The 72089-nt window shown below is 46.2% G+C and overlaps 1 protein-coding gene and 1 pseudogene across 1 annotated transcript; one reads left to right on the top strand and one right to left on the bottom strand.

Moving 5' to 3' along the window:
- Positions 1-44951: 44951 nt before the first annotated feature.
- NPTX2 (neuronal pentraxin 2) lies at positions 44952-63291 on the bottom strand. Its single transcript, XM_063143132.1, has 5 exons — positions 62851-63291; positions 56581-56797; positions 50121-50365; positions 47956-48135; positions 44952-45179 (listed from the first exon to the last, which is right to left on the bottom strand). Exons 1-5 carry the CDS (start codon positions 63286-63288, stop codon positions 44952-44954), a joined length of 1308 nt encoding a protein of 435 aa, XP_062999202.1. The 5' UTR covers positions 63289-63291.
- Positions 45953-46479, top strand: LOC134410141 (N-alpha-acetyltransferase 20-like; annotated as a pseudogene).
- Positions 63292-72089: the final 8798 nt, after the last annotated feature.

Genomic DNA, 72089 nt, shown 5'->3' with positions numbered 1-72089 from the left:
TGCCTTGGATTGACTCCGCCCACCCAGATTGGCCATTGGATCCTCCTTAGGGAGACCATATGAAAAGGAGACAGGGCTCATGTATCTTTAACAGTTGACTAGAAAAGGGGATTTCAGCAAGTGTCCTTTGCATGCATGCAGCACCTGGTGAAATTCCCTCCTCATCACAACAGTCAAAGCTGCAGGAGCCCTGCCCTTTTTTCTATCTGGTCACTCTAGCGATACGCCTGCAGCTTGAACTGTTGTGACGAGAACTGTTGTGTTCTTATTGAGGGGATAGGGATCAACACAGTGGAGAGTTCTTTTAGAGTTTGAGCTGGTTCTGATGGAAACCCAGAATGGAGGTACAGCCTCACTGAAATCGGAACCACCAGCCGAGACTGATCTGAGGAATACTGTATATTGCTCAGTCAGACTTTCCAATGTATTCTCTGCCTAAAGGATCGGGTCCGTAGTTTGGGGGTGCTCTTGGATCCAGAACTGTCACTTGAGGCACAGGTGAACTCAGTGGCAAAGAGCACCTTTTATCAGCTTAGGTTGATATACCAACTACGCCCTTATCTGGACAGAGATCGCCTAGCTACAGTTATCCATGCTCTGATAACCTCTCGTTTGGATTACTGCAATGCGTTATACGTGGGGCTGCCTTTGAAAACGGTCCGGAAGCTTCAGCTGGTACAAAACAGGGCAGCCCGTTTACTAACAAGGACTGGCCGGCGAGATCACATTACGCCAGTCCTTTTACAACTTCATTGGCTGCCAGTCCAGGTCCAGGCCCAATTCAAAGTGCTGGTATTGACATTCAAAGCCCTAAACGGTTTGGGGCCAGGTTATTTGAAGGAACGCCTCCTCCCATATGTACCTGCCCGGTCCTTAAGATCACCTACAGGGGCCCTTCTCCGTGAGCCCCTGCCAAAGGAGGTGAGGCAGGTGGCTACTAGGAGGAGGGCTTCCTCCGCTGTGGCACCCCAGCTATGGATGAGCTCCCCAGAGAGGTCCGTCTGGCGCCTACACTGTGCTCCTTTCATCGTCAGCTGAAGACCTTTTTATTCTCTCAGTATTTTAACACTTAATTTTAACATAAATTTAAATTTTACTGTTCTAACCTGTATTTTAATCTTATATCAATTTTGCTGCGTGGTTTTTATCCTGGTTGTGCTTTTTATACTGTATTTTGTATTTGTGCTTTTAACCTGTTAGTTGTTTTATTATGGTTTTAATTTTTGTGAACCGCCCAGAGAGCTTCGGCTATTGGGCAGTATAAAAATGTAATAAATAAATAAATAAATAAATAAATAAATATTTGGCAGGAACCCAGTTCCCTCCAGTCATTTAGAACTGGAACTGCAATTACCATTTTTCACCGTGGTTGGGGCTAATGGAAGTTGAAGTCAAAAAACATCTCGGGGAAGAGTCATTTGGGAAAGACAGAACTAGCTTCTATCGTGAGCAAACTGGAATATCTGACTATTAAAAAACAACAGCTCTTCAGGCAGTAGCTAAAATTACAATTTTGTTTTATTGGACGGCGACGACTCCTTCATCCTTCGAAGAATGGATTTATAGGATATATAAGACCTTCCTATTCCAATCAAACTGGCATATTCTTTATGGTTTTACAGGGTAAGATAATAGAAAACCACTTTATGCAGCATTGGTCATTAGTGGTCGTGGCTTGGAACAATAAAGTTTCATGAGAATGTCAGCCCCTGCGTTTTATTTATTTTCTCTTTTAACAGGAATTGAGAAAACGGCAATACGTGTCTGTTTATTGTTGCCATTATTATTTACTGCATATTGAGAAGATGTCAAAACTCTTACAATAGAAGAACCACCTACTGCCTTCTATTCTTAAAAAAAAATGAAAATAAAGTATCAATAGCTAGATAAAGCAGAAGGCAGAAAACTCAGGCGCTATGTAGCTTTCCCAGACAGGTCGGGTGACAATTACCAAAGAATCTGGTACCGCCTGGTATGCCTTGCTATCAGTTGTCAAGAACAGAGGTCTTCAACATTTTGAGCATTTGGACTGGCACCTTAGAAGCCATGAATACCTAAGTCTCTGTGAAGGGAAAGGGAAAGGAAAGGAACCTCTCGTGCAAGCACTGAGTCATTACTGACTCTTGGAGGGATGCCAGCTTTTGCTGAAGTTTTCTTGGCAGGCCTTACAGCGGGGTGGTTTGCCGTTGCCTTCCCCGGCCGTTATTACCTTTCCCCCAGCTAACTGGGTACTCATTTTACCGACCTTGGGAGGATGGAAGGCTGAGTCGACCCGAGCCGGCTGCCTGAAACCAGCTTCCGCTGGGATCGAACTCAGGCCGTGGGGAGAGTTTCGGCTGCAGAAACTGCTGCTTTACCGCTCTGCACCACACAAGGCTCTGTGAACAGCTGTGAAAATGCTGAAGAATTCAAAAACGAATGCCTTGTACCTAAAGACGTAAACTGTCCATTTTCTTGTGATTTAAGAATGGAAACGGAGAATAAAACTTCATGCAGTGTTAATTATGTAGCATGTAACTGAGCTTTATGATTTTCTTTATTTTCTTTAATTTTCTTTATTTTAGATTCAAAGTGCTGGTATTAACATTTAAAGCCCTAAACGGCTTGGGGCCAGGCTATCTGAAGGAACGCCTCCTCCCATATCCTCAGGGGTCCTTCTCCACGAGCCCCTGCCAAAGGAAGTGGGGCAGGTGGCTACCAGGAGGAGGGCCTTCTCTGCTGTGGCACCCCGGCTGTGGAATGAGCTCCCTACACTCTATGTAATCAACACAATGTGCAGATTGACTTTGGCAGTAGCCAGCCTCCTAATCAACAGGAGGAGGTGTTTGACAGGCCCAACACACCCGGAGGCATTGGGGATGGGACTAGCTTGTCCATCTCACACCCTTCTACACAGGTTTAACCTCACACGTGTGGGCTTGCATAAGAACATAAGATCAAACCATCTAGTCCAGCACTCTGTTCACACAGTGGCCAACCAGATGTCAACCAGGGACCCACAAGCAGGGCAAGGTGCAACAGAACCCTCCCACTGTCATGTCTAACCCTACTGCCCTTGTTTTGGGAGAAGATGTTTCAGGTAATCAATCAGAATCAGATTCAGAACTAGAAGACGCAGCGCCAGACGCCAGCCAGCCTGTACCAGTGGGGGAGGAAGCTCTCTCACGGGTGATTCCCCAGCTTGGAGTCAGCCCTCTCCAGAGCTTATCTCCTCAAGGCTAAATCCTACACACTCAGTGGGAAGTGAGGTTTGTTCCAGAGGTGAGCGTCCCGACAAGCTAGCTGATGCTAGGGTCTGCCAAAAGCTCAAACGCACAGGGCGGAAGGAAGGCGTGAGAAAGTCAGTTCAATTACGCCAGAACCTGCCTCCACACCAAGCTATCTCAAGTTACGGGCATTTGGAAAGTGGCTTCCTGTTCTTCTTGAGCGGACAATTGTCTTGCTTAGTTTGCATAGTTTTGCCTAAGGGGACGTTTCCAAGAGGTTAGACTCTCTTCAGGTAGAAGAGGCGTTTGTTGCTTAATAAAAGCTTTGTGGTTACTTAGCAGGCCTCATAATTTGCCTCCCATCGAAAGCAGGAGTTTGCTGAGAAACGCGACACCCACCCATGTTCCCCTGCATCTAGAATGAGAAGACAGCTGGGGGAAAGTGCATTTGATCAGGATTGCCCCATGTTCCTCACAACCATTCTCCAGATTCAAATCTGTCCAGAAATTGGTACAGGCTCTTTGAATGGGTTTGTTTGTTTGTTTGTTTGTTTGTTTGTTTTCCGGTTCAAGTGTTTCGATGTTGTCCCGTCTTTGGGCTTAAGGCAAGTAAAGCTCTTCTAATTCTTTTCCACCGTGCAGAAATCAAAAGCCATCCAAGTTAACTGTCTCTTCTAAGTTCTCCTGGGATCTTTCCCTCCAAGAGCAAACTCCGGTGGTGAAGGATTCTGCAAAAGTTTCAATGGACGAAATGGTGTATATATCTATTTAGAAAGAAAGAAGGAAAGAAAGAAAGAAAGAAAGAAAGAAAGAAAGAAAGAAAGAAAGAAGCGTTTGTTCTCAAATGCAAAATTCCAGCATGGAAAAATTGAGCAAAAAAGACATCTGGCAAAACAAACAAGCAAATGAAAAATCCAATTAAGGCTGCCAAGTGGAAGATGTAGCTCATCATACATAATTAACATGCCTGTATCCTTTAAGGATAATAGTACCAGAAGGGAACCCAAAAAAAGCACCTCTTGGCCCTGGAGAATTTTTAACCCAGTCCAAAGCTCTGTGGAATTGTAACGCTCACACTGAGCTCTGAAATGGGAGTGAGTGGGGAGGGGACACTTGTTTCAATGTCAGGGAATGCTCCAGACTGTCACGCCCACATTCCACCATGTCGGTAGGGACATGGACTAGAGAAGAAGGGGTGGGCAGAGGGTAGGTCTGCAGATATTTTGTACTTCCGTTCCCAGAAGCCTCTGCCTGCATGACCAATGGTCAGGAATGCTGGGAGTTGAAGTCCCAAAATCTGGAGATCTACTTTCTGCCCATCCTGTCACATTGTAGGCCATAAGCGGGCATGGAGGAGGGTAATCCACCCATGAAATTGATCTTAAGAACCTGGCAGCAGGGCCTAGTTGCCTTATGTAGCACCACCGAGAATGCTGACTGGTGGAGGGACTTTTTGTCCTGAGTGTTGTTTCTCCACAGCGCCCCCACCCTGACAGTGGTGGGAAGGGAAACTGCAGCCAGGCAACCCAAAAGGGGTCAGGTGACTCAGGGAGCCAATTGGGACTTTGGTGGCCTTATATAAGGACTCTCTTGAGGCCTGGCTCCTCAGTCTGAGGAACTTGGACATGAGGGGATATGCTAAACAGACTCAGTTCGTCTGCTCTGGAAGCTGGCCACCAGCAATGGTTAAAAGCAGGATTTTTGCCTCTGGTGTTGCTGGGCCCTGACAAAGAGCCAGTGACCCTGTTTAGATGACACGCTCAGCATTTTGAGCTAAACGTTATGCGGAAAAGGGCAGAAATGGGCAATTAAAGTGATTAAGGGGCTGGAGCATTTCCCCTACGAGGGAAGGTTACAACACCTGGGATTGTTTAGCTTGGGTTGTGGGAAAGAGGCTAAGAGGAGACATGACAGAGGGGTACAAAATGATGCATGGTGTGGAGAATGTGGATAGGGACACATTTTTCTCCCTCTCTCAAAATACGAGAACCCAATGGGGTCACCCCATGAAGTGGATTGGTGGGAAATTCAGGACAGAGAAAAGGAAGGACTTCTTCACACAGTGCATAGTTAAATTATGGAATTCACCACTCCAAGATGTAGCAATGGCCACCAATTTGGATGGCTTTAAAAAGGGCTTGGATAAATTCCTTTAGGAGAAGGCTATCAATGGCTTCTAGCCCTGATGGTTATGTGCTACCTCCAGTATCTGAGGCAGTAAGCCAGTGTGCACCAGTTGCTGAGGAACATGGGTCGGAGGGCACTGTTGCATTATGTCCTGCTTTGTTAGTCCCTGGTCGACAGCTGTTTGGCCACTGTGTGACCAGTGTGCCAGACTAGATGGACCCTAGGTCTGATCCAGCATGGCTCTTATGTTTGGGGGGGGGCTCCCCCCATGGAAGTCTCCAGGAGATGAGGGGAGACATGATAGCACTCTTCAAATACTTAAAAGGTTGTCACACAGAGGAGGGCCAGGATCTCTTCTCGATCCTCCCAGAGTGCAGGACACAGAATAATGGGCTCAAGTTAAAGGAAGCCAGATTCCAGCTGGACATCAGGAAAAACTTCCTGACTGTTAGAGCAGTATGACAATGGAATCAGTTACCTAGGGTGGTGGTGGGCTCTCCCACACTAGAGGCCTTCAAGAGGCAGCTGGACAACCATCTGTCAGGGATGCTTTAGGGTGGATTCCTGCATTGAGCAGGGGGTTGGACTCGATGGCCTCTTGGCCCCTTCCAACTCTGCTATTCTATGATTCTATGATTCTAATAAGAACATGAAGGCAGCTAAACCACGACGTCTTTCTATCCTATCTCAACGCCTTCCTAAAGAAGAAGAGAGAATGGAGGTGGCTAAATTATTACATCTCTCTCTCTCTTCTGCATAAAGGGTGTTTCCCCCCCACACTATTGCAATTTCCTTTCACAGATGCAAATATTTGGTTTCTATTATCATCGTTTCATCTGGGTGCTCTCTAGTGTCGTAAAAATAGATGCCGGCGAGGTTTCTCCGTTTATGAGTACATCTTGATTAATTTGTGTTCTGAAAGCTTTAAATCAAATCTCTCTCTGTCTCTGTCTCTGTCTCTCTCTCTCTCTTTCTTTTTAAAGGCCAGACCTAGATAAAGCATTGTAATCCATTCCTGGGCTGAATTCCAATGAAATTAGAAGAGGGTGGGAGGCTTCGATGGAGAGAGAAACCACGCATCAAAGCAAACAGCGGCAGTAGCACCAATTACTCATTAGGATTCAAGGGGCGTCAACAATGTGCTGGCAGCCATTTGCATCTGAGGCAAACACTTCAGCAATTGTCCTCAGTTCATTTCTCTTTATGGATATTCACGCTCGCTTCAGGCCACATTGTTGCAAGGCCTCCGAGGGCCCAATTGATCACGCCTGCAGCAGATCCACATGTCGGGAACGGACTGAGTCACTGCTGAGTTCCTGCAAGGTGGCGGGAGGGAGATTGGAAACGCAATAGTGAGCCGCTGGGAGGTGGGAGGCGCGGGGCCGTGGGCAGCAGGAAAGTCTGGACCCAAAGTGAAGACCCTCATCCCTCAGGCCAACTCCAAAGTCTGATGTACAACCCTTTATAGTCCTGCCAGCTCAGGGAGATCCCTTCCAAGGTCGGGGCAGGACGAGCCTCTCCATTTCCTGGCTCCACTTCATCATGCAAGGAATTCTCTGATGAAGATCCCTGCTCCCGGGATCCCCTGTGCGTCATGTGGACACACAGGGATGATCCCGGGACAATCCCAGGATATAGGCCTGGTCTAGCCCTGGCCTGAGACCATCTAATCAGATACAAATTCTAGGGCGGGATAACAGGTCAATTTCCAGCCAAGGTGAAGAACGTTCAAATGTTGCTACTGGGCCTTCTTGAGAACATAAGAAGAGCTGTAGTAAATCAGAGCAAAGGCCCACACTGACAACCCTCCTTTAAAGCTAAGAGCAGTATCCCAGGCTATTGTGACACCGTACTAGGCTTGGTGCAAGTTCCCAATTTTCGTCTCTGCAACAGAAAATAGGACAAGCCATCACAGTGCATTGCCGTCTTATGGACCTGGGGAAGCGCTGGGACTTTTGATCTCTATTTCTTACCATTGCTACCATGACACTTTGAAGGGTGGGGAGAAAGAATGTAAAAGCGTTGAGTCCCAGAGCTCCAATTTAGAAGAATGTGTGGAGAGCCGTTTGGAAGATGGGGGCGTGGAGAGAGAATGCGGTGATGAGTCTGTCTGATTATCACAGAATCAAATGATGGATGACATTGTCACGCCTCTGAAATGGGGATGTCAACACAACTTTAAAGCGCACGCCTGTTCATTAAAGTGCAGCACCTGCAGAGCAAAGCAGACGAAAAGGCACCTGAGGGCCTTATTCCGCAGGTGTGCTGGGACATGCGTGAAAAAGGGAGAGCCAGCATAATGCAGGACTACAAGAACCTTCCCCAACCTGGTGCCCTCCAGAGGCTTTGAACTGCAATTCCCAGCATCCTTTGCCATTAGCCATTCTAACTGGGGCTGATGGAGTTGTACTCCAAAACATCTGGAGAGCACCTAGTTGGGCTAGAGTGTTGGATGTTGACATCATAGGGTCAGGGTTCAAATTATTACTGTTGTTATTAATAATATTTCGGATGATGATTAATTCTGATTATTATTATTAACCAGGTGCCCTGCAGAAGTTTTAGAGTATAACGCCCATGCTCCTGAAGGTTCCACATGGATCTATGGCTCGATTGGAGTCCACCAGGAGAAGAGCCTTCAGTGTGGTGGCCCCTTCCTATGGAATTGCCTGACTGTTAAAAACTTTCTGACTGTTAGAGCAGTATGACAATGGAACCAGTGACCTAGGGAGGTGGTGGGCTCTCCCACACTAGAGGCCTTCAAGAGGCAGCTGGACAACCACCTGCCAGGGATGCTTTGAGGTGGATTCCTGCATTATTATTATTATTATTTATTTATATAGCACCATCAATGTACATGGTGCTGTACAGAGTAAAACAGTAAATAGCAAGACCCTGCCGCATAGGCTTACATTGAGCAGGGGGTTGGACTCGATGGCCTTATAGTCCCCTTCCAACTCTACTATTCTATGATTCTACGAATTCTCTGCCTTTGGAGGTTTACAAAAGTACACACACACACAGGGAAAAACATAATGTGGACTAGCTTTCGATGGTGGTAGTGGAGAGATAGAAAACTGGTGAGGTTCAAGAGTGGAACAGGCTGTCCAGAATCCTGAGCAACAGCAGTCGGCCGCACTGCAACATTTTTTTGCAGCTCCACTTGTAATTTCCCCCCCTTTTCCAGGGAAAGAGGACTTTTCAATGGGGAAATTACAAATGTGTTTCTTGCTCACAAGCAGTGCCAACTCCAGGCTTTAAGGCCCCTTGGGTGAGACACCCTGAATGCCCCCCTCCCTCAACGAGTTCACCTTCCTCATTGGCTGCTGTTGCTCCTCATCCTTTGTTCTCATCTTTGCTACCACTTGCTGCTTGAGAGGCAGAAAGTCAGTAAGTAAGGAGGTCGCAGCCTCTCCTAATCCTCCTTCTCGACACCATGGTCTGTCTGTCTGGGCCAGAGATGGAGGCAGATGAACCAGGAAGTTGCAGTGGTGAAAGAGGAGGACAATCGAGTCCGGAGGACTCTTGCCAGTGGGCCCCTGCTTGGGTGTGGACCCTTGACAGGTGCCCAATCATGCCGACCCATGGCGCCGGCCCAACTCACAAATAAACTGTAGGCTAGAGGGACAGGCAGAGATAGGAACGCCGTGCTTGGAGCAAGTGATGGGAAAGCATAAGCTGGACAGCTTTGGAGAGGTATCGCATGCCGTATAACAAAGTTAAATGACGTCATCTGATCCTCCCTTTGTGATCTGCCACGCTGCGCTATCGTTTTCCGAAGCCTCCTCTTGAGAAGACGAGGGTTGGTTTGTGGCAAGCCCTCCCCGTCCCCCTCCATTTGTTATCACCCCTTAATTAAGACCCGACCACGTATGGGAACACGAGGTATGGAAACCTCGCTGGATGTGATTTTAATTATGACTCTGGCTTTGTTTCTTTTTGAATATAATACAAGCATCCATCTAATCAATTCTAAATGAGAGGCCTGCTGAAGTTGGGGGTGTTGATTTTAGCATTCTCAGACTCACCGGCAAGGTGATGTTTATTGGGTGTAGGTGTGTGTGTGTGTGTGTTTCTCTTCCTACCCCCCCTTTCAGGAAAAGGAAGCACCCCGGCTTAAGAAGCAAGGGAGAAGGGGAGGGGGCGGTAGCTCAGTGGCAGAGCTCCAGAAGGTCCCAGGTTCGATCCCTGGATTCTCCATGTTGTACTAGGAAAGAATCCTACCGGAAAAACTGGGGAGTTGCTTCCAGCCAGTCAGGGCTGGCCTTTTTTTTATTTATTTACTGCCCAATAGTGGTATAGCGGTATACAGTATCCCCCAATGCCCCTGAAGGCTGCAGGCTAACTTAGAAGCACAGAACATTGGGGGATACTGTCCCATTATCAGCATCAGACAGATCCATCTGCCAGGCTTTTGTACATGGAATGGGAGGAGCCGCCATCTTGTCTTCCGCCCAAGGTAGCAAAAGGTCTTGGGCCGTCAGTGTTGACGATATTGAGCTAGACGGACCAAGGGCCTGACTCAGTGTGAGGCCATCTCCTTCAGAAGCCAAGCTAGCCAAATCAAAATGCTTAATAACATAAGAAGAGCCCTGCTGGATCAGGCCAAGGGCCCACCTAGTCCAGCACTCCGTTCACACATCGGCCAACCAGCTGTCGACCAGGAACCCACAAGCAGGACATGGGTTCCATCTTATGAATGGATCCATTTATTGACATGGGTAATTTTGAATGGCAGAGGCCTACCTGTCACAGCATATGCTGTACGTGGCCTAAGAATAGCCATTTCCCCCATTATTAGCAGAGCTGAGCAGTTGTGAATGGGCGGATGATTGACACAAGGAGGAAGCAGCAACGTTTGCAGGCACGGCAGAAACTGAGCTCCTCGAGGCTTTGCAATTATGCTTTTATTTTAAAAGTTATCGCCTGCATTCCGAGACCATTCTAAGCTCTTGCAGCAGCAGCAGCTAACAGCGCATAAACACTTGACTGCATGAAATCGACCTAAAACAAGCCAATGCACAAAATCGTCAGCAAGACACTGGGCTGACAGTTCCTTGGTTATGTGGATTGCTGTCTGTAAACTAATAGCCTGTGATGGTTGGTTGATGCGGCAAGTAGTTAGGAGGTGGTCCCTAGTGGCTAGGAATCTCTTGGTGTTTTAGGTGCCCATCGAAGCTTGGAGAATGCAAGGCCCATTGGAGCTGAGAGAGTCGGGCAGGCAGTGCCGTGTTCCTCATGACCTCCTGCCTCAGGGATCCTCAGGGGTCCTTCTCCGCGAGCCCCTGCCAAAGGAAATGAGGCAGGTGGCTACCAGGAGGAGGGCCTTCTCTGCTGTGGCACCCCGGTTGTGGAATGAGCTCACCTACGGAGGTTCCTTAGGGAGCTCATTCACTTAGGGAATGAGCTCCCTAAGGAGGACACCTACATTATATGCTTTTAGATGCCACGTGAAGACCTTTTTATTCTCCCAGCATTTTAACAGTCTATAAATAAATTTTAATTTAGTGTTTTAAATTTGTAATTTTGCATTGCTGCTGTTTTTATCTGGTTGAGCTTTTACATTGTATTTTATAGTATGGTTTTATACTGTTGTTTTATACTTTGAATGTTTTTAATTTTTGTGAAGCGCCCAGAGAGCTCCGGCTATTGGGCGTTATAGAAATGCAATAAATAAATAAATAAATAAATAAAACCCTGAAACCTACAGATTTCTGACCGCAAATTGCATTCAGATCTGCAAAACGTGAATTGGGTAAATCCGGTAAAGCAAAACCCCTCAACCGAGCAAATTTCTCCCATATTCCTAATGTAACGTGAGTGTGGGAGGAGGAGAGGGTTTGATTTCTTTCTTTCTTTCTTTCTTTCTTTCTTTCTTTCTTTCTTTCTTTCTGGATCTATATGATTCTGCTGTTGTATAGCAGCCCCAGGCCTTTGCCAAACTACGGAGGCATCATCTGTTCAGGAGAACTGGGATTCTTTTGATGGAAAGCTGAAGAGCTCTTCAGGGGAATTAATGAAGAATTTATTAGACAGAAAAATAGATCTGTTGAGCGATCACGCCTCAACGGCAGGGGGATCGTTAATTAGCTTGTGTTCTGACTTCTCTGGGAGAATCAAGTTAAAGAAATGTATGGAGGCGAGAGACACGAGCAAGCTAATTGGAGGGGAGAAGTCGTCAACGGCATAATGAGAGGGCAACCCACCTTAATGATCATCTGGCCAGAAGGAACGTGGCTTCTTTTGAAGAGGATGGTGGTCCTTTAGGAAATGGAGAAAGGGCTTGGAGGAACGTTGGGGAAAGATACGGGATAAAGTCAGACCTTTTCAGAGAGGCGCTCCCTTCCCTCTCATAATATTTTTATCACCACTCGATTCCCTGCGGAATGGTAGTTATCGCGCGAAAAAGAGAATGCGGGTCCATAGGCTGTGGGTGTGTGATTCCCCCCCCCTCCCTTTGCATGTTTTGTGCCTCAGTTTTCTTTTTCTGTGGAATGGGTTGATTATTATTATTATTATTATTATTATTATTATTATTATTATTATTTATTACACTTATATACCGCCCCACAGCCGAAGCTCTCTGGGTGGTTTACAAAAGTTTAAAACAGTGAATATTAAAAAGAAATATACAAAATTTAAAAACAATAAAAAGCATGAAATACAAACGAAAACAGACAATAGTCATTTTAAAAAACTATTCTGGGGTCAGTTAAGAAACTCAGCATATGTTGTTAAATGCTGTTAAATGCCTGGGAGAAGAGAACGGTCTTGACCTGGCGCCGAAAAGATAACAATGTTGGCACCAGGTGAGCCTCGTCAGGGAGATTATTCCATAATTGAGGAGCCACCACTGAAAAGGCCCTCTCCCTTGTTGCCATCCTCCGAGCTTCCCTCGGAGTAGGCACTCGGAGGAGGACCTTAGAGGTTGAGCATAGTGTACGGGTGGGTTCATGTCGGGAGAGGCGTTCCGTCAGGTATTGTGGTCCCAAGCCGTGTAAGGCTTTATAGGTTAAAACCAGGACTATGAATTGAGCTCAGAAACATAAAGGCAGCCAATGCAAGCGGGCCAGAGTTGGTTTTATATGCTCGAACCTTCTGGTTCCAATTATCAATCTGGCTGCTTCATTTTGCACAAGCTGCAGCTTCCAAACCACCTTCAAAGGCAGCCCCATGTAGAGCACATTGCAGTAATCTAATTTGGAGGTTACCAGAGCATAGACAATTGAAGCTAGGTTATCCCTGTCCAGATACGGGCGTAGCTGGGCCACCAACCGAAGCTGGTAGAAGGCACTCCATGCCACTGAGACCACCTGGGCCTCAAGTGACAGAGATGGTTCTAGGGGAACCCCCAAGCTACGAGCCTGCTCCTTCAGGAGGAGTGCAACCCCATCCAGAACAGGCTATTGGGGATTCCAACACCTTTCATGACCCCCTTGGTGCTGCCTTTGCTGGCCTGGCCTCCATCCCACCAGTTAGACTGGCCAGTGGCCTCCATTGCCTGTTGATGACCTCAGCAGGCAGGTGCAGGAGAAGGCCATCATCCAAGTAGCTTTATTATATATATATATATATATATATATATATATATATATATATATTATTTTGTTTGGGAAATCGATGTTTTACCTACTTCCATGAAGTGCCCACCTTCCCTTCAACGGATAAGACGTGTGTGCCTGTGCCTGTGCACATTTTGCATGTCACCCCTGACATTTCCTTTGGAATGATAAATGCACCTATCCACTCTTTTTATAAATATTTGCTCTTAGCTATGGCTGCCTTTAGACCTCTTGTTCCATCTGAAGTCCCTCTGGACAAGTTTGAAGACGAGACTCCCTTTTTGCCCAATTACACTCAAGCAAAGTCACTCAGAACACAGTCTAGGTTGACCTTCAACACTTGTAACAAAACCTCTTGAGCTACTTAAAGCGCATCTCAAACAGACAGCAAGAAAGGAAGTGAACAGGCAATATGTCGGCTTTTGAGAGCAGAGGCCTTGACAAGACTCTGTGTGCGTTTGTGCATGCGCGCAAAAGAAAGAAACTGTTATTTTTCAGCCTTTAGCTTCAAACGGTTACTAACAGGGGCTGACCGACAAGACCACCTCACGCCAGTCCTCGTCCAGCTTCATTGGCTGCCAGTCCGGGCCCGATTCAAAGTGCTGGTATTAACATTCAAAGCCCTAAACGGCTTGGGGCCAGGCTATCTGAAGGAACGCCTCCTCCCATATGTACCTGTCCGGACCCTAAGGTCATCCTCAGGGGTCCTTCTCCATGATCCCCTGCCAAAGGAAGTGAGGCAGGTGGCTACCAGGAGGACATCAGGAAAAACTTCCTGACTGTTAGAGCAGTACGACAATGGTATCAGTTACCTAGGGAGGTTGTGGTCTCTCCCACACTAGAGGCCTTCAAGAGGCAGCTGGACAAGCATCTGTCAGGGATGCTTTAGGGTGGATTCCTGCATTGAGCAGGGGGTTGGACTCGATGGCCTTGTAGGCCCCTTCCAACTCTGCTATTCTATGATTCTATGAGGGCCTTCTCTGCTGTGCTACCCCGGCTGTGGAATGAGCTTCCTAAGGAGGTTCGCTTGGCACCTACACTATATTCTAGATGCCAGGTGAAGACTTTTTTATTCTCCCAGTATTTTAACAGTCTATAAATTAATTTTAACTTTGCTGTTTTAAATTTGTATTTTAAATTTGTATTTTTGCATTGCTGCTGTTTTTATCTTGGTTGTGCTTTTCTATTGTATTTTATATTATGGTTTTATACTGTTGTTTTATACTTTGAATGGTCTTAATTTTGTGAACCGCCCATAGAGCTTCTGCTATTGGGCAGTATAGAAATGCAATAAATAAATAAATAAATAAATAAACGCTATCCCCCATTTCAGCTTCCAAAATCCAGGTTACAGTCATCCTTGCTCTATGTGGACCACAGATGGACAAGCACAGAAATACGGACAAAGATTAAAAAGGAACAACAAAAACCATTGTGAAGCATCCATTTTTGAACTCTTCACTGTGGTTCGACCATTCTAGGTAAGGACTACTTACTATTTGTGATTAAATGAGTAATAACTTCAGTGATACAGAAGAGAATTTGAAAGTGGAATTCCGGAGGTGTCCCCAAAATGTTTGCACCCCGGAGCAAGGCAAAACAATTCAACCTGTTTTGTGGAGAGGATCATGTCTTGTTTAAAGGGCTAGTGCCATATTTTATTAGATTATAACAGCGAGCTGATGAAAATGTTCTTTTTAAAATAGGCTATAAGAAAAAGAGGTTACTAGCTTTGGTGCTAAGAAATGTCAAAAGAAATTTCTTTATTTTTATCCAGAATATAAACATTTTAAAATGTTCAAAAAAACTTTCAACCAAACTTGTACAACGCTCAACGTTTCGGATCCAGAGATCCTTCGTCAGGAGCTGTACAACGAAATAAATTACTTTTTGGAGTAATTATAAATTTAAAACCTTCTCAATATTTTTTACAAAACCGCAGTCATAAAAAATATCTAGAAGGTTTTAAATTTATAATTACTTCAAAAAGTGATTTATTTCGTTGTACAGCTCCTGACGAAGGATCTCCGGATCCGAAATGTTGAGCGTTGTACAAGTTTGGTTGAAAGGGTTTTTTTAAAACATTTTAAAAAAATTATATTTTGGAGAAAAATAAAGAACTTTCTTTTGACATTTCTTAGCACCAGAGCCAGTAGCCTCTTTTTCGTATAGCCTTTGGGTGGTGCTTTTTCCCTCTTTTTCCTCAACAATCTTTTTTAAATAGGCCTAGGTTTTAGCTGGATCTCCGGAGCTTTCAGAAAACTGGAGAGAGGATTCTCGTGTGCTTCTGCCCAAATCCTGTGTACACACTTCTCATATTCTCCTAACTTCTAATGGTTCAAGCAGGGATCAGGATGCATGACTGAGATGCTTCCCTAGAAAGCGGGCCGCTTTAATGTCGTCGTTCCATCACATCTTCTTTGCATGTCTTTGTCAAAGGCAGCTGATCTGTGAAGTTCCAATCTCGTTGGGAATTCACCCTGTCACTTCCATTTAGTGTCCCATTTTTATGAACAGCACTCAGCCTTTACCAACATTGTCATTTGTGATTTTTCTACCCAATTTAATACCGACTTCTCAGCGGGCACTGTAAACAGCTCATTAATTTTTATGTACACATGTAATATTGTTTACTAATTCACTAAGGGTATGAAGAATGTCGAAAACTCTTTGCTAGATCAGACTAAGATACATCTAAGGCAGGGGGGAGGAGCTTAGACCTGTGGGCCAAATCTGGCCAAATCCTGATCCAGCCCTCTGGGGTTCCCCAGAGGTCACACCCCCTATTCCTGGCCACACCCCTTTTACTTTGATCTTTTGGTAGCTTTCCAGCTCTTGCACATTAAAAAAAGGTTGAAATGTCTTTCCTAAGCCTTAGCTATTCGCAATATGAACTTGCAGCTAAAACAGGCTGGTGTTTTCAGCTAAAGTAGGCCTCACATCACTGGAATTTGGCCCCTGAGAATTTCTCTATAATAGAATTTAACCTGGCTGTTTTAAATCTGCATTTTCAATCTGTATCCATCTCTCCACCGATGTTCGGTTTTACCCTGGTTGTGCTTTTCCATAGTATTTTCATTGTAAGCCTATGCGGCAGGGTCTTGCTATTTACTGCTTTACTCCGTACAGCACCATGTACACTGATGGTGCTATATAAATAAATAAATAAATAAATAAATAAATAAAAATAATAATAATAATAATAATAATAATAATAATAATAATAATAATAATAATAATAATAATAATACTTTGATTCAGGTCTGATGGTTTTAACGTTTGTGAACCGCCCAGAGAGCTTTGGCAGTATAGAAATGCAATAAATAAATAAATAAATAAATAAAATGGATTCAGCAGCAACAGTGGAGGCTGCTGCCTCCAATTTTGGTGGGGTTGTGAATCCATTCTGGGTTTTGAGCCAGAACCAAGTAGAACGCTAAAGGAACTGGTTCTGACTAAAGGAGTTATCCAAGATGCTGGACCCATTTTATTTTATTTTATTTTATTTAAAAAAAAATATTTCAAAACACAACGAACTTACAAGCACACAGTACAAAAGAAAAAAAACATATAAAAAGATTTTTAAAAGACAACACATAAAAAGCATTCAAAGTTAAGATGGACTTTTGATTTTGTCCACAGCAAAAATAAGTGTCCATATCTTCTCTTACTCTATAATTACAAAACCCAGAATTCTTCTTCTTAATCGTTGAATCCACAGATAAACAAATCATTTTTTCTAGTCCCTGCAAAAAGTCTATAAGAGGTTTCCATTCTGTTAAAAACATAGATGTTGATTTTTCTCTAATTACTGACGTAAGTTTTGCCATCTCCGCCAACTCCACCATCTTCAATAGCCATGCATCTGTTGTAGGCAATATTAAATCTTTCCATTTTTGTGCATATAATAATCTCACCACCATTATCATATATAAAAATATATGCTGGACCCATTTTGAAGATAGGGTTCTGGCTGAAATCCAGTGTGGCATCACAGCTTCGCTGAAATCGGCACTACTTCCACTGACAGGCCTTAGCTAGACCTAAGGTTTATCCTGGGATTGTCCCGGGGTCATCCCTGTTCATGTAAATGATACACAGGAGAGCAGGCAGGGTTGACCCTGGGACGATCCAAGGATAAACCTTAGGTCTAACTAAGCCCTAAGAATCTACAAATTCTCCTCAATACATATAAGAACCAAATTAAACTAGGGTTTTTTTTTGAAGCTGCCTAATACCAATCAAGTTAGGTATTGACCTTTAAAGACACACTGCTGTGTTCTCTAGTGCAGCGGTCCCCAACCTTTTTGGCACCAGGGACTGGTTTCGTGGAAGACAATTTTTCCATGGACCGGGGGAGGGGGGGTTGAGGGGATAGTTTTGGGAAGCCCCCCTCCCCCCCACTCCAGTGTCCTGGCTTCACTTCGGCTGGGGTGGGCAGCTTTGGAACGGCGCACCTGGAAGTCGCTCTCCCAGAGTAGCTTCCAGCTGGGTGCACCATTCTGAAGCCACCCCACTCCACCCCAGTCCTAGCTTTGCTTCGGCTGGGCAAGCGAGATGGCGCCCCATGCCCAGGTACGCTGGGGTGGGGGTAGGGGTGGGTGGGTGAAAGCAGCTCACGTGCGTGGCCCAGTTCCTAACAGGCCACGGACTGGTACCAGTCCATGGCCTGGGGGTTGGGGACCCCTGCTCTAGTGTGTTTTGCAACTAGATGAATTCAAAGTCTGACTATCATGAACTTTATATAATAATCATCACCTTTAGGCACTGAAAAACATCCGGAGTCACACCTGTGCAGAATTGTAAGGGAATTCATTCTTTCATTACATTTTCAGGTCTGCAATGAATGAAGAAAGGTGTAATTATCAAAATGAATGTAAACCGTAGAGAATTTTTTTAAAAAACTGTTGAAAAACAAAGGTGGTAAACATGCCTGAAAAAGTTAAGCATAAACATAAATATCCAGAAAAGGGGGAAAGGGGAAAAATCAGAAGAATGTAAGAGCAGCCATGCTGGATCAGACTAAAGGTTTATCATCCAGCATTCTGGTCAACTAGATACCTATGGGAATCCCACAGTCAGGGCATGAATGCAATAGGGCTCTGGTGATTTAGTCTCCATACAATTTGTCACCAGGATCTGTAAGCCACATAATTACCACTACAGGTGGTGAATTGTTTACGGCTGTACTATTAGAGCTAGCCGAATTTCAAAAGAATTGCACCTTGGTGGTAAACTTGCATCATTGCTTAGAGTGCCTGCAATGATAATATGCATGTGGGGAAAAGGAACCTGTCTATGTAGGCTGCTTAAAACACTGGATCTTTTGTCCATCCTTAATCTCTTTGAATCCAGATTCTAATGTTGGAGGAGGAGGGGAAATATCTCTACCCATCTTATCTATGCCAGGCATAATTTTATAAACTTCTAAGAACGTAAGAAGTCCTGTTCTGCAGTTCATTGAAACTCGCAGGAGAAGCCGGTAGCATCTTCCAGCAGTCAAATCAAGGCAGGAAGAAAGTAGGACCTTGGATAGCTCCGAGTTGACCCTGCTAGCTGGGACCGGATAGTATCCAATGTTAGTTCTACGTAGACCAGACCCATTGGAATGAAAGTCAGTCATGACTAACTTAGGTTTCATTCATTTCAATGGCCCTACTCTGTGTAAGGCTAACATTGGATACTGCCCATTATCTCATTACTAGAACAATAGGAAAACGTTGTCTCAGCTGGGAGCTAAAGCCAACTGAAGCTTTGTGTAGGTTGACAAGACCAGTGTGGAAAGCTCCACCCTTTCTGGAGGAGCTGACTGAACTCTTGAAGGACATCTGTCTGGTTTTGTAGCTCAAAATGTCTGCAAAGCTTGGGAGATGGAAGTTCTATCAGGCCTCCTTCTCTGAGCCAGGGGACAATGGCAGTGTCCTCTGGCTGGGGGAGGGGGGAATCCTAAATAAGGCACTGGCTGTCTTACCCCTGAATACATACCCTGTGCCTCACCCTCATCAGAATCCTCTACTGCACACTAAAAGGTCTGACAGCTGGATCAGACCAAAGAAAGCCAATCCAGTTCCCTGTCCCATGATGTGTCTAACAAAGCAATCCTATACATATCCACTCAAAAGTAAGTCTCATGGAGTTCAATAGCACTTATTCTCAGGAATATAAGTTTGCAGCCTCACTCCACTCCCATTATTTGGAGAAACAAACATTAAAGCGAAAATCAGCAGTGGAAGCAGCCTTGGCTTTTGCCCAGTAATTACAGGGATAATGGAAGATTCATTTCATTTCATTTATTAGATTTCTATACCACCCAAAATAGCCACAGCGCTCTGGGCAGTTTTCAAAGATTAATATACAGAATCGCAGAGAATGAGATGCCTTTGCTAGTTTGCCACCGATAACCCGGCACAACCTCCGCTCTGCCCTTCATGCTTTCTGGAAATAGAACTAGCAACAGATGTTTGGGAGTGGCCTCAACTGACATCTGCTCACATCAGGAACGTTAAATCCACCCCCCCCTCATTCTTCTGGCCCGGTCTTAATCAGTGTTTTGCTCCAGTTTTGCAGGACTCCAATTCAAAGTGAGCCTGTGTTAAGCCACGCGGTTTAGGGCCTGATCCTCACAACAACACCTCTGATTCATTGGTGCACTGCTTGTGCATGGGAAAGGCACACACACGCACATGCACACAACCATTGATAAGAGCTCTGGAAATAACAACGAGGCTTACGCGAGAAAGAGATTTACTGGGGATACACTGTGTGTGTGTGTTTATATTCTATTATGTAACTCAATCACATTGGGGGCGTGGGGTTATAATGGGCATAAAAACCAGTGGATGTAAACAAATCAACAGCATCAAAGGAGCAGGTCCAGTCAGTATGGATGATGATGATGATGATGATGATGATGATGATGATGATTTTTTATTTCTTACCTGCCTCTCCCTCTGGATTGACGGAGAATGTATTATGTATAATACAATACAAGGTATAGAATGTATACCTTGCATTGAGTGCATAAACTTTGCATATGCTAATTTACACATACAGATTCACATTTAGAAATAATGATAATTTAAATAGAAGTGCAGCATACCATAATGTGGACAACTGTGAATACGAGGGCTTTCAGTTGGGGTGAGGAATCGCATTTCCTGACTGCTGCTCTCTTCCTGGTTCTCCTCCGCATTTGAAAGGAGCACAATTACACAGAGAAGAGAGCAGCAATCATGTGGCCTGTTCATTTCAATGGGACAGCACCCTCTAGTGGGCATTTTATAGCACCACCTCAGAGGAGTCGGGTTTTCTGAGGTGTACTGCTGAGGCAGTGCCGATCAGAAATCGAAAGGAACTGGCAGCTGTCTCAGGCACTCCCTCACGCGGAAAGCCACACGCATTTAGGCAAGGCACACACAGGCCCACGAACGAAACCAGTGCTACAGCGCACGCGACGGAGAGTCTCAACCGCCGAGCACCAGGAGGAAAACCACTGCTAGGATTTTAATTGAAAGCCGGCTTGCCATCCGCGTTCTCCACTGATAGCTCCACCGCCCTGAATAAAACATGAACGGTAATTTATTTAGCAAGCAAGGCTTGGGGGCGGTGGGAGGAGGGATGTCTCGTGTTTTTTTTCTTTTCTGACAGCTTTCACTTACACACGTGACACCAAAACAAAGCCGTCTTTCTGCTCAACATGTGCTGGCATCTTGATAGGGGTAAGTGAGACGTCTGGTTCATTTATGTGATTACTGTTGTTATTATTGGGTTTTTTTAAAGAAAAATAAAATGTTCTTGAGCTGCGTTCCGATTTCTCCAACTCTCTTCACAGCTGCTGGTAAGCCCTGAAGAGCTTCTAGGATGTACTCTCCGATCAATGATTTATTTTGCAATCCATTTATATCCTGTCTCATCTCCTGCCCCGTTGCAGCCTTCTCATTTCATAACTAGGAAAATATTGGATGTGGTGACCGGCAACGGAGGAGAGGGAGGCTGGGAAAACCATTATCAGAGGCAAGGGGCAACTTTCACTCTGCTCCCCCGCAACAGCAATATCCCAAAGTAGTTTATTTTGTATTCTCCCATAGGTACAACTGTCCAAGATCCTGGGTCAATTGTAGAGCACACGTTTTACACGCAGAAGGCACTGGGTTTGATGGCTGGCATCTCCGCTTAAAAGTGTTGGGAAGCCTGGTGTGATGTACAGCAGAGTTGCTTGATATAGAGGAAGCGCGGCAACACAGCATTTAGTATCGGAGGATAAAGATGTAGGCTGGAGCAATGATGCAAAAGAGGAGGCAGAGGAGGAGCATGAGCAGCTGGTGACAATGGAGGTGTGAAGGTAGAGGGAGGAGGTCCATGGACGGTAACTTGTTGAAGGGCCCTCCAAAACCTGGAACCAGCACCGGCTACCACAGTCCTACTGCTTCCTCCACCACCAATAAACACACAAGCATGTTCAGCTAACTGCGAATTGCAGCCTGTTTCATTTATCCCGTAGAACAAGACATCATCTATTGAGTACTGAGCCTGCTCCTGTTTGGATGCCCTGTCTCATCCCCTGCCCTGGTTCTATATCTCTTGGTTGCCCTTAATCCTAAAAGTGTGTCCAACCACCAAGTCAGTGTTTTGCACCTGTTGTTGCTGGACCTCAGGGTTCTACTAAAACAGAGAGAGAGAGAGAGAGAAAGAGAGAGAGAGAGAGAGAGAGAGAGAGAGTAGATCCAACAAACCTAAATTGTACCCACCCCATGTTTTACAACAGGGGTGCAGACCCAGGGGCCACAGCCAGGCCTGCGGAGGTCCCCATCTGGCCCTCTGAGGTTCTGCAGCATGCCACGCCCCTTTCTCTGGCCACACCCCCTTTCCCCAGCCATTGATTGTTTGGCATTTCTGCAGTCCCTCCCACCTTCTAAAAGGTCAAAATGCCTTTCCCAGGGTGTAGTTACCAGCAGCAAGTGATTTAAACTAAAATACGCTGGGGTTTGGGAGTCCCGCCCCCTCCTGCCTTTGGCTTTGCCTACCACTGGAATGCAAATTACACTCACATGCCCGAGCTTCTATGAAATGGAATTTGGGTCTCGGCCTGAAATAGGTTCTCCCCCACTTTTTTTGCAAGAAGAAAAAAGGTCCGCCAATGTGCAGAGGAACACATCCAGGTAATAGTACCATCACTGTAACAACTTTGAGGACTTCCATGCATAAAAACATAACAAGAGCCCTGCTTGATCAGACTAAGGGTCCATCTACCATAGTTCTTAGATTCTAAGACACACTTTTTTCCCCATATGAACATCTCTAAAAACAGAATCGCGAGTACATTTATTATTTCTTAGAATCAAAGCTTTTTTTTCTGTTGGTGGTACTGAAATTAGTGTGCATCTTACAATCGATGGCATCTTAAAACGAAGAACTACGGTATTCCATTATTATTATTATTATTATTATTATTATTATTATTATTATTATTATTATTATTATTTCTATACTAGTGTAGTGTAGCCAGTGTGGTGTAGTGGCTAAAGTGTCGGACTGGGAGTCAGGAGATCCGGGTTCTAGTCCCCACTCGGCCATGGGAACCCACTGGGCGACTTTGGGCCAGTCACAGACTCTCAGCCCAACCTACCTCACAGGGTTGTTGTGAAGGTAAAATGGAGAGGAGGAGGATTATATACACCGCCTTGGGTTCCTTGGAGGAAAAAGGCGGAATATAAATGCAAATCATTATCATCATCATCATCATCATCATCATCATCATCATCATCATCATCTACCCCATAACCGAACATCTCTGGGCAGTTTCCATAAGATTAAAACAATCAACGCCCATTCTAGCCACAAAGTGGCCTACCAGCTGTTGACCAGGAACCAACGAACAGGACATGAGTACATCAGAGCACCCTCCCACCCATGTTCCCCAGCAACTGGTGTGCATCGGCATGCCGCCTCTGCTCCTGGAGGCACCCCACAGCCGTCAGGACGAGTAGCCCTGGATAGCCTTCTCCTCCAGAAATTTATGCAGCCCCCTTCGGAGAAATGGCACGTAATGTCATTTCACGTTGCCCACAGCCACAAGCCAGCAATATCAGGCCCATGTGCAAACCTGATTGGGGGGGAGGATTCTGTTCTCGCCTGAGAATAGGCATTGGAGGGGGGGGATTTTCTTCTCGCCTGAGTTCATCGGATCTCAGCTGACTGTTTGCCGACTCACAGAGCTGCCGTCACACAGTCCCAACCATGCATCGACACAGAGCTCATCCCTGTAGTTCAGTTGGGGTGACAGCTGGATCGTTTCGCCACCGTATCTCCCTCTCCCGCACGGTATTTATGAGTCACGCAGCCCAAGCTGCCCACCCATGGAGTAAAAACATGACCTCGTTCCAAAGGCACTCGTACGCACAGCAACGACAGCAGGGTTTGCATCTTCCTCCCGCTGTCACAAGTCAAAGCTGAGCCACCCTCTCGCATTTTTCACATGCTTAATATATCTTCCTTTGGGTTCGATTTTAAAACCATCAATAATAATAATAATAATAATAATAATAATAATAATAATAATAATATATTTCTTACCCACCTCTCTGATTGGATCGAGGCGGGGAACAACAGCAAGCATAAAATACATAAAATACTGATTAAAAACATAGTATACTCTGTTTAAAAACATCCTAAAAGCATACTAAAACTATCCTAAAATTCCCCTGGATAGGACTGCTGGAAGAGATCAGTCTTGATCGCTTTCTTGAATGCTAAAAGGCTGTCAAGCTGACGAGTCTCCTCCGGCAGGCCAGTAATGGTTGTCAACCTTGAGGGGATCTACACAGCGTACTGAAGGCGCTTGCGTGCACCTCCAGTGCGCCCCGAAAACGATTGTGTAGATCCTGCCCTGGAAGAGCTGCCGTGCCTTCTTCCGCCGAGCTCTCCGACCCGGGTGGCTCTTTCGCCGGCAGCAAGAGGCCGGCGGGGAGGTGGGCGGCGGTGGCGGCAAAGACGCGGCCGGATTCCCCAGCCGCCTCCTCCTCTGCCTCTTCCTCTGCCTCTTCCAGGGCAGGATCTACACAATCGTTTTCGGGGCGCACTGGAGGCGCACGCAAGCGCCTTCAGTACGCTGTGTAGATCCGCCCCTTGTCCTTGCTGACTGAAGTAGATTCTTCCCAGAGGACCTGAGAGTGTGGGGCAGATTGTACGGGAGAAGGCGATCCCGCAGGTAGCCTGGACCCAAACCATGTAGGGCTTTAAAGGTAATAACCAACACTTTATACTTCGCCCGGAAACTAATTGGCAGCCAGTGAAGAGATTTCAAGTCCCTTTTTTAATTTTCCCGCCCTACTCCTCTCCAAGTTCTAGGGGTGGGTAATATAATTCCCATTTCATTCGTGGCTCTCAAAGGAGGGGATTGAAATTAGGACATCGGAAGAGCTCTGTTGGATCTGGCCATAGGACGAGAGGAACGCATCGTTCGGCCATTTAGCTCAGTAATGGCAACACTGACTGGCAGCAAGGGCCCCCCAGGATTTCAGGGAGGAGTTTTGCACTCATCACTAGGGGTGTGCACGGACCCCCCGCTCCGCTTCACTTGCAGATCCGCCATTTTTCGGAGCGGGTCGCTCCGCCCCGCCCCCGCTCCGCCCACTTCCGCTCCGCTCCGCTCGGAGCTCCGGATCCGGATCCGGAGCTCCGTTTTTGCCCCCCCATAGGGTTGCATTGAAAGCTAAAAAAGTAAACAACTTTTTTTCCGTTGAAGTTAGAAACCTCACGTTTGGCACCATGACACCTCATGGGCGTATACACACACACGCCAAGTTTCAAGGCAATCCCATCATCCCCTGATTTTTGGCGAATTTTTGAAAATCGGGCACCCCACACACAACATCCCTGCGAGGTGGGCAGGGGAGGAGGGAGGGAAGGCAGGCAGGCATGCAGCTGGCATTTCTGGGGGCATAAGGAAGGGAGCCAAGGATAAGCCAGTAATGCATAGAAAATGGAATAAATCAATCAATAAACAAAGGAGGGGTGGAATTAAAAGCAGCAGTGTTGCTCAATAAACAGCAAGAAGAATTAAAAAAAAAAGGCTATATCTGTCTTTTACCAGCAATAGGGGGACGTGCCCGGGGGAGGGGGAAGTAGCTGCCAGTTCAAGACAGCCACCAACAGCTCTGAGAAGAAGTAAAACGCTCACTTCAACTCATAACAGGCATTGCTCCACCACTGAAAAGTGACCATTCACTTCAACTCATGATAGGCATTGCTCCACCGTTTTACTCTCTTTGGAAGGCTCTATGGCCTTCCAGTGCAGGAGAGAGTGGGGGCACGTCCACGATGAGATGCCCTAGGGGAGCTCATCCCCTTGCACCACATCGATTCAGTTGTTCACCAAGGTTAGGGTGGGGAGCAGTGCTGTGTTTTCTATCTCTTATTCTTGGCTTAGTATATGATTTCAGGTTGTGTTTGTGCATTTGGTGGGGCTACTGTGTTAAAAAACACGGGGAAAAGCCCGTTCAGATGAAGAAAGAGAAGTTTCCCAGAATCCCAAGTTACCTGTTTTGCCTATGCCCTCCTCCAACTTTGGGATCATCATGACCGGGAGCTGACTCTGCCCCTCAGCCCTTTGAAAAAGGTATTTTTCCCGCCGATTTTTAAAAAACTTCTAGCCCGCGACCCGTACGATGCAGAAAGTTGAGAGTGGTCTCAAAATGACCCCCATCCACGACTCTCTGTGCACAAGAATTTTCAGAACGATAGCTTAAACCCCCCCCCAGTTATCCCCGATTCTTTCCCTCAATGCAATCCTATGGGCGAAAAGCCGAAACGGAGCCCCGCGGTTGACCCTATTTTTAAAAAACTTCTAGCCCGCGACCCGTACGATGCAGAAAGTTGAGAGTGGTCTCAAAATGACCCCCATCCACGACTCTCTGTGCACAAGAATTTTCAGAACGATAGCTTAAACCCCCCCCCAGTTATCCCCGATTCTTTCCCTCAATGCAATCCTATGGGCGAAAAGCCGAAACGCAGTTTGAGCCCCGCGGTTGCCCCGATTTTTAAAAAAATATTGCACGTGAACCACAGCACGCAGAGAGGTGAGAGTGGTCTCAAAATGACCCCCATCCACGACTCTCTGTGCACAAGAATTTCCAGAACGATAGCTTCAAAAACAACGTAGTTATGCGCGATTATTTGCCGCAATGCAATCCTATGGCGAAATGTTTTCAAGATGGCGACCGGAGCGCTCCGACTGAACTCGGAGCTCCGAAAAATGGTCGCTTCTCTTCGCCTTGCTTCTAGGGGGTCCGCGGTCCGCTCCTACTCCGCCTCTGGGTAAGGCGGAGCAGGCCAATCCGCTACTGCTTCTACGCTCCTAATCGGAGCGGAGCACATCCCTACTCATCACCTGTGTTTGGCTTGTTGTAAAGTGGAAAAATAATTAATTTGTTGGGACATCCCGCCCTCCACCCCCATGACAAGGTATACTCAGCCATTCTAAAAGAAAAAGCATTTTAAAAAGAACTGTCTTCCTCCTATAAACAATTTGGTGATGAATAACTCTATACTTAAAAAGAAAAAAAAGAGACAACCTTCCCCTGATTTTGCAAGATGTGCAACCAAATGCTTCGCTTTTTATGCAGAGCCTCAAAGAATTTCAAATCATATCACAAGGTGACCCAAATATTTTGGCTAGAACCCATGCCTCATAAGGATATACTATGCAAGGTAATGAGCGTATGCAAATGGGCCTCTCTTTGCATTCATCAGCTTGCTGAAATGGTGTTACAGTGTCAAGAAACACCTAACTTTTTCTGGCAGAGATCATAGGCGGGGAAATGGGAGAGCAGAGGACAGCTTGCAGATTTAAGAACGGGGAACCCATCGGCATCATGTATTCCCACAGCTGGGTCCCTTGGTTTTATGAGACGTTTTAATCACATGCTTATTGTACATCGCCCCAGGTGCTTTGAAGGGAAAGGGCACAATTCATACATTTCCCCCCTTTTTCTGATGACGCCTTTCCTCTTTGTTGACCTTGGTCTTGTTTTCATGAGAGGCCCCTGCAGATCCCCGTCCTTTCATCTACTTCGGCCCCGAGAATTAGGCCACCGTCAGACCAAAGACGACACAACGAGGGCAACTTCAAAAGGAAATATTGAACAGGTGTTCGACAGCCAAGCCGGAGCTACCTGCTGACGTCTCTTTGGAACGCCGACATGGAGATGCGCCGTAGCGCAGGGGAAAACACGTAGCTGAGCAAACAGGCCGCCAAAGCGCCATTGTGACGTGCAGGGAAGAAAATAAATAAATAAAATGCGAAGGTATCGGAGGCTACCAGGAAACAGCGAGAGGAAGAACTTGACGCTGCTGGCAAAGAGAAGATTTCAGTGTTGCGCGCCGTTGTTGCGCTGCTTTATAATTGATAGTACTTTGAAAAATTAATTTACTTGCTAATGAGCAGATCTGCTGGGAAATGGCAGGGGTGGGGGAATTCTGAGAGAGTCGGAAATGAACACGGCCAGACAGCATTTTTCTCCCTCTCCCGTAGTACTGGAACCAAATGGGAAATTTAGGACAGATAAAAGGAAGGACTTCTTTACACAGCACATAGTTTACACCTCTCCATCGTGCCTGGGTCCAGCTCCAGCTGAGAGCCCCCTCCCTCCTACTACCAACTGTCTCTGCAGAGACTGCCAGTGAGGGAGGAAGCAGCAGCCAGGCACCTCTCCACCGTGCCTGGGTCCAGCTCCAGCTGAGGGCCCCCTCCCTCCTGCTACCAACTGTCTCTGCAGAGACTGCCAGTGAGGGAGGAAGCAGCAGCCAGGCACCTCTCCACCGTGCCTGGGTCCAGCTCCAGCTGAGGGCCCCCTCCCTCCTGCTACCAACTGTCTCTGCAGAGACTGCCAGTGAGGGAGGAAGCAGCAGCCAGGCACCTCTCCATCGTGCCTGGGTCCAGCTGAGAGCCCCCTCCCTCCTGCTACCAACTGTCTCTGGAGAGGCCACCAGTGGGAGAGGAAGCAGCAGCCAGGCACCTCTCCATCGTGCCTGGGTCCAGCTGAGAGCCCCCTCCCTCCTGCTACCAACTGTCTCTGCAGAGGCCACCAGTGAGGGAGGAAGCAGCAGCCAGGCACCTCTCCATCGTGCCTGGGTCCAGCTCCAGCTGAGAGCCCCCTCCCTCCTGCTACCAACTGTCTCTGCAGAGGCCACCAGTGAGGGAGGAAGCAGCAGCCAGGCACCTCTCCATCGTGCCTGGGTCCAGCTGAGAGCCCCCTCCCTCCTGCTGCCAACTGCCAACTTTAACTGCTGAACTTTGCAACTAAGATTGTAGTGCCTGAATTTGCTTTCCTTTTCCCCCTCCTCCTCCTCCCTGCCAATCCCCTTTCCTTTTGTGTCATGTCTTTTAGATTGTAAGCCTGTGGGCAGGGACTGTCAAGAAATACTTTTGTAAGCTGCCGTGAGAGCCTTTTTTGGCTGAATGGCGGCATAAAAATGCTTAAATAAATAAATAAATAAATACTTAAATTATGGAACTCACTACCACAAGTTGTAGTGATGGCCACCAACTTGGATGGCTTTAAAAGAAGGTTGGACACATTCATGGAGGAGAAGGCTGTCAGTGGTTATTAGACCTGATGGTTACATGCTACTTCCAGTATTCAAAGCAGAAGCCTTCATGTACGAGTTGCTGGGGAACAGGGGTGGGGAAGGTGCTATTGCACCTTGCCCTGCATTGTTGGTCCCTAGTCAACAGCTGGTTGGACACTGTGTGAGCAGTGCTGGACTTGATGGACGCTTGGTCGGATCCAGCATGGCTCTTCTTATGTTCTTACGATGCATCATAAAAACTCGGCTTTCATTTGGCTGCATGAGATGGTATCATAGAATCATACAATCGCAGAGTTGGAAGGGGCCGACAAGGCCATCGAGTCCAACCCCCTGCTCAATGCAGGAAATGCAGGATTGTGATAGCATCTGTAGCTGTTCTGTGGACAAGAGTGCAATCGGTTCTCTGCCCGTTGACCAGCGGAATGAACTTTTTGTCTGGGTCAGCCTGTCTGCACAGAGGTGCTTCTTACTTTGAACCTGCAGACCGGGCTGGTCTTTAAAAATTCAAAAGACACATTAATTATTACCGAGCGTTGAATGGCAGATGTTGAGCGGTATTTAAAGATTACAGGACCGAGGTAGGTCAAGTTATTTTGGGTTGGCTCTCTGGAACCCAGGCAGCCCTTTTAAGCTGATTAGGAGACATGAACCAGATTGCCTGCTTTCATCGCGAGAAATTCATCATATCTAATACCCTTGTTGTGTGTGTCAAAGTGAGGGGGGCTGTCTCCCTTGGCCCATGTTTCGTTCGGTTTCTGCCAGCTTCCCACCTCCCTCAAAGAACAGGGATCCCTCCTGCTTTCTTAATTGTGTGGCATGGTGAAATATGTGTTATGAATTCACATTACAGGAACCATAACCATAATCTGCATTGCAGGAACCATAATTCGATGAAATTACAGTGCAGCAATTAAGACAAATTCATTGCCACAGTCACTGTCCTGAACCCAGCGTTGGCTTTTTCCATCATCTCAGGACCAGGACCAGCACTAGGCATCAGGGACATTATTAGAACCCTTAAAAGATTCAGCGCCTGGATTCATAGGACACAAAATTGCACTAAATTTACATATGTTGATTTATTTCTATAAATGCAAATGTAAAAATAATTACTAGGATTTATTTAAATTTCACAGGCGGAGAAGCCAATTCTTTTCCTACCCAAATAATCTGAACTAAAATACATTGTTTGATTAATTTGCATGCTGCATGGCTTGGAGAAAGTGGATAGGGAGACATTTTTCTCCATCTCATAATACTAGAACCCAGTGGAGTCATCTCATGAAACGGACTGATGGGAGATTCAGGAGAAGTAAAAGGAAGGACTTCTTCACAAAGCGCCCTGTTAAATGGCAGGATTCACTTCCACAGCAGGCAGTGATGGCCAGCAATTTGGATGGCTTTAAAAGGGGATTGGACAAAGTCGAGGAGGAGGAGGAGGAGGAGGAGGAAGAGGAGGAAGAGGAGGAGGAGGAGGAGGAGAAGGAAAAGGAAGAGGAGGAGGAGGAGGAGGAGGAGGAGGAGGAGGAAGAGGAAGAGGAGGAGGAGGAGGAAGAAGAGGAGGAGGAGGAGGAGGAGGAGGAGGAGGAGGAGGAGGTGGAAGATGAGGAGGAAGAGGAAGAGGAAGCTTTACAATGACTACATCCTAATGGCTCTATACTATCTCCATATCAGAGGCAGTATGCCTAAATACACCACTTGCTAGGAAACGTGAGTGCAAGGGTGCCGTTGCATTCGCGTCCTGCTTGTGGGACATGAGTGCAACAGCAGCATTCCATTCCATAGAACATGGACTAGATGGTCTTATGTTCTTAGATCTCTCCAGGCCTTGAATCACCTCCTGGTCCCTTATTCTGCAGAACAGAAAGACTGTGAACTGCCCAGAGAGCTCCAGCTGTTGGGCGGTATAGAAATGTAATAAATAAATAAATAAAAGACTGAACCATCATATGTAAAGCTCTTCCCCAATCAATGTCCCTGTGGCTCTTTCAGTAGAACATCATATCTGTATTGCTTTTTTATATACACACAACTTAATACTCCTCTAGGAACTTAATACTCCTCTAGGAACCAATCATTATGGACCATATTATCTTTCCCGCACTCCCACGAATTACAGCTCCCGTTGTGCAGTTCGATACTGCGCGTGCACCAAAACTCAAACAACCAGTTCTCAGATTAAAGGAGAACGCTCATCCGTGATGACACGGATGAATTGGTTACTTTCCGAGGAAATAATCAATTTGTCGGGTGTGGGTTCAAACAGATCTAAAATAGACGTAGGATGTGAAGATATAACCGAGCGAGAGAAGACTTTGTGCCATGATGTAAACAAAGCCCCCCAAACAAGCACACAGACACACAGACACACACACACACACACACAACCAAAGCAGACAGACACCAACTTGTCTCCACTTCATTATTTCTACGAGCCAAATTATTCTTTCGGGGTCAATTTGTTTCCACATCTGGGAAAGGAAGCGATTATGTTTCCAGTAATTATTAAAGTCTTCTTACTCCTTCGTCTCGCCCGAGGGCCCCCGTAATGAATATAAATGGGTCTGCTCAGCCAGCACCTGCGATGCTACTTTGCCAATGCAAACTTGACCTTCAGGCAAAGTGCGTGGAAGTCAGACGGTTCGAGCTGGAGCCCTGGAGGTTCGAATGATGCAAATCCGTCCTGAAAGTCCAGTCAGACTGACATTGCTTGTGACATCTGGTGTCAACGGGGAAGAGGCGGGCTTCTCTCCTTCGGCCCTTGTCACAGTTGTAATATTTTGTTGCACTACTTGTTTCCGTCAACTTGTTCCCGTTCTGGCAGATGTGATTATTTTTAGGGATGTGCTCCGCTTCTCCAGGAGAAGCAGGAGCGGAGCGGGGGGCTTCGCCTACCCTTAAAGTGGAGGCGAAGAGAGTCAGGGGGGCTGCGGATTGAGGCGAAGAGGATCGCCTCAATCCGGAGCTTCACCTGAAGGTAAGTGGGGGGGAGGGGGACTAATCTGGTGCTGCCGGCGCCGCCATCCATGCGGGGGCAGCGGCGGCAGCGCCAGGTAAGGGAGCAGGGAGGAGGGACGCTTACCTTCCTCCCTCGCCGGCTTCAATTGAGGCCCCGGTTGAAGCCGGAAGAGGCCTTGAAGCCCGAGATGGAGGAAGGTAAGGGAGGAAGGTAAGGGGGCAGGGGTGGGGGCCGGGGCCTGGCCTACCTGGCGCCACCGGCGGCGCCATCCATGCAGCGGCGGCGGCGCCAGGTAAGGGAACAGGGAGGAGGGACGCTTACCTTCCTCCATCGCCGGCTTCAATTGAGGCCCCGGTTGAAGCTGGAAGTGAAGGCCGAGGCCTCTTCCGGCTTCAACCGGGGCCTCAATTGAATCCCGTGACGGAGGAAGGTAAGGGGGCAGGGTGGGTGGGTGGTTTCTCTGGCGCCGGCGCCGCCACTGCCGTCCATATAGTGACGGCGGTGAAGCCGGATCTTGCTCCCCGGAGCGGAGCAGGAGACGAGCGGAGCGGCGCGAAGCGGATCGGGCCCAATCCGGATTTTCCGGATCGGGCCACGAAGCAGATTGGGGGGTCCGTGCACACCCCTAATTATTTTATTAATGGTATTGTTTGAAAGGGGGAATCTGGCTCAGACAAACCATGAGAAGCACCGTGTAGAGAAGGCCATAGAGGAGGAGGGTTTGCAGAAAAGTTGACCTTTTCTAAGTCGATTTTGCAAAAATACTTCAGTCACCTTCAATGGCTGCACCGATGTGGGGTCGACACTGTTGAGCGGTTGCTGAGGCCCACGTCCTAGCAAGACAGGAGACAGCGTCGTGACCCGGCTCCACCTCGCTGCCTGTTCCTCTGCCCTCCCTGAGTAGGTGGGCAGTGATGAGATGTCAGAGCTGGGCAACGGGCAGCAGTCAGACGCAAGCCAAGAATCAGAAGCCGCAGGATAAGCAAGGAAGTGGAACTGAAGAACAAGTCAAGGCTGAAGGACAAGCCAGGAGGCAGGATTGAGAAGCAAGCCGGAAATCACGAATGAGTCAGAACTGGAGGGGAAACTAGGAAGCAGGATGAGGGCACGAGTCAGAACCAGATGGTGACCAAAGATCTAGGAGCAAACCAGTGGAGGCTGGTAACTCCGATTTCAGTGGGGCTGTGGATCCATTCTGGGTTTCAATCAGAACCGGTCATAAGAGGCTTCCTGAAGACCTGCAAGAAAGGGGTTCAGATGATCCCCTGATGGCAGCTGATGGCAGAGGCGTGGGGCCACCACTGAACAGGCCTTCTCCCTTGTACTCATCAGCCTTCCTGCCCTTGGCAGCGGGCAAGTGAGAAGGACCTCCGAGGGTAGTCAGGGAGACATGGGAGAAGGCAGACTTTCAAGTAGCATAGGCCAAAGCATTTAAGGCTTCAAAGGATAAAATAGTGGAGACTGGTGACTCCTGTTTCAGTGGGGCTATGAATACTGTCCAGGTTTCAGTCAGAACCAGTCAGAACTCCAGAGGAGCTATCCAAGGTGCTGGAACCATGGTGCAGATTGGGTTCAGCACCTTGGACAGCTTCTTTAGACTTCTGGCTGGTTCTAATTGAAACCCAGATCCACAGCCCTACCGAAATCAGAGCTGCCTAACCTCAATAGAGAAAACTAGAGCTCAGGAAAGCTTCAAGCGAGGTTCTGCTGAACCAGGAAGGCCTTTTAGGTTTCTTTCTATCCACAGGGCTCCAATGGCCAGCTGAGTGGGCGGAGTCAGTCCAGGGCTCCAGCGAGAAGCTGCCGCCTGCAAGTCAATGGATCCACCATATGGGGGCGCTGCACACTGACCCGGAAGTCCTCCATGCAAGAGCAAGGCGAAGAAGCAGCCGCCTCCTCTTCCTTCTCCTGGATAGTGGTCTGGATTGGGGCCTGAGGAAGAGAGCAAGCACATGGGTAGTGGTGACAGGGACAAGGAGAAGGACACTGAGTGAGGGGGCCATCTTGCCTTTCCCCCAAAAGAACCACTGGAAGCTGTCTTTTACCGAGTCGGGTCATCAGTCCCAAATTCATCAGCATTATCTACACTGATGGGCAGCGGCAGTCCAGGATTTCAGACTGGGGTCTCTCCCAGTCCTACCTGGAGACCCTGGATGCTGGAGTGGGGATCTTCCACATGGAAAGCATGTGCTCTACCACTCAGATACAGCCATCCAGGGTGTGAGGTGGCCCTATATTGTGTTAAAAACATATGAAGAGCCAAGGTGGATCGGACCAACGGCCCATCTAGTCCAGCCTTCTGTTCACACAGTGTCCAACCAGATGTGCATGAGAAACCCACAAGCAGGACAGGAGTGCAAAGGCACCCTCCCACCCATGTTCCCCAGCAAATGGTGCACATAGGCATTTGTTGTTGTTTATTCGTTCAGTTGCTTCCGACTCTTTGTGACTTCATGGACCAGCCCACGCCAGAGCTTTCTGTCGGCCGTTGCCACCCCTAGCTCTCCCAAGGTCAAGAATATCATCCCTCCATCTTGCCCTTGGTCGGCCCCTCTTCCTTTTGCCTTCCACTTTCCCTAGCACCAGCCGCTTCTCCAGGGTATCCTGTCTTCTCATTATGTGGCCAAAGTACTTCAGTTTTGCCTTTAGTATCATTCCCTCAAGTGAGCAGTCTGGCTTTATTTCCTGGAGTATGGACTGGTTTGATCTTCTTGCAGTCCAAGGCACTCTCAGAGTTTTCCTCCAACACCACAGTTCAAAAGCATCTATCTTCCTTCTCTCAGCTTTCCTTATGGTCCAACTCTTGCAGCCATAGGTTACTACGGGGAATACCATTGCTTTAACTCTGCGGACCTTTGTTGTCAGTGTGGTGTCTCTGCTCTTAACTATTTTATACTGGAGGTAGCACAGAGCCATCAGGACTAGTAGCCATCAGTAGCCTTCTCCTTCAGGAATTTGCCTAACCCTCTTTTAAAGCCATCCCAATGGGTGGCCGTCACTACATCTTGTGGCAGTGGATTCCATAGTTAACTATGCACTGCAGTGGAAACTCTTTTCAGTGGTGCATAAGCTAGCATCCAGAAAACGTAACGTTAAGACAACAATTAAGTGGTTGTTTTTCGCCCCCGTTTTCTGCTGCATCCAGGCATTACACATCTTTCATTTGCTCTCCCGTTGCTATATTCGGCCTGTTCCCCCCTGATTCATCACCATAATAATTATTGCATTCAATTACACTGTCACCTCCCCCTGCCTTCCCATAATGTATGTAACCTGTTCTTTAAAAGAGAGTAACTATAAGTTCTGCTCTGCCTTCCAAATGTCAAAAACTTTGCAATCTAGTGAGTCAGACCCAAATAAAGAAGCTGTGATTCAGATGGATTTTTCCCCCCTCTGGCTTTACTGCTCATCCTCCCCAATACAACAGATGCAAAACCACACGGTTTGTTTCATGCCAAGCTCTAACATCTCTTGTGCACCTATCAAAAAATTGACTTAATTAGAAACATTAAAAGGTGGCTTTCCCCAGCCAGGGCGCCTCCAGATGTATTGGACTGCAAGTCCCATTATCCCCAGCCAACATGGTCCGTGGCCGTCCAACACATCAGGAGGGCTGGGGAAAGCTGGCTGAGGCCTTCGTTTCCAAGCCTTCGTCGGACGGAGCTGGACAATCGGGTCCTGGATGTGTGGGTGAAATGTTTGCATGTCTTGCCATCCTAAAGAGGCACTTCTGTTTGACTCTGGCATGACTTGGCCAAAAATAGCTGGATGAGGCAGTATTTTCAGGGGAGAACTGGCAGACATGGGAAGAGTTGGGTGCCCATTCTGCTTGCTTCTGATAATCCTCACCCAAGAGTAAGCATGGTTGGGGGCCTCCCAATGGCCCACAGCCCAGCATGGCCCCAGGGACAAGAGCCTGCCGGAGCTACAGCTCCTCTTCACCATTGCAACCTGCTTGTTCATCTGCCTCTTGCTCTGGCCCAGGCCATAGTGGGGGTGAGAAGGAGGAGAAGGAGATGCCACGGCCTGCCTGTCAAGCAAGCAAGTGAGAAAACGGTGGAGCGAGAGTGGATGGTGACCACGGTGGTAAGAAAGTGGACTCATTGTGGCCGTCGGCCCATGGAGGGTTCCATAGAATCATAGAATAGTAGAGTTGGAAGGGGCCTACAAGGCCATCGAGTCCAACCCCCTACTCAATGCAGGAATCCACCCTAAAGCATCCCTGACAGATGGTGGTCCAGCTGCCTCTTGAATGCCTCTAGTGTGGGAGAGCCCACAACCTCCCTAGGTAACTGGTTCCATTGTCGTACTGTTCTAACAGTCAGGAAGTTTTTTGTAATGTCCAGCTGGAATCTGACTTCCTGTAACTTCAGCTCGTTATTCCCTGTCCTGCACTCTGGGATGATGGAGAAGAGATCCTGGCCCTCCTCTGTGTGACAACCTTTCAAGTATTTGAAGAGTGCTATCATGTCTCCCCTCAATCTTCTCTTCTCCAGGCTAAACATGCCCAATTCTTTCAGTCTCTCTTCCTAGGGCTTTGTTTCCAGACCCCTGATCATCCTGGTTGCCCTCCTCTGAACATGCTCCAGCTTGTCTGCGTCCTTCTTAAAGTGTGGTGCCCAGAACTGGATGCAATACTCTAGATGAGGCCTAACCAGGGCCGAACAGAGAGGAACCAGTACCTCACACAATTTGGAAGCTATGCCCAGGGCCCTCCAAAACGTGCCACCAGCACTGCTTCCCACTTGTCCATGAGCTCAGCAAATGTGGGATTGGGGTCACACGGTTTACCTAGAGCTTTGGCATTATTCAATCATGCTGCCATGGTTACCCAGAAACATTCATTGTGAGACCAGCCTTCACAACCATGCTGTAAACCCAACCTACAAGGGTGAAGGTAACAAGTTGATTATCGTTCACAGCACTTCTGTCTTTAGGTGATACTCTCACAGAGGCTTTCTCATTTCATGATGAGAGGGGGTGGCAAACATACTCCCACTGACTATAGAGTTCCCTGGCCAGAGTGGCAAAAGGAGCGAGTACCGGTCTAGGAGAGTTGCCGGGATTTTGTAGTTATTGCTTGTTTGTTTGTTTTTGCAGCAATGGCTGATGGGATTGCATTGGGAGGACCGGGGGAGGAGAGAGAGGGCAGAGGAACTGTCAATCAAACGTCACGATGGATTTTACTCAACTCCACAGTAGCCCATAGTCACATAATGGCGGAGTTAGAACATGTTGTGTGGGGAGGTACCCCCTACAAACTCGACAGTTGAGTGGAGTTTTCCCACTGTGTTGACTAAACTGAGCCGCTGCGTTTTTTCTGACCACACAAGGCGCTGGAGGAAGTGTTGACAAAAATACTTCGTACACACCACACTCTGCCTCCAGGCTAAAAAGAGTTTTAAAGTCCTAAACAACAGTCAGAAAACTTCTCAAATAAGCACAAAGCCATGCAGTTAAAGAATAAGCTAGTCATCATCGGCTGAGAGTTTTTACTAGGGATGTGCTTCGCTTCTAATCGGACCGGCGAATTAGAAGTGGAGCGGGGGGCTTCGTCTGCCCTTAAGGCAGAGGCGAAGAGGATTGGGGGGCCGGTGGAGTGTGGCGAAGAGGATCGAGGTGAAAGCGGATCCTTCGCCTCGATCCGTAGCTCCGCTGGAAAGATAAGTGGGGTTTACCGGGCCCTGCCGCTGTCGCTGTCACCCATGCGGCAACAGCGGCAGGGCCCGGTAAACCCCACCTCCTCTCTCTTACCTGCGTCCATCCGCGGTCCGTTGGCTTCTTCAATTGAGCCTGCGGTTCAACCAGTTCACTTGCGGCCCAGACTTCCTGGTTGAACCGCGGGCTCAATTGAAGAAGCCGACGGACCGCGGACGGAGGCAGGTAAGGCCCCCCTCCCCCTTGGTCCCTTACCGGGCTCTGCCGCCATCGCCGCACGGGTGGCGACGGCGGCAGGGCCCAGTAAACCCCCCCGCCCTCCTCTCCCGGCCTTACCTGGCGCCACTCCCCTCCACTGCGGAGCTCCGATTCGGAGCTGGAGCTCCGCGGCGAAGAGGAGCGGAGTATGGGTGGAGCGGCGCGGAGCAGGCCGATCTGAAATTTTCGGATCGGCCCGCGGTGCGGAGCGGGGGTTCCGTGCACACCCCTAGTTTTTACTCAGTTAAAATGGGGAGCAAGAATTCTCCCAGGATTCACCCCCTTTGATTGTCTCCCCAGATTTTGGCTTTGTTCCCAACATCTGCATTAGGAATCCTCTATTTATTTGTGGGTGTCTTTTCTTAATTTCAAACTCAGCATTATGCCTATGCAATTGTCAGGGTGGTGCTGGTGGTTATTATTATTATTATTATTATTACCCGTATTTCTTCGATTGTAAGATGCCATCGATTGTAAGACGCACACTAATTTCAGTACCCCCAACAGGAAAAAAAAACCTAAGACACACCCGCGATTCTAAGACACACCCCATTTTTAGAGATGTTTATATGGGGGGGAAAGTGCATCTTAGAATCGAAGAAATAGGGTATTATTATTATTATTATATTTGTATCCCATCTTTTGCCCAATTCTGGGCCTCAAGGCGGCTTTACAAAATTAAAACATATACAGTTAAAACCTATAAATACAAATGTACATATATATATATATATATATATATATATATATATATATATATATATTTAATACGTTCCAATATTAAAATAGTTAAACATTTAAAATAGGGTTCAACAGCAATCTGAGGAACAACCAAAAGACAAATTGGGAGGCAGGGAAGCAGGAGCAAGCTAAAAGACAGGGCCAAAGGGTTCCTCTTCGACAGCTGTGTGAACAGAGTACTGGGCTAGAAGATTGAGGGGAGACATGATAGCACTCTTCCAATACTTAAAAGGTTGTCACACAGAGGAGGGCCAGGATCTCTTCTCCATCATCCCAGAGTGCAGGACATGGAATCATGGGCTCAAGTTACAGGAAGCCAGATTCCGGCTGGACATCAGGAAAAACTTCCTGACTGTTAGAGCCGTACGACAATGGAATCAGCTACCTAGGGAGGTTGTGGGCTCTCCCACACTAGAGGCCTTCAAGAGGCAGCTGGACAGCCATCTGTCAGGGATGCTTTAGGTGGATTCCTGCATTGAGCTGGGGGTTGGACTCAATGGCCTTGTAGGCCCCTTCCAACTCTGCTATCCTATGATTCTATGATTCTATGACCCTTGGTCTGATCCAGCGTGGCTCTTCTTATATACTTATGTTCTTATGCACTCTTCTTTCCAATGTAGTCCTTCCATTGCTTAGAGAAGTCTATATGACCTTAACCTCAGGGGTGGGGGGCATGTTATAACAGCAATCCTGAATCTGCTATCAGCTTTCTCACATGGGAAGAAATTAAAAGCCCCTTGGTACCAGCAGAGACACAGGAATCCAGCTGATCAATATTCCTCCCAGCATCCTCTTTGAATGCTTAGCTATTAATCTTTCAACAACGCCAGCCATGGCCTTCGCACATTCAAGCAGGGTCATGGCAAGGCGTGTCCCCTGGCAAATCTACTTGGAGCCCAGGTCTATTCCCAAGAGCACTGAGTGTCCATTGGTGCCAATGGGAGGTGTATTAAGTTAAATTGTGAACCGCCCAGAGAGCTTCGGCTATTGGGCGGTATAAAAATGTAATAAATAAATAAATAAATAAATAAATAAATAGTCAGGAAGGGGGATCACAGCTGAGGAGGGAAGAGTTAATCCTCCCCTTCTCATGTGTTGCAACCCCCTCTCCAGGAGAGCAACCACACACCACCCCTAACACGGCAATCGGTCTTAGAAAAAACACTTCAATTGATGCAATTGGAAGGTTTGTTCTAAGTTTAATTTACACCATTCCGGGGAGATTTCCAGGGGGGTTGCAAGAGGAAAGGGTTAACCACCCCCTCCCTGTCCAATGCCCCCCCACCAAATTCACCTCACCTAGATGGCCATCAAACATAGGGGGAAAACTTCCATTGCTTTGGGTGAGCAAATGAAAAGGAGGGCAAGGCTCCTGTATCTTTAACAGTTGTATTGACAGCGGGGATTTCAGCAGGTGTCATTTGTATGCATGCAGCACCTGGTGAGAGTCCCTCTCCATCACAACAGTTAAAGCTAAGGGAGCCTTGTCCTCTTTTGTAGCTGGTCACTCTAATATAGCTCCTGCAGCTTTAACTGCCCTCCCCTTCCCCCTCCCAATTCTTTTTTTAAAAAATTAACGTATTTTCTTACTGAGAGCTGGAATCGCTGCAAAATAGGTTTCTGTTGTTGCTGAAAACATAGAGTTCCAAGGAGTTGTTTAGCAGGTTGGGATTCAGACACCACCTCTGCTTTGAACATAGCCTTTTGAGCAGGTAATGTATCTCAACTCTTTGTGGCAGCCATTTTGTGGTAGTGCCCCAGTCAGTTACTCAAATTGGCTGACTGTGCCCACAGACCAAACACTTGGTCTACCCATCCTAAGTATATGGCAATATAACAGACAAGTTGTTGTTATTGTTGTTGTTATTATTATTATTTGCATTTATATCCCACCTTTTTTCCTCCAAGGAACCCAAAGCAGGATACGTAATCCTCCTCTTCTCCACTTTATCCTCACAACAACAACCCTGTGAGGTCCATTGGGCTGAGAGTCTGTGACTGGCCCAAAGTCACCCAATGAGCTTCCATGGATGAGTGGGGACTAGAACCTGGATTGCCCGACTCCCAGTCCAACACTCTAACCACTACACCCAGGGCCGGTGCTACTATAGAGGCCACTCAGGCGGCTGCCTAGAGCGCAAAGCTAAGAGGGGGGGGTGGGCGCAGCGAAGCACTCACGCATGTTGGCTATGAGCCAGCCCGGCCCGAGGATTCAGCTGGGCCTGGGTGGGCAAGACGGCCACCTGCCCAACCGAAGTGAAGCCAGGGACGCTGGGGTGGGGCGGCTGCCCATTTGGACTTCCGGAACATGCCCGGAAGAGAGAGAGAGAGAGAGAATGTATGGGTGAATGGAGTGCATAGGGTCTTTAAGTGAATGCATGTGTTCATGCGTGTGTTTGTTTGGAGTGAGTGATGCTGAGTGTGTGTGTGCGTGCGCGTGTGAGTTGGGGGGGGATGATTTGGAGGTGATATTCCTATTAAATAATGCATTTTAGACCCATAGACAGTCCTTTCCAATTTGTTTGCTATAATTGGCATGACGTATTTCTTGCACTTTAAAATAAATTTAGCACTTTCAAGTTTTGTGCTTCTTATTTTTTCCAGGAAACATATGTTCTTAAAAATCAAAGTTGGCATTTCTTTGGGGGGGGGGGGGGTGAAAGTAGCTCACCTTGCCTAGGGCGCAAAATAGTCTGGCACCGGCCCTGACTACACCACACTGATATGATTAAAGAAATCTACTTGTTTGAAACAGAATTGTGTAAAGATGTGTGAAAATGTGAATGGGCAAGCTCCCTCCTCCATAGCAGCCATTTTGTGAGAGCACCCACAACGCTGTCTCAAAATTCAAAATGTGCCCACTGACCCAAAAACTTTGGGGACCCTTGATATGAACAAGCAGGCCAGTCTTTCCTTAGGGCGGACCTTATTCAATGGCACAGTGAGGGTCAAGGAATTCACCAGCATTTCACAAAAATACAAAGGCAGTTTAATTAAACAGTGCAAGTTTTTTTTTTTATTTCCTTTTTTTTAAAACAACATCTTACTACATATTAATGGAAATATGTAACCTTCTTCTACAAATGATACGGACACTAGAATAGAGCTCCATACAATCAAAATATGAAAAATAAAATATAATATTTTATAAATTCCCTCTCTCCCTCCCCCCTGTTAAAATTTGATTTTCTCTAAAAACATAAAAAGTCTCATCTTCCCCCAGTACGTCATGTAAGTACTGTTTGTGCCAGAAGCCAAATACTCACCAGATGCCAAAAAGCAAAACAAAACAAAAGCCATCCCGATCTGCAACATCTTTTTTTAAAAAATAAATAAATTCAAAACACCTTTAGAGTCAGCTCAGTGTTCACAGATGTCACCATGGCGTACGAGAACTAAAAAGCAATACGTTTGATTGTGGTTGTGTAAAAAACAAAAAAACCTTGAAGCACAGAAGACCACCACAGGAAAGATTTAATTTTTAAAATAGACATCATTTTTTTTTAAAAAAAAAAAATGGAGTGAAATGAGGAAAATAATAGACACGACCCAGCTGGAAATTCTCCTCAACAAGCCCCATAGACATGAATGGGAATTGTACAGAAGCACATGTGTGCCGTTTCATTTTGATGGGACCTGTGCAGGAGAACTGGCAGGGCCAGATCCAGGGCAAGACACCATCAGTAGGACCTGTCCTTCATGGACTCTACCTTGACATCTCCATTTTCACCAGCTGCTCTTGCTTCTCATGTTCTTCCTCCTTGATTCTACCACTTGCTTTGATTCTACCACAGAGAGCTGGTGAGCAAGGAGACCGTGGCATCCCCTGCTGTTCCTTCTCACCACCACTGTTATCTGGGCCAGAGTGAGGGCCAGGTGAACGCAGGTTGCCATGGTGAAGAGGAGGAGCAACTCCAGAGGGCTTTTGCCAGTGGGCCCTTGGTAAGGTGTGTGACGTCAGCAAGTGCCCAGTCATGCCTACCGTTGACACCAGCCCTGAGGATTGCCCCGTGATTTCTGCCTGATGTTTCTTTGCAAATGAGGGTAAAATGATAACAAAACCAATATATCTTTAACTTTGGCACGTACTTGATAAAGGCCGTTGAAAGCAAACCAGAAGTACAATCTCCTCTGAAAAGTATTGATTGAAACACACATATACTCCGAAAGGAACCCCGGGGGAAATGCCTGGAGGAACCTACTTACTTTTCACCACTGAAACGAAGCTGGACGAGTGATCAAATCAAAGTTGCAGGGCCATGGCCCGGAGGTGGTTGTTTGAAAGAGAGACAATATGTTTGAAAACATCCAAATGGCTGCCCTTTGGAGAATGTGGATAAGGAGACATTTTCCTCCATCTCTCAAACTACTAGAACCCAAAGGGGTCATCCCATGAAGTTGATGGGTGAGAGATTCAGGACAAGTAAAAAGGAAGTACTTCTTCACACAGCGCATAGTTAAATTATGGAATTCACTATCACAAGATGCAGTGATGGCCACCAAAGGGGGGTGGATAAATTCCTGGAGGAGAAGGCTACCAATGGCGACTAGTCCTGATGGCTATATGCTATCCCCAGTCTCAGAGGCAATATGCCTATGTACATCACTTGCTGGGAAACATGGGCAGGAGGGTGCTTTTGCAATCATATCCTCCTTGTGAGTTTCCCATTGACAGCTGGTTGGCCTCTGTGTGAACAGATTGCTGGACTAGATGGACCCATGGTCTGATCCAGCAGGGCTCTTCTTATGTTCTTAACTCATATATAACAGTCTTCCCCAACCTGGTGTACTCCAGAAGTTTCAGACTACAATTCCCATCAGCCCCAACCAATATGGCAAGTGGTGAGGGAGGTGAAGGATGATAGGAACTGAGGTCCAAACCATCTGGAGACACCAAGTTAGGGGGCTGAGTTCTATAAATGAGAGAGAGGGGTTGGATGTTCTAAAACAGCCTTCCCCAACTGGGACCACTCCAGATGTTTTCAACCACAATTCCCAGCATCCCTGTCCATGGGCCATGCTGGCTGGGGGATTGAAGTCCCAAACATCTGGAGGGGACCGTGTTCGGGAAAGCTGTTCTTAAATATAGAGGAAGCTCTCAGCTCCATTAAAAAAATCACCTATAGATTGGAACCAAATGACTTCCAGTTCCAATACATTCATCAGCTGACACAGAAAACAAATAATACAATCAGTAAATCTTAGCCACAGCAATGACTGAACTGGAAAGGAAGGAAGGAAAGAAGAAAGAAAGACTTTGGTCAGATCCTCTCCTGGCTAAGTTCGTCAAGAGCTATCAAAACCATAACCTGCAGCTCACAATTCATTTGGGTGGTTCTACTCCACTCATCACCATTGAAATAGGAGCTGCACAAGGTCATGATCATGTTTTTGGGCAGTTCCCATGTGCGGATGGATTCTCCAAGATGTTAGTGGGAGAATCCAAGATGGATTCTCCCACTAACACAAAGGAGGACAACACTCCATGGACCACCTTGTGGGGGGGGGGGGAAGTAAATTTCACCTTTTTAATGATCTGTAATGCTAAGGGTGCTATTTTTATTTTCATCTATCAATAGATAGATAGACAGATTTTATTCGAGGATGCCCCATGGACAGCAGCCCCAAGGGAGTTCTGAGTAGCCAAAATGCCCCACCAGACCATTCTGCAAGTTTAGAATGAAAAAGGGGATTGTGTAAAGTGGTTCTCTCCATCACCTCGCATTGCATCACAAACACCAAGGAAAGAGAAAATGTTGCCTCGCTCCCCGCCGTACGGCAACACTTTTTTGCAGCGACAATAGTGCACATTTTGCTTTTAAGGGCCTAAACAATGCAATATTAAGACAAGGTTACTGAATTGTGAGAACAACAAAAGTGCTTCTTTTTTTTAAAGAAAGGGCTACTGAAACACGGGGACTGTAACCTCCTCCATTGTTAACAACTGATTGTGTGAGAGTCCTTAGACACAGAACTCCATCAGACAAGTGCTTTATTGCATGCTCGTTGCTGGGCACTCACAGATTTTCGTGGGTCTGTTTCATGACGCCGTCTGCCTCCCATGCACCTCCCACCCCTTCTAATTTTCTTAGTGCCAAAAAAAAAACCCACCCCAGTAAGTCTGACTTGTTTTTAGAGATGGAATTTGCAGCTATCTCCTGCAGTGTGCAGGAGAAGCAGCGGGATCCAAACAGCCCACTGAATGGGCCTCGTACAGGTTGTTTACTTCCTCTTTCAAAAGAGGAAGGAATGAGGGACAAACGGATGGGCAGAGAAGCGACAGTAAACCAAGACAATTTTCCCCCGTGTGATGACGCTCATAGCCCCTGCTATGTTTGTGCTTTGTTTGACACCATGTGTTGTTAGATCAGGGTGCATAGAATGGGGTGCATTCTGTCACTAGACAGAGAGGAAAAAATTTGTACAGGGCATAATTTACCACTCCAAATCGCTGCTCCAAAACCAAGTGAAGCTAAGGAGGATTCCTTCAAGTGAATCAGAATGAGCTTTGGAACTGAGCTACAGTGGGAAATACCACTCAAGTTAGAGAGTTCAGTCATTTCTAAAATTCATGCCAGTAACCCACACAAAGGACATGTCCTGTCACAGAAATATCTTCTGCAGGAGCTCCAATGAAAGGCATCAAAGATGCACATCTCTCATTCATTTCAATGTAGCTGGTGCAGAAGTTCCTGGAGGAACTCCATCCCCGATTATTTCCAGACAGTTTACTAAGGAGTTATTTTTTAAAAAAAAATAAGTCAAGGAGGTGAAGAAGGGGCATAAGAGCATCAGACCTGATAAGAGATTGTCTTAATAAAAATGGGGCACTTTGATGGGAAATGGTCATGGCTATAAATCAAGCAGGCGCTCTTCGCATGTCTCCACCGGCCATTTGGCTGCCCCTCCAAACACATCCACATTGTTGTCAACCCAAGGGATGATGTTGCCGGGCATGTTGGTGGAGCAGTTAGCAATATTCATGATGTCTTCAGGCTTTAAGACTCGGTCCCATATATTGAACTGGCTCATTTCCCCAACAAACGCTTGAGTTGCATCAAACCTTCCTCCAACGGTGTCCTTAATATGAAACGAAGAAGAAGAAGAAGAAGAAGAAGAAGAAGAAGGAGGAGGAGGAGGAGGAGGAGGAGGAGGAGGAGGAGGAGGAGGAGGAGAAGAAGAAGAAGAAGAAGAAGAAGAAGAAGAAGAAGAAGAAGAAGAAGAAGAAGAAGAAGAAGAAGAAGAAGAAGAAGAAGAAGAAGAAGAAGAAGAAACAGAAACAACAGCTTGGATTAGTAAAATCTTTTAGATTGATCCTGCCTGTCCTTAAAAAAATGAGATGGTTTAGACTGTGTATTCATATGAGGAGGGGGCCTCAATGGGACTTCCTTCTGAGTAGAAATTAATAGAATGACACTGTCACTGCCACAGCCCTAGTTTCCTTGATTAGAAAGCTGACCTACACCAAGTCAGACCCTTGGTCCATCTTGCTCAGTATCGCTTATGTGAACTGACAGCCGCTATCCAAAGACCTACCTGGATGTGCAAGGAGCAGCATCTAGGACGTTTGGCACCACTGAGCTACTGTGCTCCCCCTAGGTCAGGGGTGTTGAACCTCTTTCAGTCTGCAGACCAAACTCAATTTCAGAGAGGTTCTTGGGGGCTGCATTCCAGTGGTGGGGCCAAAGGCACAATGGGCCATGGCCAACACCCCCGTTACACCAGCATATTTTAGCTTAAAGCGGCACTTGCCTGGCAACCGTTTGAGGGAAAGCGATCCAATGTGTGTGTACAGACACCAGAGGGATGTTTTTCCAGGTCAGCTTCTATGAGATTTCCCCCATGGAAAAATCATGACTTTGGTGCGGGCTTTCACCTCTTCAGCTTCAACAACATCAACTTGGATCCTCTCAGAGAGAGTTATGAAACTCAATTTTAGTTACAGTCCCTGGCTCAGTGGCTGGAGTATTTTATTGTTGCAGAACCACCTGGTGGAGAACTGATGGGCTACATCATGGGGAAAGCTGAAGGTTCAGTAGCCAGAGAGGAGTGGCATAGCCATGTTACTGCAGTCTCTGCTGCACCTGAATTTTGACGGCTGGGTTTGGCCGCTTAACGGTTGGAGCTGCTTGAGGAAAGATCAGAAAGAAAGGGCGGGGGTTTTGTGGATCTCTTTGTGAGAGTGTCAAATCAGGTTGAGGTCAACATATACAAACAACTAGGCTATGGCGTGTACAGAACCATGTTAGAATACTACTCGGGCAGCAATGGAGAACCTGACGAAGATGTTTATGAGTTGAGGAAAGCCCTGTCCAGAGATTCAGAGAAGAAATCAGTTCTACCATTGCCACATCCTGTCAGAGCAGAAGACAATGAATGAGCTAGCTTAAAGCTCTTCCTGCCAGTTACTTAGCCTTTTAGGGGTATTTTCACCTTTGGCTGATATACCAGCTGCGCCCCTTCCTAGATTTAGACCTAAAGATGGTAGTGCATGCACTGGTATCTTCGAGGCTCAACTTCTGCAATGCGCTCTACATAGGGCTACCTTTGTGCCTAGTCCGAAAACTTCAACTACGGTAGTTCAAAATATGGCAGCCAGGCTGGTCACTGGTACATCTAGGGGTGACCACATTACACCAGTCTTAAAATCTGGATGCCAATTAGTTTCCTGGCAAAGTATAAAGTGTTGGTTATTACCTTTAAAGCCCTACATGGTTTGGGTCCAGGCTACCTGCGGGATCGCCTTCTCCTGTACAATCCACCCTGCACACTCAGGTCTTCTGGGAAGAATCTACTTCAGTCAGCAAAGACTAGGCTGACAAACATTACCCAGAGGACTTTCTCTTCTGCTGCTCCCAGACTGTGGAATAGCCTGCCAGAGGAGATTCATCAGCTTGACAGTCTTTTAGCATTCAAGAAAGCTATCAAGACTGATCTCTTCCAGCAGGCCTATCCAGTGGAATTTTAGGATGCTTTTAGTATGCTTTTAGGATGTTTTTAACAATGTATACTATGTTTTTAATCAGTATTTTATGTATTTTATGCTTGCTGTTGTTCCCTGCCTCAATCCAATCAGAGAGGCAGGTAAGAAATAAATTATTATTATTATTATTATTATTATTATTATTATTATTATTATTAGACAGCGGGGGACACGCAAAACCTTGGGAACCACCAAACAACTGACAGTCAGTGGACACAGAACCTGACTTTTAAAAAACTTTTAGGACACAGCACTTAGTTGTAGGGCTATGTAAATAATGAATAAATACAGTGGTTAAGGATTTTGAGCTAAACAGTATGGCTTAGCGTGTCATGGGAACCATTCCTAACCACGGTGACTACATAACCATGATTGAAACACGCTCACTAACCGTTTGCTTCAAAAGGGTTAGTAGCCTAAGCAGGGTTTAGTGTGTCATCTGAACAGGCCCACTGTGTTGTTGATGATGTGGCCGTTGTTTTAATTTTATGGGTCAGTATCCAACAGCGACATCACACAGACACCAACGCCACTAGCAGAGCTCTGCTGAATCTTTCTCTTGTGCAACCAGTTGCCCCTTAAGCCGTGAGATAGGGACCAGTTGTGTAACCGGTTGCACAAGTGGAATGGACGACATGTTGAACAACGCATTGTACAACGCATTGCAAAATGGGTTACACAAGAGTTATGCTTGCGCAACCACACTTATGCAAAAATAACTTTAGTTGGATATTTCCCTTGTGTTTCTGTTAGCGCAACATCATTTGTGCTAATGGAATAATATAGTTGGATACTGCCCATGGTGCAGAAGGGAAGAGGAGGGAAAGAAGAAGATTTTTTTAAAAAAAACGACAATGCTGCCCTGTGACTCACCTGCTCCTGACCAAGGATCAGGACCCCACCTGGTTTAATGGGGTGCCAAGGTGCTAAATTATCCCCCGTGCCGAGTTTCTCTCCATCCTGGAAAGCCTCCCACATCCCATCCCTTGTTGTCCACGTGATGCAGATGTGATGCCATTTCCCGTCGCTAATGAAGAGCGGGAGTTGGGCGACCTGCACAAAGACAATAGAAGTTAGCGGGACTGTTGCTGCATTAGAGAGATGAAGGCCAATGTAATGACATAAGGACATAAGTAGAGCCATGCTGGATCAGAAGAAGGTCTAATCTAAACCAAGCAGGACATAGCACTATGAAAGCGGTATATGGTATATGTCAATGGGCCCCAACGGTTGTCAGTGCACGCCAATGCCGCTATAAAGCAGTAGTGTGGCTCCTGCCTCTTATATACCACTTTCATGCTGCTTTCAAACAATGGTGTAATCTATACCAAGCAGGATATTGCACTATGAAAGCGGTATATAAAAGGCAGGAGCTTTATAGTGGCCCATTGACACATACCATGTACCGCTTTCATACCGCTATATCCTGCTTGGTGTGGCTGCCTTTTAGATACCACTTCCATACCGCTTTCATAGTGCAATATCTGGCTTGGTGTAGATTAGGCCCAAGAGTCCACCTAGTCCACCATTTTGTTCACACAGGGGCCAGCCAACTGCCCATAGGAAACCCACTAGCAGTTCACTTTGCAGCAAGCCAACCTCCCAGTTTAACAGAAGGAGAAGCAACACGCTGCAGCAAGAGGGTCTTCAGGTGTGCTGTGCAGCAGGTGAGGGAGGTGGGCAATGGGACCAGGGAGAGAATGGCCTGGAGGAGCCGCGACAGCTACGTCTTCCATGATAGCAGAAATTTTCAAAAACGGCCTTGGGAACCTGGCCGTACAGATTCAGTCTGCCTTTGAAGGCAGAGCCCTGGTGACTAAACTCAGATTCTGGATGAGTAGACAAATTAAGCTCTGGGTAGGTATATTATGCAGCATTGCAACTTCTGGATGATGAGTGTGTCTCTCGCCAGCGCATTTACAACCCTCCCAAGAATTCAGTGTTTACGAGACAATTGCAGCACATCAGTGCCACATGCATTTTCTTCTGCTCCAACCCCCTGTCTTCTGATAGGCCTTTATTTTGGCCATGTACTTAACAACCAAGTTGCTGCCCCCAATCAATCGTTAAGTAACTTACAGCCCAATTTCAAAACAGCTGAGCCAACAACTCCCACCTCGCTGAATGGACCATATAATGGCAGCTCAATTCCAGAAGAGCAGCTTTACAATCTGGATCAATCAATTGGCTGTACGGTCGGCAGTGCAGGGTTCAGCGTCTGATCTTTGGTCATGCAAGCAAAGACCTAAATGGCTTGGGTCCAATGGGCCCTCTCCTCCCAAACCAATCTGCTCACTCCCTAGGCCTGAAAAAGGCTGCCAAGTCGGGTGCCTCCTTGCCGCACCACTCCCATTCTAACTGGGGTAGGACAGCACATGGCGGAGAGGGACTCTGCAGGAACTTTCAAGAACCAGTCCTTTTCCTTTCCTTCATGCCCCAACTGGGACATGACTAGCAGGCAAAGAAGGGAATCCCCTTGTGAATCTCCAGAGGGAAGGCCCAGAGATGATAAAGGGATTCCCCAGAACGCTGCTCCATCTCCCAGTGGGAAGGAGAGCAGTGGGCAGGGAAATCCTCTTGTTATCTCTGATCACAGATTGGAGATAACAAGGAGATTCCTTTCCCTGCCTACTCCCCAAGTCCCAAGTTGCCCCCAGTTGCTCGGGAAGGAGGCACAGCCGGTGGATGGTTCTCAACACTCTACAGACCAGCTTGGCAACTTCTACAGGCTGGATTAAGCCCACATAGTGGAGGTTCTTTGCCCCTTCCCTATGAACTGCAAGGATCTGCTCTGCCTCACGTATGCCTGAGACATAGCTGGACGGCATGTGGGAGACGCTGCACTGGAGGGCCTTGAGCACCTCAGCCATTCAGTTTGAACCAATTGCCCAAAGATTTGAGTAGTGCAAGATTCAGCTCTTCTACACTTTCGAGGTGACTTTCTAAAAGTGCAGGATCAAAACCTGCAGCAACTGGAGGTCCCTTTGAACCTAGTCTGTCCTGGAGGTTTGGGAAAAGGAACGCCGCCTTTTCCTCACCTTGTCATTGATCAGCAGCTCAATGGGGTTGTTCCCCCACTCGATCAGGACGACTTCATTGGCTTGCCCAGGGACGGCGTAGGAGAAAGGCGTCCCTATTCCCGGTGAGGCGCTCGACTTCAGCCACAAGCAGACGGTGAAGGAATACAGCTCGGGCAGCGTCTTCTTGATCTTCCCATACAGGTAATTGGTGCGAAGAGGAAGGGATACCTTAAACCCATCTGGAGATTTAAAGGCACTGGTACCTAGAAGACCACAGCCAAGAAGGAAATGATGTCAACACACATGGAGAACAGGGCTGCTCAAACAAAGAAATCTCAGTGCTGAAACCTAAGAACATAAGAACATCAGAAGAGCCCTGCTGGATCAGACCGAGGGTCCATCTTCTCCAGCACTCTAAACCCTATCGCCCAAATGGATTCAGCACCTTGGATAGCTCCTTTAGAGTTCTGTCTGATTCTGATTGAAATTCAGAGTGAATTCACAGCCCCGTAAGATCATAAGAACGTAAGAAGAGCCCTGCTGGATCAGACCAAGGGTTCATATAGTCCAGCACTCTGTTCACACAGTGGCCAACCAACTGTTGACCAGGGACCAACAAAGCAGAACATGGGCATGAGCAACAGCACCCTCACACCCATGTTCCCCAGCGACTGGTGCACACAGGCTTACTGCCTCAGATACTAGAGGTAGCACACAACCATCAGGGCTAGTCGCCATTCTCCTCCAGGAATTTATCCAACTCCCTTTTAATGCCATCCAAATGGGTGGCCATCACTACATCTTGTGGTAGTGAATTCCATGATTTAATTATGCTCTGTGTGAAGAAGTCCTTCCTTTTATTTGTCCTGAATCTCCCACCAATCAGCTTCATGGGATGACTCCATTGGGTTCTAGTATTTTGAGAGAGGGAGAAAAATGTCTCCCTATCCACATTCATAATAGATTCAGAGCCTTGGATAGCTTCTTTAGAGTTCTGGCTTGTTCTGGCTGAAACCAAGAATGGATTCATAGCTCCACCAAAAGTGGAGCCACCAGCCTCCACTGGCAGCAGGTGATGGGGAGACCCTTCTCTGCCTGAGACCCTGGAGAGCTGAGGAGACCAAGTGGAGAAGCCAGGACTGGGGAAGGCAGAGAAATTGGTCCCACTTGCTCTGTTCTTACAGGGGCTAAGTTCAAATTAATGTGATTTAAATGGCCCAGAAAAGAGCAGAGAACAACCGAACAACTTTCCCATTTTGAAATCCATACATTTCCTGAAGAACCAGCATGCACACAAAACAGCTCCCCTAATAATTAAGGCATTTCATTTTGCAACTAGGTGATGCCTTTATACAACTGAGGAACATCATCCAAACCTTTTGCACCATGCTGGAGTGTGCCCCTTTTGCTCTTCAACTGGGACCTTCCAAGGAAGACCTTAAATATGTTTGAGGTGACGGTCACATCTCATTTGAGCCTCAGAAGTAAGTTTCCTTGAGGCCAAGGAGACTCAATTCCTTCCAGGTGTGCTTATGGGACTGCATCTTTAGGATGCCCATCCCATTCTGCTAAATCTGGCCCTACCCCTTCGCTGGACTTCTTGAATGTTAGCGTCATCCTCATTGGTAGAGCCTGGGTGAATTATGGCAAAAGAATTCACCGACCCAAAAATAAGATGTTTTCCTTCTTTCTTTTGAAAATGAAAGAAGAAGGAAATAGGGATAGAGAGGGAGAGAGAAGAGAGGAGAGAGAGAGAGAGAGAGAGAGAGAGAGAGAGAGAGAGAGAGAGAGAGAGAGAGAGAGAGAGAGAGAGAGAGAGAGAAGCTTACGGTACACCCCTGATTATTGGAAGCTCCTTAACTTGGAGGGTTCTGATCATCCAGTGCTGAGAAGGAAGGAGCCTGGAAGAAGCTCAGGATAGTTTGTATCCTGGCCTCTCCAGTCTCTTCCTCTACCCCGCCCACCAGGAAACCCCCTTTGTGATGTCAGAGGGCAGCTGGTACCATTCTTTCCATATCGACTGCAAGAGGTCAGGAGATCTCCAACTCCCCCTTCCAAGGTCAGAGTACTAACTCTGACCTTGGGGGGGGATCCCCACTGTCTGATGACCCATTCTCATAGGATTGCTTCCTTAAATGACTTGAGCATATATTTGAAGGAACTTTTGTTCTTTCCACCCTGTTTCCAGAAGAAAAGTTCTGTGCCTGGCTATGAAGATGCAAATTCTCTAAGCCGAGGTTTAACCTTCACAAAATGCCTGTGTTTGCACAGTTTGGAAGTACAATCATTAATTTGTCTGAACAAGTCATGGCCCAGACTTGCTAACCCTATAAATATCATTTGAGAAGGATCTATATTTAAACAATTCACACTCTTTTATAATAAAAAAAAAGAGTGTAAAAAGAAAGTTAAAAACCGATCATGCTGACAATTCTGTGATATATCTCCCTCATCGTGTGCTCTTGGAATTTAAATACACAAACTCTAGTCAAGTATGCAGTTTCCCAGTAATTAAATCTAAGGATCTGATTAAATGATTAGGATTAAGAGTGTCCCCCAGTGGCTCCATGAGTAATCCACAGTAAAGGTTGTACATTTGAGACAGGACATGGATTGCCTCAAAGTCTGTGGAGTCAACAAAAGTGACATTCAAACAATTAATTTAAAGCAAAAAAGGAGGAAGTTTGTCTCATCTTGTGGCTTTCTCAAAAAGAAGCGTTTTCTAGAAGACTTCAAGGATACAATATCATTTCTCGCCTTTTGCCAATGAAATGGACTGGTAGGATATTCAGGACAGAGAGAAGGGCTTCTTCACACAACACATCATTGAACTTATAAGAACATAAGAAGCACCATGCTGGATCAAACCAGAAGTCCATCTAGTCCAGCTTGCTGTTCACACAGTGGCCAACCAGCCACCTGTGGGAAACCCACAAGCAAGACATGAGCACAATAGCACCCTCACACCCATGTTCCCCAGCAACTGGTATACTGGAGATAATACATAGCCATCACAACTAGAAGCTATTGCTAGCCTTCTCCTCCCTGAATCTGTCTAAGTCCTTTTGAAGTCATCCAAGTTGGTGGCCATCGCTAGAACTTGTGGCAGCAAATTCCATTGTTTAACTATGCTCTAAATGAAGAAGTCCTTCCCTTGACTTGTAACTTATGGAATTTACTGTCACAAGATAAATAGATTAGATGGATGGATGGATGGATGGATGGATGGATGGATGGATGGATGGATGTGGTGATGGCCATTGGTTAAGATGACTTCAAAAGGGATGTCAAGAACTTATTGTTATCTAGCAGTCTGTTAGCTCCCATTTTGCAATGGTTGGGGCTACACCTGTGGGTGTGTTGTAGAATCATAGAATAGTAGACTTGGAAGGTGCCTATCAGGCCATCAAGTCCAACCCCCTGCTCAACGCAGGAATCCACCTCAAAGCATCCCTGACAGATGGCTGTCCAGCTGCCTCTTGAAGGCCTTTAGCGTGGGAGAGCTCACAACCTCCCTAGGTCATTCGTTCCATTGTCATATTGCTCTAACAGTCAGGACATTCTTCCAGCCAGAATCTGGAAAAATGTCCTGACTGTTAGAGCAGTACGACAATGTCTCTAGCCACAAGGTCAGAACAAGGCCCAGTTAACTGGACTGAGTGATCTCAGAAGCGTTGCTGTAGGAAGCCTCACCTCCCTTTGGGAGCCTGAGAAAACTATTCTAGCCAGGCTGTGATTGGCTAGCAGGGATCACTTTAGAGTTTCCGGGGGCTTGGGCATATAACCAGGGGGTTTCAAGTTGCCCATTGCCTTTGTCTTTTTTCTTCATCTTGCCTTCGCTTTGGTCTCTAAGTATCTCCATTTGAGCCCTATCTATTGGAAGACCAATAGGTACCTATAGGCAGGTTTAGATAGTTTTATTCCTTTTGCCTTGAAGTATTGTTTCAAAATGCTACTCTGGTTCTTTTATTCCCCTTCCTCAGTAAATTCACTACTTCTTAGAGTTAGTTGTCCTTGGACTTCATTCTAAATTGCCTCAGTATGAAATCCAGTGACTTAATGCTACTATTTAAGGTTTTGGGCCTAGGTCTTAGAAAGAAAGGGTGCAGCAGGAGTTGGCAGTTGGAACAGCCATCATGACTATAAAGGAGATAATGAGGTAATGAACTAAAGGATTTTATCAGAGAGAGTTATGATTTATGAATCTCTGCAGCTGTAAGCCAGCAAGGAAATCTGAGAGTTGGAATGCATTTGGTAATATATATATATATATATATATATATATATATATATATATCATTAACTGATGCTTTTAACTGCATATTGAACTTTTCCTAATCTGTGCATCTAAGCATTTGCATTTTGCCCACCTATTTGGTGGGGATTTGCTCTTGATTAGGGTGCCCATATGAAAAGGAGGACCGGGCTCCTGTATCATTAACAGTTGCATAGAAAAGGGAATTTCAGCAGGTGTCGTTTGTATATATGGAGAAGCTGGTGAAATTTCCTCTTCATCACAACAGTTAAAGCTGCAAGTGCCCTGCCCTCTTTTAAATCTGGTCACTCTAGTATAGCTCCTGCAGCTTTAACTGTTGTGATGAAGAGGGAATTTCACAAGGTTCTCCATATATACAAATGACACCTGCTGAAATTCCCCTTTCAATATAACTTAAAGATACAGGAGCCCTGTCCTCCTTTTCATAGGGTCACCCTAAAGACTCTTGAGTATTGCACACTGAGTCATTGGCCATCAGTGCATTCAGGGATTATCTTTTGAACACAGGCAGCTACAGGTGAAACCATCACATCAGCTGCTAGAGCAAGGCAGGGCAGTGTGTGGCCCTCCAGATGTTTTGGCCTACAGTTCCCATGATACCTCACCATTGCCAATGCTGGCTACAGCTGATGGGACCTCCAGACCTAAACATTTGGAGGGGCAGTGGATGCCCAGCCCTGTGGTACAATCTTATTTTAATGTCAACAGACACACACACCCCTAACAAATCCCATCTCAAGACTGTGTTCATGCAGACACCAGGACTTCAAGAGACCATCTTTTTTCCTCCTTCCCCTGCTTTATATAACATCTTGCCTGATGAAAAGATCTGCAGATCTTGAAAGCTTGCACAGTTTTTTGTGACTTTGGAGTTGGCTGAATAAAGGCTCATATGGATCTTGGTACCTTTGCAGTTGAATTTTTGTTTGTCTATTTATTATTCAAAAATAATAATAAAGAATCTACACTCCCCCAGGAATGTTTTGAAATTATTAATCCTTAACCTGTATCAACTCTAGGTAGAATCATTTATTTATTTATTTATTTATTTATTTATTTATTTCATTTTTATACCACCCAATAGCCGAAGCTCTCTGGGCGGTTCACAAAAATTAAAACCATGAAGAGCATAATAAAACAACCAACATTCAACAATCATAGAATTGTAGAATAGTAGAGTTGGAAGGGGCCTATAAGGCCATCAAGTCCAACCCCCTGCTCAAGGAAGGAAACCACCTTAAAGCATCCCTGACAGGTGATTGTCCCCCTAGTGGACAATGCCTCTAGTGTGGAAGAGCCCACAACCTCCCTAGGTCATTGGTGACATTGTTGTACCGCTTGAACAGTCAGGATGTTTTTCCTGATGTCCAGCCGGAATCTGGCTTCCTTTAACTTGAGCCCATTATTCCTTGTCCTGCACTCTGGGATGATTGAGAAGAGATCCTGGCCCTCCTCTGTGTGACAACCTTTCAAGTATTTGAGAAGCACTATCAAGTGGAGGTTGCTGGTGTTTCCCTTTGCACTCATCGCCAGTTGCATGCTCAGAGAGGGGAGGTGAATGGGCAGACACATGAAAGAGAAGGAAGGTCAGGGGCTCAGGAGATCAACAATGAGGGCCCTGCTAGGGTGAAGACCTTGCTAAGTGCCTAAGACTGACTTTCTCCTTGACTTTTCTTTTCCATCAATACTGCCTTTTTAAAATTGAGTACTCTGCCCATTTTTAAGAACATAAGATGCGCCTTGCTAGATCAGACCAAGAGTTCATCTAGTCCAGCACTCTGTTCACACAGTGTCCAACCAGCTGTAGACCAGGGACCAACAAAGCAGAACACAGTGCAAGAGCACCCTACAGCCCATGTTCCCCAGCAACTGGTGCACACAGGCTTACTATCTCTGATACTGGAGGTAGCACATAGCCATCAGGACTAGTAGCCATTGATGGCCTTCTCCTCCAGGAATTTATTCATCCCCCTTTTAAAGCCATCCAAATTGGTGGCCATCTTTTTATTTCTGTGCCACCAATTACCCAATGGACTGTTGCAGGTTCAATCAATGTACAGGACTGGAGCGTTAGATGCAGCCTCCTGAGCTTCCTGCCAGCAAATCAACGGTGCTTTCATTCCACAAGGTGATCGTACACAAACAAAGAAATTCTAAAGAAGAACCTATGCAGGAAGATGTGAAAAACGTCCATATGTTTACCTCTTTCTAGCTCAGAAACCCTGTCGAGAAGCGCGTTCAAGGCTGCCTCCGTCCTCAGCCGATGGGTGGACGTCTCATTGTGAAGCAGAGATTTCTCGTTCTCCAGTTCTGCGACTTTGCTCAAAAGTTGGCGCTCTAAATCTCCAAGCCTCCTCTGAAGCATTTCTCTAAGATCGCTGGGGAGGGCAGCGTAGGATACGTTGGCTCGGAGCTGGTGCTTTAAGAGGGTGACAAAGAAAACCAGATGCCACGGTTTATTCTCATTCTCACTGGTCACATGTAATTGGTGTGTGTGTGTGTGTGTGTGTGTGTGTGTGTGTGTGTGTGTGAATGCATGTGTATGCACATGTGGGAGAAACCTCAAATATCTTGCCCCCGTCATTCATGCTCTAATGACACTTAGGCTGGACTACTGTCAAATGTTCTACGTGGGGCTGCCCTTAAAGACACTTCGGAAATTTTAGCTGGTGCAGAATGCAGCCACCAGGATATTGGTGGAGGCTGGGCACCAATACAGCCCCAGCTGCATTAGTTGCTGGTGGATTTCTGAGCAGTGGAGGCTGCTGGCTCCTATTTCAGTAGGGCAGTTAATCTTTCAGTCAGAACTCTAAAGGAATTATCCAAAGCGCTGACCCCTATCCCTCAAATGGGTTCACCACATTGGAGAGCTCCTTTGGAGTTCTGAGTGGTTCTGACTGAAACCCAGAACATATTTTTCGCCCCACTGAAATGGGACCCACCAGCCTTCACTATTTCTGAGCTGAATTTAAAGTTCCGATTTTTGCCTTTCAAGCCTTAAATGATTTGGGCCCATGCTACTTCAAGGCCCGCCTTCTCCCAAACCACCCTGACTACATTCAGAGATCATCAACACTGGTCCTTCTCACTTGCCTGCGGCCGAGGGGCAGTAAGGTTAGTGAGTACAAGCGAGAGGGCCTATTCAGTGGTGGCCCCAGACCTCTGGCATCAGCTGCTATCAGGACCTCAACAGACCCCTTCCTTGCAAGTCTTCAGGAAGCCTCTGATGAATCACCTCCTCTCACTGGGCTTTTCATAATCTCTGTGTTGCAGGTTTTATTTATCTGTTTTATTGATGTCATCTATTTTTGCAGCATATTATGGAATACTTATTTATTTATTGGCATATATATATATATATATATATATATATATATATATATATATATATATAGTATGGGGGGAACTTTCCAGTCCGAGTATATAGCTTTGTCCCACATGTTAGATTTCTGAAAGAGACACTTCACATTTTTGCTGCCATGTTAAATATATATTCTCTGAAGGAACTCAAATTCTTTTAATGGAGTTAACTTCCAAAGAAGCATGCTGAGGAGTATGGCCTTATTTTAATTTCCAGTTTATGATTTGGTTATAGTTGTCTCTTAAAAGTGTCTGTCTTTCAAGCAACCACAAGATACCAGCGATTGCCAGCGGAGCAGAGAAGCACACTAGTTATCTGCAGGGGCACCGTCTCCACTCGCCCTCCTCTAACGTCACCCAAGTAGAAGATTAATCATTACAGCACACATATACACATACCATGGCATAAATAAATAAAGCAGCCTTTGTAAATCAATGAATTGAACCCATCCACAATACGGTCTCCATCAGCTAATCCTCAAGGACTCTTACTCATCCTTCCCAGAATGCTGTTTGTTGGAGTAAACCAGGGATGTTACACCTTTTTCAGCCCAAGAGCTGGATTCAATTTTGGAGAAGCTCTTTGACAAAGGGGGAGAGAGATTTAGAATCATAGAATCATAGAATAGTAGAGTTGGAAGGGTCCTATAAGGCCATCTAGTCCAACCCCCCACTCAGTGCAGGAATCCACCCTAAAGCATCCCTGACAGATGGTTGTCCGGCTGCCTCTTGAAGGCCTCTAGTGTGGGAGAGCCCACAACCTCCCTGGGTAACTGGTTCCATTGCCGTACTGCTCTAACAGTCAGGAAGTTTTTCCTGATGTCCAGCCAGAATCCGGCTCCCTGTGACTTGAGCCCATGATTCCGTGTCCTGCACTCTGGGAGGATCAAGAAGAGATCCTGGCCCTCCTCTTTGTGACAACCTTTTAAGTATTTGAAGAGTGCTATCATGTCTCCCCTCAATCTTCTCTTCTCCAGGCTAAACATGCCCCAGTTCTTTCAGTCTCTCCTCATAGGGCTTAGTTTTCAGACCCCTGATAATCCTGGTTGCCCTCCTCTGAACATGCTACAGCTTGTTGGGTGGGGCAAAAGGCAAAGTGGAGTAGGGTGAATATACCAAAAATACCAGCATATTTCAGCTCAAAGCTCTTACTACTGGTAGCTAAGCCTTAGAGGAGAGGCATTTCAATCTTTTACAAGGGGGGACCCAAAAGATGAGAAACCACCATATTATCATCAGGCAGTGGGAAAGAGTGGGGCCAGGGGAAAGAATGCCTTCTACACCCTGGAGTAAACAAAGCTTCCACCTTCTTTCTGAGGAACAGATATGGAGAGCTTTGAGAAATGTCCATTGGAAAGACATTCTATGAAGATGTCCCCATATTAAAGATGGCCTGACTTCATGTTCTGAAAGTGGGGTGGGTGGGTGAGTAGGACATTGCCTCCAGATTTCAGCAGATGGAAATTAGCTATGTCCTCCAGGAAGAGGCATTTTCTAAATATGTAGGTGCCAAGTTAATTAGCGTTTTGGAGATCAAATCAATGTTTACAGTTGTGCCCAGAAGCCAACTTTTTGACATCATGAATGGAATGGGCCATGTCTGAACCCTCAAGCCACTCTGGTCTACAGACAATGGCCTGGAAACAAGAAGTTTATTTGGCTGCAGTCGCTGACTTCCAAATGGTTGATCAGGTTCTATAATAAAGTTGACAACATCTAGAAACGAGGAGTTCACCTATGCTGAGATGTAACTCCAGCATTACATACAAAAGCCTAAGAGGGTCATAGTATTAAGTCTTGAAAAAGCAAAGGTAGCTGTGTTGATCATAAGTAAAATTCAAAAACCCATTTTAATTGTGGAAACCCCATTTTTGCAATCTGTTGTTTGGCCTGATAAAGGTATTAGACTGATATGGAATCTATAATATTAAGTGTAGACTATCCCTCTCTTTACAACTTCAAAAACTCACGGTTTCATTTCTTTGCCTGTGAGACAATAGGCAACAGTTTTGCCACATATTGATTCAAATTTGATAGAGCCATGAAAGATCGGGGGGGTGTACATCTATCATGCAAGACTATCTAAAATGTAGATGTAATGTCTATCAACCTTGTGCTAAATGTTCAATGCACATAAGCAGACTTTATCGAAATGCCCTTTCTGCCAAGGTAATCAATCATTAATGCACAAAATGTTCCCCCATTCTTCCTCCTCAAAATATTCTTTATCTAGTATGATAAACATAAATATTCCACCAGTTATAATGATACAGGCTATCCAGCATTTCCACAATGCACATCACTAATAATCCATATTCTACGAAGGGAAAAAAAGTCTCATTTTTATAGATTTGTCCTTAAGAATTATAGCGTTGATATATTATTATTACAGGATTTCTCCACTCCACTCTAAATTAGAATGTAAGCCTAAGCGGCAGGGTCTTGCTATTTACTGTTTTATTGTTTTACTCTGTACAGCACCATGTACATTGATGGTGCTATATAAATAAATAAATAATAATAATAATAATAATAATAATAATAATAATAATAATAATAATCTAAAGCAAACACAAGAGCCATTTCAAATGGATTGAATTTTTCATTGATTCCTAGAAGCTTTCAACTCTGTCCTTCAAAAAGGCAGCTGGACTGTAAGAAGAAGTATACCCTGTCGTAAATAATTATGCATTAGTGTTGCCTTTGACTTCATTCATTCCACTTGTCTTTGCATCAGGCTGCATGTTTCCATAGCTAACATCTACTCTGCTGTTTGCAAAATGACTGGGAACTGCACTTAACACTTCCTTGTATTTTACTAATGTTTTTATTCAGCACCATATGCCAAGGTCATATTATTTAGGTTGTCGGGGGTGCACTGCAACCTCTTAAGCAAGCATGTTCTTAGTTGAGACACAGATTAAGAAAAAAAAAGGAATGAAAAACATCAAGGCAGGAAAATAAAACCCACAAATCTCCTCTCAATCCATTTTATTGGAAGATGCAAACAGAACCTCTATTCCTTTCACGTTTCCAATGGGAGTGATGGAGAAAGAAAACATTTTTTTTAAAAAAAAAACTAGTTCTGGAGACTTTATTTGTTGCAATAGATTTTCACAAGACCAAAATCTGCACCAAGGCACACAACAGGGTCACTTCTTTGGATTGATGAACAGTTGATCAATGCCAGATATCCCTGCCACCCACCCCGTTCTCTATCACACCAACTTATGTATGGAATAAAAGGTAGTTTCTCTCCCTAATGTGACAATACTGTTACCCTTTACAGTGAACTTTAAGAATGTGAATTACTTAAAACCTGAGCAGATTTTTTTTAAAAATCCCATTAAGGATGAGACCATGGCCAGATCTACACCAAGCAGGATATGACACTTTGAAAGGGGTTTGAAAACTGTATAAGAACTGTGTCCTGGGCCCCAAGAGTTGTCACTAATGTTATAAACCGTTTTAAAGCAATAGTGTAAATCCTGCCTATGACTAAGAGTTTCTGGGAAATGATACTTGTTTATGGCAGTCTCACACTGGATTGCAACTTCACTAATTGCCCCCCTGATAATCTATTACATATATATATTTAGCAAGTGACAAGAATTCCCCAAGGGAAGAAGCACCTTCAGCTAACAAGAATATGAGGTTGCAGTTGACAAATGTTGAACAACCATGCGAGTTGTAAAAAAAAAAAGAGAGAGGCCAGTATGAATATGGAGCTCTTGTAAACCCAGTAATCCCAGAATTTGAACCTAGAACAGCTCCATAGAGCAGAAATTAGGACATTTGGCACGATGTTGATGCAGGGACTAGTCCAAAAAGAAAAAAGATTGCAAATCACCACTAATGTGATCTGAGCCAAACCCCATTTCCTGACAGATGTACCACTCTAGAATGCTTAAGCTACATATATAACAATATAAGAGGAGTCTAGCATTGTATGGTGGCCAATCAATTGGCATTGAGAACTGGTTGCCTCTCCAACAACTGGTATTCAGGGATAAACTGCCTCTAAACATGGATGTTCTGATTTAGTGACCACACTAGCATTGTGTAGTGGCTAGAGTTTTTGAATTTAGATCTGTGAGATTTGGGTTCAAATCTCAGCCCCATGCCTTCCTGGGTGACCTTGGGACCAGTCATGGTCTCTCAGCCTAGAATTGCTGCAAGGATAAAGAAGGGAAGGGATCGCACTGGCCACCTTGAACTCTTCGGAGAAAGGAGGGTAAGATTTAAAAGAAAATGTAATGATCAACTAGAAGCAAATTTAACAGAAGTAGGTCCCACTTCTTCCTGCAGTGCTGACTCCCTAGAAAGAACGCACAGCCTAAATCTGGCATTGCACCCTCCAGGATCATTCATTGTTCTGGACCCTGTATTCACATAAGGTGTATTTAGTTCTGTCCGGAACTCTGAAGGAAGAAAGCTTGAACAACGGAGACACTTTCTCACTCATAGTCTTGGATATAAACTACCACCCTGATCATCATCCCCAGGAGGTCGGTTTCTCTTTCAGGACGGCTGGACAGTTCCCAGCACACCTCTCATCCATCACTTGAGCCGTTCCCTTTCAATCACCCCCAACAGAAGGACGGTCTGTCTCTCTTCCCTCCGCCAGGAGACAACTTTCAGCACCGCGGATAATTCCCGGAGAGCCACCCATTCCTCCCCTGTCCGGATCTCTCTGCCCAGCGCCGGGACCCCCATTTTCAGCACCGCGGACAGCTCCCAGCGTGGCGCACATCGGCGCCTGCAATCGCCTCCAGTAGAAGGACGGTCTCTCTCCCCAGAGCTCGGAGCCAACTTTCAGCACCGCAGATAGTTCCCGGAGAGCCACCCATTCCTCCCCTGTCCGGATCTCTCTGCCCAGCGCCGGGACCCCCATTTTCAGCACCGCGGACAGCTCCCAGCGTGCCGCATATCGGCGCCTGTATCCTCTCCCCATGCAATCGCCTCCAGTATAAGACGGTCTCTCTTCCCAGCGCTAGGAGCCAACTTTCAGCACCGCGGACAGCTCCGGGCTCGGGCGGGCGCGCTGTGCTTTCGGCTCTTGCCCTCCAGGAGACTCCCATGCCCACCCCACGCCCGGTCCCCTTCCCTCACCTCGAGGTTCTCCAGTCGATCCTTGAGGGTCTGCATGGTGCGGCTGAGCTGGTCGATGATCTGGCCGGGGTCCCGGGGCAGATCGCCCATGGTGTCTTTGCCTTTGCTCAGCTCTTTCCTCCAGGCGCCGCCTTTGCCGTCGGCGGCCTCGCAGCGGCTGAGCTTCGCGGTCAGCTCCCGGATGGCCTCCCGCTGGTTGCCGATGGTCTCCTTCTGCTGCAGGATGGTCTCCCGCAGCTGCAGCACGGTGGCTTTCAGCTCCTCCTCGGGGGGCAGCCCGCCGCCCCCTTGCATGGGTACGGGAGGCAGCGGGCAGCCCGCGTGGGCGGCGTCCAGCGGCAGCGAGGTGCACACGAAGCGGCTGCCCGGGGGGCTCTCCTGGGCGCCCGCTGCCCCCCACGCCGAGAAGGCAAGCCCGGCCAAGACTGGCAGCAGCATGCCGGCCAGGCGCGGGGCTACTCGGACTGCGGGTAGAGCTGGCTCAGCATGGGGACAGGGATAGCGGGCCAAGGAGGAGTGTGGAGCAAGCGGGTGTCCTGGGAAAGCCAAAAGTTACAGCCAGTTTCCTTGACGGGGCGGCGGAAGCCAAGAAGGAGACGCGGTCAGCGAGCAACGGGCTGCCAGGGAGAGAGCCGAGCCGAGCCAAGCCGAAGGCTCCTCTCCTGTCCTGCCCTGCGCGCTCGCCCGTCGCTGGCGCCTTCCCCGGGCAAAAGGGGCTCGCGCGCGCTCTTAAAAGGCTGAGCCGGGTAAGCTGCGAGGCGGGAGGGAGGGAGGGAGGGAGGGTGAGAGAGAGCGTGGCGGGGAGAGAGAAAGTGGGGGGAGACCTGGGGCAGCCTGGCGCTGGTTGGTTGCCAGGCCCACGTGACGCCGCTCAGTCCCTGGCGGGATTAAGGACCAGCTGCGAGGGGGGGCAGAGCTTGGAGGAGGAGGAGGAGGAGGAGGTCCCTGATTGGTTGCCGCTCAGGCAGAGGAGGCTGGTGGCTCCTGTTTCAGTAGGGCAGTGCATCCACTCTGGGACCACTCCGGACTATAAAGGTGCGTTCTAAAGTAGCCTTCTCTGTAGCGGCACCCACCCTCTCAGAAACCCTCCCTCGTGAGGTTCAGCAGGCAGGCATACATTGGTAACATCCTTTAAATGCCTCCTGAAAACATACCTTTTCCACACAGGCTTTCCCTGGACTGTAACTTACCAGATCTTATCTTGCATTTTTAAAAAACTATTAATGTTTTAAATTTATTGTACACTTGTTGCATTTTACAGTTTTCATTGCGCGCTGCCCAGAGAGCCTCGGCAGTATAAAAATGAAATAAATAAATAAAGTGCTGAACCCTTTCCCCAAAATGGGTTCCGCAGCTTGGATAGCTGCTTTAGAGTTCTGACTGAAACCCAGAGCGGATTCTCATCTCCCACTGGTATTGGAGCCACCAGACTCCACTGGAAGGAGCTGGGGGAAAATGGGAGTGCCTGCACCTGCAAACCAAAGCATGGGAGAAAAGTTGGGAAAGTATATCTATCCATCCATCTATTTATTTCCTAGTTATTGCATTTATATCCCGGTCTTTTTCCTCCAAGGAACCCAAGGCGCATACATAATCCTCATTGTTCTCTCCATTTTATCCTCACAACAACAACCCTGTGAGGTAGGTTGGGCTGAGAGTCTGTGACTGGCCCAAAGTCACCCAGTGGGTTTCCGTGACTGAGTTGGGACTAGAACCCGGATCCCCTGACTCTCAGTCCAACACCTTAGCCACTACACCACACTGGCTCTCATCTATCTATCTATATCCCATTGCAATTTTTTGAGAGGGGAGTTTTGGATGGGGTGGGCTGTCATTCCGATGAGAGGTGAGGGGCTCTTTTTCTCTACACTCAGCTGCCTTGGAAATGGCTTTTTTCCCGAATATTGGGAGGCCGCCTTCTTCCCTCTATTTATTTATTTGTTTTATTCAATTTGTATATCGCTCACAAGACAAATCCTCTCTGGGCAATTTGCTATCTTAAAATCAAGCAAGAATAACCACACGTGCACGAAAATGCAACAACAAACGTGTTGAGATGGTACCATATTAGACACAGAAGAAGAAAATGAAGATTGAGAGTAACAGATTGAAGGGGGTAATCCCTGCTTCAAGAGGAATGGCTCAACCTGGCATCTAAATGTATATGAAGACAGTGAAGGTGCCCTCTGTTTGAAGGTGCCTACAAGTCCATTTATAGCTCAAGAACCCCAATAAGAAAGAGCATGGTTCTCATAGAAGATGAACACCTGGACAGCTGAAACTAAGCTGGCAGACCAGGCAACCTGGTCTCCCATCTTCCCCACTATTGTGAGATGTACCATCTTTTGGTTTAAATTATGGAAACGATTTCTAAATGCATTTCTATGTACTTATCAGTATATATACCTGATGGAACGCCTCTCCCGACATGAACCTACCCGTAAACTGCGCTCAACATCTAAAGTCCTCCTCCGAGTGCCTACTCCAAGGGAAGCTCAGAGGATTTATTTATTTATTACATTTTTATACTGCCCAATAGCCGTAGCTCTCTGGGCGGTTCACAAAAATTAAAACCATGAAGAGCATAAAAACAACCAACAAATTTAAAACACAAATACACAATACAATATTTATTTATTTATTTTATTTATTATTTATTTTATTACATTTATATACCACCCCACAGCCGAAGCTCTCTGGGCGGTTTACAACAATTAAAAATAGTAAACATTAAAAGTATACAAAAAATAAAAAAAACATAAAAACGGTATAATATAAAAAGCACAACCAGAATAAAACCACACAGCAAAAAATTAATATAGGTTAAAATATGAGATTAAAACAGCAAAGTTTAAATTTAAATTAAATTAGGTGTTAAAATACTGAGAACATAAAAAGGTCTTCAGCTGGCGACGGAAAGAAAACAATTTAGGTGCCAAGCGAACCTCTCTGGCGAGTCACAGCAGAGAAAGGCCTCCTCCTATGGCAACAAGGATGGCAACAAGGGAGTGGGCCTTTTCAGTGGTGGCCCCCAAATTATGGAATGATCTCCCTGATGAGGCTCACCTGGCACCAACACTGTTATCTTTTTGGCACCAGGCCAAGACTTTTCTCTTCTCCCAGGCATTTAACAGCATTTAAAAAATGCTAAATTTGTTTGTTTTTAACGGACCCCAGAACTGTTGTTTTTAGATGGATACCGTTGTTTTTATACTGTTGCTTTTATGTTTTTGGTTTTAAATTTTGTATACTTTTTTAATTTTGTATAATTTTGTATTCCTCTACAGTATCTTTTTTTAGGTGCAATGGCCAGAACTGCACGCAGTATCCCAAGTGTAGTTGCACCATAGATTTATATAAGGGCAGCATGATATTGGCAGTTTTATTCTCAACCTTTCTTAATTATGCCTAAAATGAAGTTTGCCTTTTTTACAGTGGCCACACACTAGGTCAACATGTTCATTGAACTGTCCATCACAACCCCAAAATCTCTTTCTCGGTTGGTCACTGTGGCGTTACACTCCACAAGTCAGTTCCCAAAGGTATGTCTGCAGTTTGTAAGTCTGTGGTTTTTAGAATGTTGGCCTGAGTGGGCAGAGTTAGAATGTCTTGGGAGGGGGGAGGAGTGATATATAAGTGAAGGACTGAGGGGATTGAGAAAACTTTTCAGGGAACCTTTTCAGGGAGACTTGTTAGGTACTCTTAGAGTCTGTAGTGCTCTCTGTATTTATGGTACTTAAGTTCTGGGAAATTTGAGAGTCAGTGTAGTGAGTGGTGTCTTTAGAGTGTGGTGTGCACGTAGTGGATGTATATCAATCAATACTGATAATAAAGTTCAAGAGTGATTGTGTGAGAAAAAGGAAAGCGCGAATGTGAATGAGTGAAAGGATTGGATGAAAGGTTTCAAAAAGGTTTTTAAATGTTGTTATTTGAAACAAAGCTTATGAACTTTTAAAAATAAATTTTGATTGTTTTGTTTTTAAACTACCACAAAAGTCCCACGTGTCTGTTTGGCATTTATCATCTTAAGTTTACACATATAACACCCACTCTGACAATCATTCACCTAAGCAGATATAACTCACAGCGCATTATTATATATATTAAAATCCATTCTCCATTTTAAACCCCTTTCTCCACATAGTTTGGAGGAAGGTGGTTTTTATCCCTTGCCTCAGGCGTATCAAGCAGTGGTGCTTGGCTTGAGCAGGGAGTAGCCTCGGCCGGGTCTGGTTTTCAGAGCCTGTGTCATGGCAGTCACCACTAACTCAGATCCTATCAGGTTATACATGAAGTTGGGATTTATTTATTTTTACCCCAATGAGTGTCAAAGCCAGTGACACATACTGTCTGACACACAAAGCTCAACCTATCTCAGATGATTCTGAGGATAAAGAGGGAGGGAACCCTGTGTGGAGGAAGTAACAAATCAATCAAGAATACAATAAGTAGACGTAATACAATAAGTGCATGTTACTCAGAGGCACACTCTTTATTCTAACCTTGCTGGTTCAATGTCTATTTCAGGCCAGAGTAAAGCCCCTTCACTGAATTAGTTGACACAATGCATTTTGCTGGTGTGCGGCACCCTGGATTGATGTATGAAAGGAAAACAAGCTTTTTATATTACAAATTTATTGAATTTTGATCTCGCCTTTTGCCCTCATCCTACCCAGATTTCCCCCCCCCCTCATTTTTGTCCTCACAACAATACCCTGGGGGTCAGTCAGGCTGAGAGATAGTTGGCTGGCCCCAAACTTTTATGGCTCAGTAGGGATATGAAATCATATCTCACCAATCCTAGTCCAACACTCTACCCACTCTACCCTACTACCTCTCTTTTATTGAGTATGTGCACCTAGGCCAACTGCTCTACCACTGAGCGACACCTCCTCCCCTTGAAGATATGACGAGCTGTTCTCAATCAGACCAAAGGCCTCTCTAGTCTAGCACTCTGTGGCCAACCAGAGGGCCCCATGGAAAGCACACAAGCGAAGCAAGAGTGAAATAGCGCCCTCTGTTGGGTGTTCTTCAGCAATATGCTTCGGGTTTCAGTGGGAGCCAGTCAGAACTCTAAAAGAGCTATCCAAGGTGCTGCACCCATTTCAACCTGGGATTCATCACCTTGGAGAGCTCCTTTACAGTTCTTGCTGGGCCTAACGAAAACCCAGAGCGCATTCACAGCTGACTACACTGGTTCTGACCCAGTCTCCATCAGAGGATGAAGCCACCCTGCAGGTCTGGATGACAAGGTTTGCTAGTGCAGGAATGTTACTTGTAATCCCTGGATTTCCCCATTTACAGCCAGCAGGGATTTTGCTGCTGGTTTCCATGGGATAACGCTTGTTGTCTTATGGCCATGCCTGGCATTTCCAAGCTGTGTTAGAGAGCAAAATGTTAAGTAGCAGGATCAAGCACAGCTTGCCCAGCAATTGGGCACTGGTGGTGCACAGTGTACGTGCGATGGAGCAGTTAACAGAACAAGCAGTTGTTAAGTATTAAAGCAGTTTGTCTTTTGCTTTGGCAGGTAAGGTCAATACAGTTACAGAGAATTCTAACATGGACCATATGGGATATGGCATGCTGTCCTTGCTTGGCGAGGCCAAGCTGGAGTTGCAGCTAGGGTTGGAACTTGGGTGTCATGTCTGGGCAACCTTACCCCAGGGGTCTCCAAATAACCATCCAGAGAGCCACAGGTGCTAGAACCCGGGCTCATCCCAAGAAATTGATGGGAGATTTAGGACACCACACATAATTAAACTATGGCATTTCCTGCTACAAGACGGAGTGATGGCCACTAATTTGGATGGATTTAAAAGAGGACTGGACAAATTCCTTGAGGAGAAGGCTATCAATGGCTACTAGTCCTGGTGGCTATATGCTACCTCGAGTTCAGAGGCAGTAAGCCTATATACACCAGTTGTTGGGGAACATGGGCAGATGGGTGCTGTTGCGCTCATGTCCTGCTTTTGGGTTTACCATCGCCAGCTGGTTTGCCACTGTGTGAACAGAAGATGGACTAGATGGACCCTTGAGGCTCATCTACACCAAGCAGATACTCCACTATGAAAGTGGTATGAAAGTGGTATATAAAAGGCAGGAACCACACTACTGCTTTGAAGTGATATGGAAGTGCACTGATGACTGTTGTGACCCATGACACATCCCACATACTGCTTTCATACCACTTTCATAGTATTATATCCTGCTTGGTGTAGGTGTGTCAGGGGCCCCAACAGTTGTCAGTGTACTTCATTACCACTACAAAGCAGTAGTGTAGATCCTGCAGTGCAGTTCAATACCACTATAAAGCAGTCGTGTGGCTCCTGCCTTTTATATACCGCTTTCAGAGTGGAATATCCTGCTTGGTGTAGATGAGCCCTTGGTCTGGTCCAGCGTGGCTCTTACATTCTTAGGTGATGGAGACAATGAATCAATACTTGGAGTGGCAACCACCAGGGTTGATGCTCCTCACCACAGCATCCTTTCAACTTATTTTTAAACACCTGACTGTACATGGATACAGATGCTCATTTTTTTATTATTTTTCTTTTAAAAGCATATTCTCCTTTTCTATGACAAAATGGTGGGTTGCCCCAAGACAAGGGCATCAGGACAGCAGAAGCAAAGTCTGTTCTGTTCCCATAGTCACAACAGCTCTATACAAATGTAGGAACACTACCGGCCCTACCATTAGGCAGGGTGAGGCCATTCAGCTAACTTCAGCTACCCCAATCCCCAGTGTTATTCACATTTTGCTTTGACATCTCAGTAATAAACAAAACAAAACAAAAAACTACCTTCGAGTTGCCAAGACCTTCAATTAGATGAATATGTGTTAAATACCCTGCTTGAAATACAGCTGATGTTTTGGTGCTTATGAGCATATAAATCTTATTTTTGTGCAAACAGTATGCATCCATTCTGGATGATGGGGGGGGGGGCTCTGAAAACATGCAGACACACTCTTTGTTTTGATGCCCATCAGTAATTAGGCAGCAAAGAAATCAGAATTTTCTTTCAAAGGTTTCATTATTACTCATCCAGACTGTTCTAATAGAGATGCCAGCAAGGCAAATGATTTCTTGCAACATATTCATGCGAGTCAGCTGTATATTTCATTACGCAATAAATATATTCCAAAAGAGAGCTTTATAACTGCAGTCGAGAGGATTCAAAAAAACTTCCTGACCCGAAGGGCTGTCTGGCAGACGCTCTCTGCTTCTCTGCAGCCCACAGAATGGATTTTTAATTTTTAATTTAGCATTGACAATTTCAGCCGCCTTCAAAAGAGCTTTGTTCCCTTTGGAAATGGCATTTGTATTCTAGCTGGTGTCATTTGCTGCCTTTGATGCACCATTTCAAAAATGTCTAACCCTGGTACAGAGCAAGAAAGATTTAGGGCACAGATGGGCTGGTGGAATTTGCTTTTTGGCTCAGATGCTGGCCAGAGACTACAAAACAGTGACTGCACCGCAAGTAAGATCCACAACAACATGTTGTGGTGGTCTCCTCACCCTCTAGCTGGAATATTCCTGTTCAGGACTCCAGAGAACTGTTCTGCTCAAGCAGGGCATTACACTCTATCCTACTGGGTTTTCCATTTTTCTTTGCCTACTAGTACTAACATTTCATGCTTGTTGCTTGGGGTGTGGGTGTTGCTTCTTAGGGATTTAAAATGAAAAAGACAGACAGAAAGACAGAGAGATTTTTGGATGAACATGCTGATATCTCCCTTTTCTCTTGTCAGTGGCTACCTTTTGGCTACATAGCCATTGGCATTCAACACCTGACTTCATTGTCGGATGGAGTTTTGCTACTAATTAGGCCCTGAAAAGAGCTCAGAAGGAAAGACAGTTCATGCCCAGGGGACTTACAAGTTCTCTTATGGGGATGGGGAGCCATTGGCCAGTGAATGACTCTTCAGGATGAGCCAGGAGAGAGACAAGAGGTGGACGCAGTGTAGGCAAAACAAGCAATGCCGAAAAGGCCAACAACGTAAACAACTCTTTTTCAGAATTACTAACAGTGCTGGATGTGCTGCAAAGAGGAAACCACTTCTTTGATTCTTGTTATATCAGTTCCTTGTATCTTAAACGCTTCTTATATTAGGGGTGACCATATCGAAAATAGGACAGGGCTCCTGTATTTGTAACAGTTGTAATTTCAGCAGGCGTCATTTGTATGCATGCAGCACTTGGTGAAATTCCCTCTTCATCATAGCCATTAAAGCTGCAGGAGCTATATTAGAGTGACCAGATACAAAAGAGGGCAGCTTAAACTGTTGTGATGAAGAGGGAATTTCACCAGGTGCTGCATGCATACAAATGACACCTGCTGAAATTCCCCTTTCAATATAACTGTTAAAGATACAAGAGCCCTGTCCTCCTTTTCATATGGTCACCCTAATTTCATATGGTCACCCTGACCCCTATGATATATTTAGATACAATAGTTGTTCAATGAGTCCAAGCACTCCATAGAGGCAAGTTGTAATTAGAATTGTAATAGGACTATTTTCCATCTAAACATGCATGTATCACACATGACAGTTTGCTCATATTTTCCTACGTGGAAATAATCCACACACAAGAAGAAGAAAAATCACCTATTAAGCAGTCATGTGTGTTTGCCCTTTTGGAAAGCTTAATGGTTCGAAATCAGATTACAGCAACTGCAGTGCTACAGTTTTGATGTTCATCAACTGTCCATTTATTTCTGTAGTTGATGAAGAATCCAGACCCTGAAGGAAAGGAAGGGAGTAGCTTGCTTCTTAAAGTGCACATCGCTGTCTTTAAATAGAGATTGTGCGCTGGATGAAAACCATGGCTTCTGGGAGTCACTGAGCATCCTTGAAGAGCTACAGACATCGTTTTCTTTGCCACACTCACTCAAACTCAAGAGGAGGCAGGCTGAACATCACGCCCGAGCACCTGATATTTTGGCATTTTGAACGTCACGTGGCTGAAGGAATAAGACTCTCCAGTGATCATTCCCTGACAGAAGTAGTACAGGAAGAAAGCGGGAGGGAAAGCGAGAGGCGGCATTCAAGGTCATCACTGCATTTCCGAGTAAACAGGAATCGTATCCAAGAACGTGATTGCTTCAATCGTCAAGTTCTGCAAATGGGGGACATTTAAAGTTCTTCCATTGTTTGCAGATCTCCAATACATACTGGTTACATTCAGAAGACACCTTAAACCACGGCTTTAACCATGGTGGTTAAGCCAGAAAGTAGG

Source organism: Elgaria multicarinata, chromosome 17 (assembly GCF_023053635.1).
Source record: "Elgaria multicarinata webbii isolate HBS135686 ecotype San Diego chromosome 17, rElgMul1.1.pri, whole genome shotgun sequence".
Classification (NCBI taxonomy): domain Eukaryota; kingdom Metazoa; phylum Chordata; class Lepidosauria; order Squamata; family Anguidae; genus Elgaria; species Elgaria multicarinata.
Note: the sequence above shows the minus strand (reverse complement) of the source record. Positions and strands in the feature narration are given on the sequence as shown.

What these genes read in the sequence shown, in the direction of transcription:
- NPTX2 (XM_063143132.1), bottom strand. Translation starts at nt 63,288, where the DNA reads ATGCTGCTGCCAGTCTTGGCCGGGCTTGCCTTCTCGGCGTGGGGGGCA. An exon ending in AGCTGCTGATCAATGACAAG is followed by an intron (nt 48,136 to 50,120) that starts GTGAGGAAAAGG and finishes GTCTTTGTGCAG; the next exon opens with GTCGCCCAACTCCCGCTCTT. An exon ending in TGATCCTTGGTCAGGAGCAG is followed by an intron (nt 45,180 to 47,955) that starts GTGAGTCACAGG and finishes TTTCATATTAAG; the next exon opens with GACACCGTTGGAGGAAGGTT.